The sequence below is a fragment of the Magnolia sinica genome, chromosome 2, assembly GCF_029962835.1.
Source record: "Magnolia sinica isolate HGM2019 chromosome 2, MsV1, whole genome shotgun sequence".
Lineage (NCBI taxonomy): Eukaryota > Viridiplantae > Streptophyta > Magnoliopsida > Magnoliales > Magnoliaceae > Magnolia > Magnolia sinica.
Window position 1 is genome coordinate 80,291,796 of NC_080574.1, and position 72,089 is coordinate 80,363,884.

The 72,089-nt window shown below is 41.9% G+C and overlaps 1 protein-coding gene across 2 annotated transcripts; it reads right to left on the bottom strand.

Annotated features, from left to right (window-relative positions):
- Positions 1–12,421: 12,421 nt before the first annotated feature.
- On the bottom strand, positions 12,422–38,137 carry LOC131237216 (probable prolyl 4-hydroxylase 3). 2 transcript variants are annotated; one of them, XM_058234896.1, is made up of 8 exons: positions 37,728–38,137; positions 37,552–37,636; positions 21,525–21,625; positions 21,338–21,435; positions 19,839–19,968; positions 19,521–19,708; positions 18,449–18,539; positions 12,422–12,848 (listed from the first exon to the last, which is right to left on the bottom strand). In XM_058234896.1, the coding sequence occupies exons 1-7, from the start codon at positions 37,943–37,945 to the stop codon at positions 18,466–18,468; spliced, it is 894 nt and encodes a 297-aa protein (XP_058090879.1). In that variant the 5' UTR covers positions 37,946–38,137; the 3' UTR covers positions 12,422–12,848; positions 18,449–18,465. The 2 variants fall into 2 exon arrangements, with proteins under 2 accessions (XP_058090879.1, XP_058090880.1); XM_058234897.1 differs by having other exon boundaries at positions 21,525–21,622; positions 37,728–38,136.
- Positions 38,138–72,089: the final 33,952 nt, after the last annotated feature.

The window sequence follows — 72,089 nt, forward strand, 5'->3', positions numbered from 1 at the left end:
GATTCAAGAGTGGAGGATGCTCGAGGATATAGCAGAGTACGATTTCAATTTTGATCTGCAGTCTTCTATCGTTCAGCTATCGAGCCTGTCGATTGAACCCTCTTTTGTCGCAAGGGTAACGAGGCTCAGCAGACAGATGAGTCGTTACAGGATTATCGAGCAGAGGCAGCATCTGAGAGTCAAACAGATTGACAGATTGGTGCTGATGGTGGACTTCACTTCAGAGGCCGATTATGTGTCACAGATATTCCTGAGTTGCGCAGAGATCTTATGACCAAGACACATCGATCAGGGTTTTCTATCCACCCTGGCTTGATGAAGATGTACCATGATATGATGCGACAGTATTTTTGGGCAGGGATGAAGCGCCAAATTGTCAGTTTTGTGGCCGAGTGTGACACATGCCAGCGTGTCAAGGCCGATCATCAGAGACCCCCTTGTCTATTGCAGTCGTCGAGCGTCCCGACGTGGAAGTGAGAGCATGTATCTACGAATTTTATTATGGGTTTCCCGAGGACTCAATGCGGTCATGACGCCATCTGGGTCATCGTTGATCGTCTGACGAAGTCGGCACATTTTCTTACGATTTGTGCGACTTGGCCTTTAGACCTGCTTGCGAGATTATTCATCGAGGAGATTGTGAGACTGCATGGCGTTCCAGTCTAGATCGTTTCTGACCGAGATCCGAGGTTCACGTCTCAGTTTTGGAGGAGCTTTCAGAGAGCTATGGGCACTAATTTGTACCTCAGCACTGCTATCATCCGCAGACCGATGGTCAGACCGAGAGGGTCAACCAGATCCTTGAGGATATGCTTTGGGCCTACGTGATTGACTTCGAGGGTAGCTGGGATGAGCATCTGCAATTGGCTAAGTTCGCATACAATAATAGCTATCAGGCGACTATTGACATGGCTCCTTTTGAGGCAATATATGGCAGACCGTGCAGATCTCCGAGTTGTTAGACCAAGGTCGGAGAGCGGCGTCTCCTAGGTCCCGAGCTTGTGCAGGAGACATCAGAGACTATTGTTATCATCAGGCAGAGGATGCGAACAGCTCAGAGCCGGCAGAAGAGTTCTGCTAATCATCGGCGTCGTCCCTTGGAGTTTAATGTAGGGGACCACGTGTATCTCAAGGTCTCGCCCATAAAGGGCGTAGTTCGATTTGGAGTGAAGGGCAAGCTTGCCCCGAGATTCATTGGACCTTTCGAGATCATTGAGTGCATTGGTGTTGTGGCCTATCCACTTGCCTTACCATCTCAGTTATCTGGCGTTCACAATGTTTTCCACGTCTCTATGTTGAGGAAGTGTGGCTTAAACATAGTTCCTGTTATCAATTGGCAACCATTGGAGGTTCGTGAGGACGCTTCTTACATTGAGCAGCCTGTTCGTATCCTTGATCGGAAGGAGCAGGTCCTTCAAACCAAGGTCATCCCTTGTTGAAGGTTCAGTGGGGTCACTATTCTGTTGATGAGGCATCTTGGGAGCCCGAGGCTGAGATTCGAGAGCGTTATCCCCATCTCTTTGATGATTGATTACATGTTGTATCTTGTATGATGTCTCCGATTTTATATGATGATGTTATGTTTCCTCATCCTTATGAGTTATGCTTACTTGCAATGATTATATAAATTTCGAGTATGAAATTTTATTTGGAGGGGAGAGCTATAAGACCCGTGTCCTAGTCCGTACCGTTCCGTTGGCTTACGCGATCCTTCCGGTCAAATTCTGGCAACCTTCGCATTGTATCCGATGATTGCACGTAATCCTAAGCTAAGTCCTGCATACCGAAGACGGCTCGACCCGAAACTTGTATCTTAGCGATCGCACCATCGCCACGGTTCCAACACCGTGACTCGCACACCGAACTGATACCCAGGCCAGAAGATGTAGGCTAGCGTTTGTTTCAAAGAAACGTCGCGCGTTGCGAATATCGAGGGAATCTCTACGATATGTCCCATCAATCAATCAATGTCAAGTACAAGTTAAGTCACTCCATACCCCAAGTACATCAACCCATCCCTTCCCATTCCCAAGGTCAACTCTCCCTCTCTCTCCACCCATCCCTTTCTTACAACCCATCACCCATCACACATCACTCCATCACCTCTTATCCTTCCCATCACCTCTCTCTCTCTCTCTCATTTCTCAAATCTCCCAAGCAACCCAAAGCTTCACACATCCAAGCATTCTCAAGTTTTCCCAAAAAACATCAAGTGTGGCCCACCCTCTCATCTCTCATCCCCACCATCAAAATTCCATCATCCACCGTCAAAGGTTAAGCATAGGAGCTAAGGAGGCTAAGGGACCAAGGAGAAGGCCTAGAGGTGGGTGATCCACCGTTATTTCTTATCTTAGGGCCCACTTGTTGGTGGGACCCATTTTGATGTATGTGATTTAATCAAGAGGGGCCCATAGTGGCGGGGACCCTCTGTCTCATTCTCTCTCTCTCTCTCTCTCTCTCTCTCTCTCTCTCTCTCTCTCTCTCTCTCTATATATATATATATATATATATCTCTTTTGTATGATGTTTTGTGGCCACCACGGTGTAAGAAGATCTTGACCGTCCAATCGTGAGGCCCACCTTGTAACGGATTTATTGGACGGCTAAGATGAAGGAAAAACACAAGTATCAGATTGATCCAAATCAGGTGGGCCACGTTTATGTGGGACCCACCTTGACTAAAATGTGGGCCACGTGCATGTGGGGCCCACCATGATGCTGTGTATATCCATGTCGTCCAGCGTCTCTGGACGCTGGACATGAGGTAGAGGGTTGGCTAACATGGAGTGTATGTACTGACATGGGTGTGTACTAATAAAGCTAACAAAAAAAATTGCTTTTAGGATAGGCTACCCATGTAGGCTCCACCTTGATGTATGGGGCCGATCCACGCCGTTCATTCCATTCTTCAGCTCATTTTAGGCGTTGAGTCGAAAAATGAAGTTAATCCCATTTTCTGGCGAGCCATACCATAGGAAATAGCGGTATTACCATTGAAACCCACCTTGATCCTTCTATTCGCCAAAAACAGGTCGTATATTGGACTCATCTGGTCGGTTTTGGACCATGGAATCCAATGGCTGGAGTGGATCTGCCCGATGCGAGCCCCACCTAGGAAAATCTATAGAAAAATAGATCTTAAAAATAAAAATAAAAAAGGGCAGCCGCCGCTGCTGCTGCTGAGGACGCAGCAGCGTCCTACGCTGGCGGGCGGGCGGACGGACGAACGGGCTGGGCCTCACGGCCCCAACTGTGGGCCCCACCGTGATGCGTTTCGAACATCAACACCATGCATTTGATGGGTCCCCTCAGACCAGGAGGCCACCCCAAAAATCAGCCGTATACGGAACTCAGGTGGGCCACACCATCTAAAATCATGTGTAGACATGCCTAAAACATATAAAATCACTTGGTGGGGCCTACCTGAAATTTGAACACAGCTGAAACCTGGTCTGAACCCTCAGCCAAGTGGGTCGCACATAATGGGTAGGCTAGATTTGTGAACCACATCAGGGTGGACTCCCTGTCCACGTGACCCTATCAACCGGTTCTATGGCAAATAAATAGTACAGTGGGCCCAGGTCCAAGTGACCTTATGAACAGTTTGGATGGCGCATAAACATTCCAGTGGGCCCCATTTTTTTCCCAGGTCCACGTGACCTTATGAATAGATTGGATGATAAATAAATATTACAGTGGGCCCTACCCAGGTCCACGTGACCTTATGAATAGATTGGATGATAAATAAATATTAGGTCCACATGACCTTATGAATAGATTGGATGATAAATAAATATTACAGTGGGCCCTACCCAGGTCCACGTGACCTTATGAATAGATTGGATGATAAATAAATATTACAGTGGGCCCCACCCTGGTCCACGTGACCTTATGAACAGTTGGATTGCAAAATAAACATTATGTTGGGCCCTAGGTTGGTTGGAAAATAAACATTATGTTGGGCCCTAGGTTGGGTGGAAAATAAACATTTCGGTGGGCCCCATGTTAGGTGGGAAATAAACATTATGGTGGGTCCTACTTGGGACTCACTTGTGTATGAATTGTGTCCAGACCGTTCATCAGTGTGGACCTCCACCATGAAGTATGTGATTTATCTATGCCTTCCATCCCTATGGGGCCTACCATGATGCATATGTTTCATCCAAACCGTCCAACCATTTTGGAGGTTATTTTAAGGCCATGCGATAAGGCCCATCTTGGTGTGTTTGTGGGTCGTCCGTTGAGGCCCAGCTTGATTTGTATAAGGCCCACATTATGAGGCCCATTGTGATGTATGCAAGGCTCATGTGATTAGGCCCATCTTGATGTAGTTGTGGCCCATCCGTTGGGGCCCATCTTATGTAATGACCTGGAAAAATTTGTGCCAAGACCCGAGTACTACCTCTATTTTCCTTAGAAGTTAATTGTGGGGTAATTAGCGCTAAACTCGATTGCTTGTGAAATTAGCATCAATCACTTTCAATTTGATCTGCATGACTCAAAACCTGTAGTATCATTAGCGTTATGTTACTCTGAAATCTAGGATTCAACGCTAAATCCAGTTGCTCTTGGGAATTTTTGGAAGTTCTGGATCGGACCTGAACCGCGCGTCGAAAGTCCGGTAGCGATGATCTTAGACAGTTATGGTCATCATGTTGGACTTGGCCATCACCTCAAAAATCAAGTCCAGATGATGTTCTGGGTCGATTTGTTTGAGTCCGGAGTGAAGAGTGTGAGAACGGTGAGAAATTAAATGTGATTTTATGAAATCTGAGTCGTGTCGCTTGCGCGACGATTTTAAGCAATCTGACAGTTGGATTCTGACCCAATTTCACCCTCTGATCAGGGAAGGTGGCCCAGGCAAGTCATAGTGCTTGTGGACCTGATCGAGTTTCGGTGACCGTTGAATTGAGTGTGGTCCGCCACGGCTGATCTGTAAAGCCGATCGGTACGAAAACTCAGCCTGACCTAGATCCATGGTCAGTGAGCTTAAGTCCGACCGCACGTGGAAAAAGGACCACTAGAAGTGTTCCGTTGGATCGAGAGATGCCTGTTTTGGTTATAACCTAAGTATACCTTGGCCCTGGGGTTATTTTCATCAATGTTAGGCCTATATATAGACCTTAAAACCCTCACTCTCTTTTCCATACGAATTTCCTAACCCTAGCTAAGAAAGAGAGAGGAAAAGAGAGAGAAAGTGAGAGAGAAGTTGGTGAATCATCTTCAGATTCATTCCTGTTATTTTACATCCTTAAACCACCACTTTTGAATCGTTATTCCAACGATTCTAAGTTCATCCTTGGGTAAGTTCACCTAGCCCTAATCTGTTTTAGAGCTTAGAATGGTTTATGTGTTGTTGTAGCTCATTTCTATTCTTGCCTTAGGTTATATAGTCGCCGTTGACGAAGACATATCGTCTGAATCAGTTTGGTGCTCTATTTCTGGTTTAAGGTGCGAACTTTAATCATATAGGTTATGGTTTCCAAGGCTTTCAATGCCAGCTAATGGTTTATTCTTGTTATGGATGAGATTTCACATGCCAAATGCTATGTTTATTTTGCGTTCCTGATATGCATGTGTTATATTGAAATTTGTGTATTCTATGTATATGTAGAAAGTACCGTATATGTATAAAATATGAACATATGATTGCCATGATTATTTGTCGTGTACTTGTGCTAATTGTATGTGTGACAACTCCTTGGCAAAAGGAATTGTTCAAATGCGTGTATTTCAACATACGTCATGTATGTTGCACTATGTAGTCTAAGTGTTTATAGAAATGTCTGTATGGTCTAAAGGGTAACATACTATCCTATTTGTGGGCATTGAGAAGCGATTCTCAACTCTCTTCTTGGTGTGTATGATTTCCTACATGCAAGCCACATTCTTTGTTGTTTAACTTCCAGTATTACTTATGTGTAAATCCATGTTAGGTTGATATTCTTCAAATGCTCACATACTACATGGTTTGAATTGTTGTTCCATTACTATTCTAAATTGTTGATATGAATATCTGTTGTAGTGGAATATGTTTGGGACTATGAATAGTCCAGGAAATCGGTAATCGGCCTTGAGATCATGGCTGAGGTTGCTTTCGCCACGTAGGACGTGATTTGACGAACCCGAGTCGTATTAGAGTTGTCGGCAGTGGTTTGGCCACACGGAGTGTTTGCACACTCTATGTCGTTCAACCCAACGTGCGCTCGTGCTAATCGAGTTCGTCAAGTAACCCGATTGTCCGATGTATGTTCACCATGTATGGACGCTATTGCTTGAATCTAAGGTACCAAACTTACCAGTGCAAATCCTGTTAACCATTGTACCTGGATCTGCTAAGACTCATGAGCCGGACATGGTGGTATGGGACATTGTGGTTGAGCTGTCGGCCTACGCTGGGGTGACGAGCCTCCCCGTAGTGACTAGTGAGCAACCAAACTCGTGAGCCGATTATGGTAGTATGGGACACTATATTCGTGTTGTCGGCCTACATTAATTGGTGACGAGCCCTTTGTAGTGACCTCGAGCATACCTGGATACCGCATTGAGGTGACGAGCCTTATTGTAGTAACGAAGGTATGATAGGCGTGCATTGATTGGTGACGAGCCCTTTGCAGCGACCTAAAACCATATGATCGTATGAGATGTCTAGGACTGACGACCCTAGAATGGATCACTGTTTGGAAATTGATACGAGGAAGGTACCTTAGCTTCCCAATCCTGCTGTATAAAAAGGACTAATAATAACTTGGCAATCATGTTCATGCACCGCATTGCATGTGCCTGGAAGAGGTGGAGCACTTGAAGTGATGTCATGCGTAACGTAAGATGAAGACACTGAGGGTGTACCGGCGAGGGCACGCATCATTCTACATATATCCTTGCACTAACAAGAGTACTTAGGACATGTTTGATTGTTCTGCTTTATCATTACTGCTTGATTAAATTGATAACATGTTAACTTTTGCTTTATTGTTCTACTGAGTTGATCACTCACTCTCACGTTCTGGGACGGTGTTTAAACACCCACCAGACTCTGTCTTAGTTGCAAATATTGATGTGACCCCTGAGGCAGAGCAGGAGTTCGAGGATGATGAGGCTGCATTTTCTTTCATGCAGTTTTCAGCGGGTTCTTGTGAGCCATGTCCTGATGCGCGGGAATTCTGGATTTTTTTTTTGGGAATAGATGATGTCATTTAGTACTTGTATTTTTAATAGCAACACTTGTAATATGACCTGGTATGTATGCGTATTTCAGGGACTTGCACATGTACACCTATGTTTATTTAAGTCTTCCACTTGCGTCTTTCACTTATCCCTGAATTATGTGTGCAGTTTAGCTTAATCTATTCCATGGTTTATGTACTCATACAGACAACATACATCCATCATTAAATATGTTGCATAAGTGATGTTTTGAAACTCGACAGCTGAGTTGTGCTCGACCCCCGAATTTCAAGGCGTTACATCTTGATATATACAATACCCTATGTATATGAGGCCCATTATAACATGATTCCACCATGGTTTATGTGTTGACCTTTATAGCGGCAGTACCTTGGGGGCAATGTTGGTTTGATGTCCACATTGTAAGGCGATGTTGGTTAAATGTCCGCATTGTCACCCTCCTTAAGGCCATTGATAGGCCCATACTTGTAGTGTGTAGGCTGTCTAGGCCCATCTTCGCCATGCACAGAGCCCATCATTATATAACAGGCTTAGTATAGATCCATGATCATACACATCATACGTATACTTGATATGAGGAGTGACTGATCATAGCATATGCCCTCGGGCAGATTGTTTATGGGCTCCCTGATAGGCAGATTTGCTCTACATGAGCGCGCAGTACGCGCAGGATTTGATGCATGTCTGGTAGAGTGATTCATGCACTTACATTTGTGTGATTATGATTATTGTATGCCCTAGCGACATCAGGGTCATAGCCTCCATAGATACATCGTGGGTGGCTGGAATGGATACCGAAAATACTGTTTCTAGCATCGGAGCACCATAGATGTCCCTGGGTGAAAATCCTTAAACCCAATGGTACCAGAGGATGACTCCAACGTCGAGACTGAGTGAATATATGAGTGCACGAGGGCCGAATACCAGGAGGTCCCGTGTCCCACTGTGTCATGGTTGGTTGGAAAGGGGTGTGGCCTTACTCGCCAGAGGGTAGGGGGCAATACTAGGCTGAGTTTGACCAGCTCGTGAATGGGTCCGCTATCGACATGCCGGATAAGTATTGGCAGACTATTGGCCAGGCGGATAGTGAGATTTCTTATGCTCACTTGGACTGTGCAGCTAGGAGAGCGGTAGTGCCACTTGGAGTGCAGTAAACCCTGGTGATTATCCAGAATGAAAGTTGTACTGATACATGATGAGGATTGGCATGCTTGAGTTGCATCTTGCATCGCATGGCCCTGTTATGGCCGATAGCATTCATATCTTGCACCGCATAGCCTTGGTACGGCTGATTGCATTCATGTACTCATTACCATGATTCCGCATTACTCTGACCTTGCCTTCTGAGCACGCTTATATTGCGTACACACTTACACCTCCCTCTAAGCTTTCTATAAGCTTATACATGATTGATGCGTTCAGGTGACGCTAGGACGCAGCCGTAGCCTTGTCGCAGCAGGAGCGTGCAGTCGAGCTTTTAGAGTTTCCGTTGTTTTCATTATATTGTATTTCCCTTTCATACGCCTTGTACTGAAAAGTTTTTTATCATAATGGATTTTATGATGGTGTTTTTATGGTTATTGTTCGTGGGTTATGCTTATGGTTATGCTCATTATGAATTAAATTGATATTAGAAATCCTCCTCGTAGGATCCCAGGATCGGAACCTGGTAAATGGGTGCCGGGAGCCGAGAATGGGGTTCTACGGAGGCTGTCGACGCCGGATTCAGCAATCGGGAATTTTCTGAGCCCGATTTCCGAGTTCGGGATGTGACACCATATAAGTTTGTATCTTGAAAGAACCTAAGACTAAGGTCTTTCTAGGGTCTGTTATACCTGAAAAGACTGAACATTGAAGTAGATGAGATGATTGAACTTCATGGAACTTGTTCTTCTACTTGATTCTTTAATAGAACTTGTAGTTGAAGATGGAGCTTGATCTTCTAGTCGAAGTATAGTAGAACTTGAACTTACTCATCTTAAACTTAGTAAAGCTTGAACTTTCCATCTTGATCTACTTCATGACTTGAACTTCAGTAGAGTCTTGACCTTGGTAGATTTTGAACTATCTTGACTTGAAGTGAGGTCTTGAACTTTCCATCTTGATCCACATTAGACGGACCACTCCATAAGTTGTTCTGTCTAAACAAAATTTGACAAACAAAGGCGTGCTTCATACAATATAGCACTTAACATAAACCAAGAAGAGGTCCCAAATTAGCAATTCTTATGTGAGCAAATGGAGGAGATTGGACTAGAGTCTTTCGAAGAACAGGCCCCTTCACCAAAACTTTTTGCCATTTCGATTTAGGAGCAATCTCAACCACTTAAACTGCAGCTGTTGTCGTAGTTTCGGCCAATATATCCCTCGACCCGGTTGTCCTTCAACCAGAAGTTACAACCGATTGGGATGCAGTTTTTTTCTTTCCTCGTAAGTCCATCGAGGAATAAAGGTGACCAGTAATAAGCTTAACAGATGTTGCGACAAATTGTTTATAATGCCACTCCCACCATTCAGAAAAGGTGTCCATCATCTAGGGACAGTTTGAAATTTTGGGAAGCTCAAAAGACATGTTAGCTGACTGAAAGTGAAATGGAGAGAACGGTAGAGTTCAACCTGATCGATGATCAGTTAAGAGAAATGGGGTTGGTTGCAAGTCTTTTGGGTGAAGAGACAGACGATACATTAGATGAGGCCGAATTTTCAAGCAAGTAAATTTGGACAGTATTGCTCAATTCCAGCCTTGGCATTCTTGACAGTTTCTACTATGCCGCCATAAGGGAGATCACTACAAATGAGGTAGCTTTTCCAAGCATGAAGCATCGGTGAGGTCGATTGTTCATCATTTTCTTCAAAATCACCCATGAACAAAGTTGGGCCAAACTTTTTCATGTAAAAAAGGGGTAAATGTGCAATAATGCTTACTTTTTATTTTTTATTTTTTTGTTTGAGAGAAAATTAGGGGGCATTTTGTAGGAGATTTTGATTGCCCATAACCTTGAGTATTATTTAAGATGATTTTAACTGTCCAAGCAATGGTCCAAGATCATTATGGAAAACGTTGGGTTAACTCCTCTCAAGAGTCACTTCAACTGCAAAATCATGACCAACACGCCCAAAATACCTAGAGGAAAAGATTAGAGAACTATTGCGTGACTTGCACAAGTACTCAGTGAGCGTGTTTACTGCTTCGTTGATGGGAACTACTTTACACGCATGATATCAACGCCGTCCATCATGTATAACACCCCTTGTTTGGCCTTGACCCCAAAAACGAGGTTGATTCAAAAGTCAGGTGGGCCACCCCATAGGGAATCATACCTAAAACTTCTAAATTCACATGTCATAGCCCACCTGAGTTTTTGGAATAGCGTAATTTTTGGTGAGTGTTTTCGTCCTGATGAGGAAATTTGGATGAATGCACTGATGAAATGCAGTCACCATGTAGGCCCCACACAAAACTAATGGTGGACATTCCACCCCAACTATATCATCTTATGGTGTGGCCTACCTTAGTTTCGGATCGTCATGATTTCCGGGTACCCGGCTGGTGAACAGGAGGCAGCGTACATGCTAAATGGGTTGGATCACATGAAAGTTCCACCCACGTGGCAGTAGGCAGGGTTCCGAGAAGATGATAGGAAGAGAGACACTCCCAAGACCCCAAGCACAATCGTCTTTCATGACAGTCGTAGGAAACCAGAATATACACATTTTGTTTGAAGTCATAGTTGGTTGATGTGGATTATCATTTGGTGGTGTAATCAAGTAGCGTTCTAAAACCTGGTAGGGACCATAAATGGACGGCAAAACAACCCAGGTCAGTGAAATCCCAAATCAACAAAAACTAAAATCGTTTACCTGATTTCCAAGAAAGCATTACTGCACCAGGCATAATTCAAACCCGACAACCTCCATTCCAAAATGAAACATCCATATCACAATGGCAGTTCTGCTGTTAAGAATTTCATTTCATTTTAGGCTGTTTGATTGCACGAAAAAGCATCATATTTCATGTAGAACATACACGCATACAAGGAAGCTCATGTAGAACATGTACACGAGACCCGATCCATCCAGAGGGACATAACACTACAGGTTCTCTGGACGAAGAAACAGGTCGTTCCACTAATCAGCAGCAGGCCACAATTTCCGGACTAAATGTGTGGTTCAATGTCTCTAAGCCATCCAATTATTTCTAACATCAAGGGCCACGGACCACCCCAATTCTGGGTGAGAATAGACGGTCAGACCCACCTGGTGGTCGGCTTGGATATTTTTTCCTGTTCGCCATGTTAGCACATATGCATGGAGATAGTATCCCCAGTAAACACATGAGCTTCACAAACCCCTCATGGCTCAATTAGGGGTGTACACGAACTGAGTTAGTTCGGTTAGCTCACTCGACTCGATTCAAAAAAGCTCGATTCAACTCGGTTCGAAGCTGAGTTTGAGCCGAGTCGAGCTGATTTATTGAGCTCGAAATATATTTCAAACCGAGTTTGAGCTTGCCCGAGCTCGACACGACTTGGATCGGATCGAACCAGTTCGGTGACTCGGTTAATTTGATACTGATGTTGCTCACCATGTGTTTTATGAAATGACTCAACGAAGTGTCGGCTAGTGGCAAGGATGGTATGTATATGAAACAAATACCATTTTTCTTGATTTTGATGTTGCCTACAGGGTGTTTGGTGAAATACCTGTGAACAGCTGCTGATGTTTTACATACAGTGAGAAATTGAAAGTGCACTTCATGTGTTTGTGAAAATGCCGCAGAGGCTCGAACTCGGCTTGAACTGGCCCGAGCTGCTGACCGAACCAAGCTGAGCTGGCCAGTCAGGCTCGAGGACTGAGCCAAGTTCGAGCTGGGGTCAGCTAGTGGCCAAGCAGAGTCGAGCTGTGCCAAGCTCGACTCAGTTCGACTCGTGTACACCCCTAGGCTCAATCCCCAAACAAGGTGTTGATAGAACCAGCATGTGCATTTCAGTGTAAAAATCAATCGGCACTCTCCACATATTGTAATACAATATTTCCATTGTCAACTGTGTGAACTCTACTCTGCCATCATGCTGCAGAAATCTTCATCCCTCCAACGGACTCGAGGTTTCTAGCATACACTAACCTTATCTACATCTGGCCTAACGTTACAGTCATCTATTTGAGAATTAAGAGTTCTCATCAAGCAGACAATATCGCAGCAGCAAGCAGCATTGTACTCGATCACACAGTCAAGTAATAAAAATCAATATCAGTATGTCAAATCTAGCATATAAAGAGGTAAACAGAAGAAACTCTCAATGGAACTTATGCAATGTTTTCTCACTACCCATCATCTGTGTTTTACACCTACATCTCAGCCGTATTTTTGTGGTGCCGACAATCCATCTTCCAACAAATATTTCCCACATATATATTTACTTGTGGCAACAAAAACCCGTCTTTATTCTTTCAACAGAGTCTCAACAGTGATTCTAGTTAGCGGATATCATTGGTCAAAAATTGTAGGCATATGGAAGCACCTGAGTTGTAAAGAATACATGATGCATTAGGGCTCCCATCTGAGGCGGGGAAGCTCTGGCTGATATTCTATAACACCAATGGTTATACACGCTACCAGATATCGACACAAGCAGATTCTTCCTTGCAATCTGGAAAGCCTGCAGGAAATGTAAATTTGCAATGAATCAAGAAAGTTTAGAAAAAAATAATAATAATAATAATAATAATAATGTTCAAGCTAGATATAAACCTTGAATTTCATAATAAATCTGTTGGGAAGAGAGAATGAAGCCAGGAATTCATTTTTTCCAAATTTCTTCCCTTCCCTCATTTCCAGTGCAGCTTATATCCTGCGAGATCATATTTTCACCTATTTTCACTATATCACATAAAAATTCTTACTGAGCCAAAATCTGAAATTCCGCAAGTTCCTTGACAGTAGGGTTGCAACTTGGGTTTGGGTCAACCCTAGTTCGGGTCCAATTGGTTCCAGTTGCCAAAGTCCTCATGTTAGGTTCGGGTTGGAATACGCCAACCTGATTTTAAATCAGGTTTCGTTTGGGTTGAGCAAATTTGGGTCAGGTTAGGTTGGGTTGGGAATAGTCACGTGTATTTGGGTCAAGTCAAGTCCAGTCAGGTTGGGTGAAGAATAAAGGAATTCAGGTTGGGTTCAGGTTTGGCACCTCAGGTTGAAATTCAGGTCAGTTCAGGTTGCGGGTTAGGTCCTCTTGAGGTCAGGTCAAAACCCATCCGAGTTGCCCCCTACTCAAAGTATGTCCAAAAGATAGACCACCTTCGAAACACCTCATCACTAAAGAGTAAGTGACCTCAGTAGTCATCTTTGAACTACAACAAGAAACACCCGTAAGTTTCGGGTCCAGGCTGGAATATGCCAACCTGATTTTAATCGGGTTTGGTTCGGGTTGAGCAAATTTGGGTCAGGTTAGGTTGGGTTAGGAATGTTCACATGTATTTGGGTCAGGTCAAGTTGGGTGAAGCATAAAGGAATTCAGGTTGGGTTCAGGTTTAACACCTCGGGTTGAAATTCATGTCGGTTCAGGTTGTAGGTTGGGTCTCCTTGAGGTCAGGTCAAAACCAACCTGAGTTGCCCCCTACTCAAGGTATGTCTAAAAGATAGACCACCTTCGAAACACTTCATTGCTAAAGAGTAAGTGACCTCAGTAGTCATCTTTGAACTACGACAAGAAACGCCCATAAGTTTTGAGTTCAGGTTGGAATATGCCAACCTGATTTTAAATCGGATTTGGTATATTCCAACCTGATTTTAAATCGGATTTGGTTCGGGTTGAGCAAATTTGGGTTGGGTTAGGTTGGGTTGGGAATAGTCACATGCATTTGGTTAAAGTCAAGTCCGGTCAGGTTGGGTGAAGCATATAGGAATTCAGGTTGGGTTTGAGTTTGGCACCTTGGGTTGAAATTCAGGTCGGTTCAGGTTGCAGGTTGGGTCCTCTTGATGTCAGGTCAAAACCCACCCAAGTTGCTCCCTACTCAAGGTATGTCCAAAAGATACACCACCTTCGAAACACCTCATCGCTAAAGAGTAAGTGACCTCAGTAGTCATCTTTGAACTATGACAAGAAACACCCATAACCTCTGAAATATTAGACACCTCAGCAACAATCGACTAAAACCCCAAGGACCCAAACACTTTGTCTTGGCACACTTAATCATGTTAAGCGAATTGCCTTGTGCAATATGAGGGCCAAACAAAAGCGGAAGGCCTGGAAAAGAAATCCTGATCCACCATGCCCACTGCATCTCACTTGAACTGCCATTGAACTTGAGCTTCAAAGGAAGGCTTATTCCATCTTAGCAAAAACTTCTCTCCTTCTGAATGCCCCATAAAATAGCAAATGATAGGGGTCCTCTGCAAAATCCAATTTCTTCCACCAAAAGTTTCTGCCACACAATCTCACTCCCACAGCTGCTCTAGACATAGTTCAAGGGGCTATGATCCTTCCCTTCATTACAAAGATATGGGTATAGGTGTCAGGTGCAGGTTCAGATCCAAATCCACTCACTTGACCCTCAAATCTCAAGGTACATGGATACATAAAGAAACATGGTGATCTGGGAATGATATATGTCTATAAACAAGAAAAGATCCTTCAATGGCGACTAGCAAAATATCAATGATGAGAAAACCTACAAAAGATTTTTTTTTTTAAAAAAAAAAAAAAAAAAAAAAAAAAAAAAAACCATGACCTAACTTGAAAGGAAGCAGAAAATGGTGCAAGGATGCCAAGGAGTACCTTGATTTGTACGATATCTTGTGCATTAGGGAGGGAGAACAAAACTGACATTCGATGTGTTAAAGAGTTACTGATGAGTCCGGCGAAAGCCAACGAAATTAGGGCAATATGGAGATCTTAGTTTCGAAGGTTGTTTAAGGATGGAATAAGGAGCTTCGGTCCCAGAGGGATGGGGGACATCCATATTGTTGTATAAATTGGGTAAAGGGGAGCAAAAGTACCCTAACAAAGATGAGAACAAAGAAAAGACAGTTGGGACAAATGATATACAAATAAAGGTGTGAAAGATTATAGGTGAAATTGAATTTGTTTGCTTAACTAATCTTTTGAACAAATTTATAGACAGAAATGCCTGAGGAGAAGAAGACAAGCATCATAATACCTATTTACAAGAACAAGGAAATACACAAAATTGCACAAACTAACATGGTATCAAACTTATGAGTTGCATAATGAAGCTGTAGGAGAGGTTGGTGAGAAATGAGCATATTAGAAAATTAATCTGTCTTCATGCCCAGGGAGATGAATGATCAAAGCTATTTTTCTACTTGGCTGATGAAATGGTATAGATAGAAGTGAAGATGCCCTTTATTGTGTGATCGTTCCATGGCTAGGAAAACTGAAAGGGAAAGTTTTATAACACGACTACTTTTTGGCTATTGCTCTATTGAAGGCAGCAGAGGAAGTGTTATAGAGATGTGAACATTAAGATGGATGTGTGGGAAGGCTAAAAAGGATAGAACAAGAATCTGGTATCATCTAAAACAGCCAGGGATAGTTCCACTAAGAAATCAAATGATGACTAGATTGATATGATTGGGTCATGTGCAACAAAAGCCGAAGGGATGAACCATATTGGAGACATCCAATATTTAACATCCCATGAAGAAGAGATATTAGCAGTCCCTGTTTTATTAATTTTTTGTATGTTTCACTTACAAATTTTTCTTTTTAATATAGAATATTTAGGTGTAGATGAACCATATTGGAGACAAATATCCAGGTGATAGTCACATCCTAACAAGATACCCCAAGGGATTTGAAATCTGAGCATCAAGGATTGTTCCTGGATCTTACTGTGCAATTCTACCACATTGTTGATTGGGAAGTATCTCCTACTAAAACCAATGAAAACATCATGATGAGCATATCAAATGTAAGAAAATAAAAGGATGCTTCATTGTTCCTGCTGAGGAAAATTGTCGCTTTGCTCAACACTTCAGCTAGGTAAAGAAACAGTCCACACTTTCAATTCTATCATATTAACTTGTGGTCAGCCACTGCTGATGCACCATCAATGTTTTCCAGCGACAAGGGGGAAAAAAGGCAATAACCTAGGGAAATTATCTGGTACATATCTGGATCCAAGAAGAGTACATTTAATTTCCCTTAACTTAAAATACCAATCCAGTTGATATGAAAGTGTACACATAAAGATCGAAAAACTTTAAAATAAAAATATTTAGGAAATATGAAATTAACTAAAATCCATCCTAATTAAATATGCTAAAATAACCATTTAAACAAATTAGGCAATAGACACTATATACAACATGGAAGTGCATGACTATTCTATATGTAAAAAACCAGCAAGCATGATAATAACAAAGAATAGTTGGAACCAATTAGTTGGAATTTATGAGTCTAAAACCAATGTTTTCAATCCAGGACCGGAAAACAATCAGACAGGTTGGAACCAGAGACGTCCATAAAAGCCTGGGTTGGTAAAACTGGGATGTCAATGGGTCACGCCAAGGTACTCCCAAGCCTGGCCCAGTTAATAAGCAATGTAGATGATCAAGCCAGAACAAGAGGTGACAGGCCTCAAGGTGGACCATGCCATATATTTTCTTTACAACAAAGAGCTTATGAATGGAGAAGGGAACAGCATTTCCTCCTTTCATTTGGAAAAAAAAAATAAAAAATTCAGCAAGAGAAGGACCAGGATGGGCTCAATTGTAGCACCGAACCCATGGAGTCTCTCCTCATTTCCTCTTTGTCATGTTTCCTACCACAAATCTCATAATGGTATCAGAGGTAGAAAATGATAACTTCCTACATTGGTTTTAATTTTCGATGTGAAGTTCGTCGATTGTCAAAATATTGTAGAACTTTGCTTTCTTCAAGTATTAATAAAAGTACGAAATCATTTGATTTGATTCATTCTCATGTGTGGGGACCTGTTGATGATCCCTCTCATTTTACATGGGCTTATTTGATGAACAATAGTGATGAGACTCCTTTTATGTCAAGAAGTTTTGCAGGATGGTCCTAACTCAGTTTGGTACTAGAATGTAAGTTTTTCAATCAGAAAATACCAAAGAATATTTACATCATGACTCACAGAATTAGTTTTTTTAGCATGGTGTAGAGTTCCAAACATCTCCTCCATACATACCACAATCGTGTTGCTGAACAAAAAAATTGTCACCCGTTAGAGGTCTCACACTCCATCATGATAGGAATGCTGGTCCCTAAAACATATTAGGATGAGGCAGTTCTCACTCTCGTCTATATGATTAATAGGATGCCAACTCCTATTCTCAACCACAGCTATCTTGTAGAGTACTTGAAATCTACTCTTAGTTCCAGTGTAATCAATTCATCTTCCAATGCAACTATCTTTTATTTCCATTGCCACTCTTTCGTTGGAAAACCTCCTGTATAAGTTCTCATGCATTTCACCTTTTAGTGGAGGGGCCATGTGGCAAAAAATCCACAGCTCAGAGATCTTCACTGTCTATACAAAAGTCATCAGAAATAGTCTACCTTTCAACACCTTTTAGCAAACAATGAGGATCATTGATGACTGGAGTGACCCATCCCCAGTGGTGGACCTAGATGAATGGTTGGACAACCAAGAGGGGAGAGGGAATGAGTAACAATGGGAGTGAGAAATGAACTCAACAGTAGCAAAATTCTCACCTTATGAAATGCAATAACTATATGAAGTACGACTAACATTCAAGTATCATGTTCTCACAGTTACATTTCCAATGTCACTCTTTTGTTGGAAAACCTCCTGTATAAGTTCTCATGCATTTCACCTTTCTCAAGCCAACTCCTTTAATGACTTGGATATCTTATGGTCCCTGGGAAATTGGACCTGCATGCAAGTTATGGGCCTAGGCCTGGCTCTTGGAATATGGCCTGGGCATGGCCCCCTTACCATCATTAATCCACCTAATGGATGATTTGGATCACCGGCACTTGCATGTGTGATACAGTTGATTTCCTTGCCTCACTAATTCATTTTAAACATTTTGAGGGAGTTTCTAGACAGAGACTGGATGGGTAGAAATTATTTCCTTTCATTCGAGGACATCATCCAAACAGGCCTTTAAAACTTCAACATAAGAGCTTTCTCAGCAGAACAAGGCCAATTTTATGAGAATGAATTGGGGGCTAAACAACTATGGTAACTACTGATAAAAAATGACTCCTTCAGATTGTCTCTATAATATAACAGTGGGTGGAGAAAATACCTTAAAAGTATATTAGATTAAACCTTGTACTCGCCGACATGCATCCACTTTGTTGATGACCACTTATTCCCACTTATTACGGGGCAACCACCTGGAAGAAGCAAAGCATGAGAACATAATTTCTGAACTAGTTAAGACTAAATGACCAACACAAGCCTACTGTGCTCAAGAAGAATGGTAGCTTTCAGCCAGAAGGGATGAGGTTTGCTAGTATTGCCCATGCTTCTTTTTTTTTCTCTTTTCTTTTCTTTTTTAGGCACATGTCAGGTCAAAGCAGTAGTGCAACACAAGTATGACACGTGAGAGCCTCAAAAGCAAGCATGGCCCACCCTTGTTGCTCTCTCATTGATGTCCGTCTATTGTGTCTCTCCAAATGGTCAGTTTCATCAAGAAGAATGGTAGCTTTCAGCCAGAAGAATGGCCCACACGTGCCTACTGTGTTCAAGAAGAATGGTGGCTTTCAGCCAGAAGGTATGAGGTTTGCTAGCATTGTCCATGCTTTTTTTTCTCTTTTCTTTTCTTTTTTAGGCACGTGTCAGGTCAAAGTAGTAGTGCAACAGAAGTATGACACATGAGAGCCCCAAAAGCAAGCATGGCCCACCCTTGTTGCTCTCTCATTGATGTCTGTCTATTGTATCTCTCCGAATGGTCAGCTTGATCATTCACCCAGTAGGTCCAACTATGGAGGGGCCATGTCACAAAAAAATCCACAGGTCAGAGATCTTCACTGTCCATACAAAAGTCATCACAAATAGTCTACATTTCAACACCTTTTAGTGGACAATAAGGATCACAGATGACTGGAGTGGCCCATCCACAGTGGTGGACCTAGAGGAATGGTCAGACAACCAAGCGGGGAGAGGGAATGAATACTAACAATGTGAGTGAGAAATGAACTCAACACTAGAAAAATTCTCACATTATGAAAGGCAATAACTATATGCAGTACGACCAACATTCAAGTATTTTGTTCTCACGGTTACATCAGATGTGTCTATGAGTAACAAATGAAGTTTGTGGGCTACATAAAAAGAACCGGATCTACAAGAGAAACGGAAAACAAACAACTGACCATGCAAACTTGTTGGATCTAGAGAGGCATCGGGCCTCATACTCCAGAAAAGCAATGCATCCCCCATCCTTGGTTTAACAGAGAGGCCCTTCTTTCCGCATTCAGATAATTCATTCCACCAACGAACAGAGCTGAAATTTGCTTTGGCTGAGGGAAACACAGTCTCACCGCCGTCTTCAACATCTGAACTGTATCATTCACAAACCAAAGAAAGAAAGCAAGAATCAAAGAGGAAAGAGTCAGAAAGCCATCTTATGTAAATCTGAATCACAATAGAAAGTGCATCTAGAAAATGTGTGGAGTAAGTATGGTTCTCACAGATACATAAGAACGGTAGCTATGCGCTGACCCCCATTCTTAGTGTTAAATTCATCGAGGAAGTAGTCATAGTGAGGTTCATATTTCTGTCCAACTTCATAGTGGAGAATTTGAAGCCCCTCCCCATGCTCTATATATATTGAGACATAGATAAAAGCAAATTACGTAACATGGACAAGAATAATGAAGTTAATGAAGCTATTAGGCAACAAACAAGTACATGTCAAGAACTTTGAAGAAGCCAAAAGGGCTAAGTGAAAACAAAATCCAAAATATTGCCAATCAATATAGCATCTGGATGAACCAACATCAGTCGCAAAACAAATAGTGTTTCCTTTTCCAGAAGACATCAGAATCAGTTATAATATGGAAACTATCAAATAATTACTTCCATGCTGTTTTAATCATTCAGGGAAATAAAATAAAAAATAATCTGTCAAAAAGGGAAAAAAAAAAAGGATAATAATTAAGTTTTCTATCAGACACCTGTTAAAACCTTGGGAAAAGCCATACACCTAAAACAAGAAGCTTTACCTAGATTAGAAAATACTTCCTACGTAATATCTTGAAAGCAAATGTAATTATTATCATTAAGTTGAGTAAAACATAGGCAAAAGATCTACCCTAATCGTAGGAGGTAGCAGAGGTCATGATAAGGAACATAACCATCAAAGAAATCTACTTCATGAAAGCTTAAGGCAACCATATATTACCCAGACTAAGTGGCATAAGAGATTTTTGTATATCATATTTACTGAGAGACACCTACTGTGTAATACAACTGGGAAGATTTTTGTATATCATATTTACTGAGAGACACCTACTGTGTAATACAACTGGGAAACTCCTTTCTAAGTTTGAAGGACGAATAAGATGGAGGAACAAGTTCAGAGACAGGATTCGAAGAGCACTTATGCAACTCATTCTCATCTAGGCTCTGTTTGGGCTTCAATACCAATTCTCTAAGCTAAAATATGTTTAGGACTTCCATGGTTATTCCCTCTCAATGGAAAGATAAAGGTTAATCCAATGGAAAGTGGGACAAAATGTAGCCATAGAGAATTCTAAGAACAATACAAAGACAATCACTCTGATATTACCACATGAGATTGCCATTCAAAATAATAAGTGCATGACTTCAATGCGCCCCTGGAGCATGAAGAGTCGGTGCACACAATACCTCTCACCATTTAAAAATGAAGAGAATCTATATGCATTTCAAAATTTGAATTTCCAAAGGTCCGTTATGAAATGCCCAAGGTGCTCGGCGCGCATGGAGATTAGCATGCACCTCGCCCACCATCCGACAATCATGGGTGGAAATCATACCGTGCATTTCAAAATTTGAATTTCCAAAAGTCCATTTTGAAATGCATGGTATGATTTCCACCCATGATTGTCGGATGGTGGGCGAAGTGCATGCTAATCTCCACGCGCAACGAGCACACTAGGCACCAACAAGATGAAGGCAAAGAATGTGTACTCTCCCAATCGCATACCTACAGGTATGAAAGTGAAATCTGCTATCCTTTTCTCAATAGTCCTGATGATTTTATCTTGTCCTCTCCTTAGAAACATGCCTGAGCTTGTGCGCACCCTGAAGCATGGAAGTTGACGTCAACATACCTTCAATGAGATGCAATTTGTTACTTGAACTGCAAAATTGGATAAGCAAAGAAGACAAACCTGCTGTCTTTACTCCGACCAGTTGTGCTATCAACAACTGTTGACTTCGCCATGTGAGGCTTGGCAAGTTCGATTAGATACTCACATTCCTCTTTGGACTGCTAAAAAACTAGATTAGTATTTGTTCTTTAAACCAACGCTACTCAATTTCATCCAATCCCATCACACATATAAACAACCAACACCTCAATAAACGTATATGAAACAATTTTAGATGAAGATGACACACGTATAAACAGTCTACACATTAAGAAGCTTGAACACACCAATTACACTCAAAAGCAAAATCATGTAAATACGGCTATCCATCACATTTTACTTATGAATATTCGGGCCTTGAGCTAATGATTGAAGATAAATTCAAACTGTATATACACTGTTTTGCCATGCATTTTCATCCATATGGCTCCCAAACTAGTTTGCGTGAGACCCTAAATGCTAATGCAAGCCTTTCTAATAGTTAATTGAAAGAAAAATTATCTGACAAAAATAATTCAACTAAAAAAACTTTGGTTTTTGAATAATCCTTGCAGGAAGAAGGCTTTATTTTCTCACAACATGTAAAAAATAAAATAAAATAAAAAGGCTTTACAACAGCCTATTTGCCTTCAAATTAGAATAGAAGTAATTAAGAGAACAAGTGCCAATTTTATTTTGTTTCAGCTGATTTTTTTTTAATGGTGACAGAACTTAATTATTAGAAAGAGAAAGCAAAATTTTATACAAGGGAATCAAGTTCCCAATACAAAGAGTTTGCCCCCTTGCTCCCTCCTTAGCCAAACCAGAAATTGGCCTCTAAAAGAGTGCATAAACAAAATGTTTAGCCTCGAGGGACCAAATTTCCTTGAAACAAAAGATAACTCCCATGGCATGGCACCTTCCTTTCCCACCACCCATTTAATGATATCAACATAAGCCCCCTCAACTTCTCATGAGAACTTGTTGCAAAAGATACAGCAGGCTTCTCTCAAATAGAAGGATGAAGTCTTCAATGCATCATTTGGGGTGGCAGGGTCTGGGAAAACATGTGAATGCCACCATTGTCATTCCTAAATCCTAAGGAAACCTCCAATTCCCGAGGAATTAGGATTTCCACCTGCAACTCCATAAAATTGTACTTCCAAACACCTGCCTGGGGGGAGGGGACCAATAGACCATGCCACCGGACTTCAGAGATTCATTCTTTGCACTCCAAATGTTTCTTAGCTTCAATTCTGAAGCCTCTACGAGTGAGATAAGTGACACAGAGAAATGATGCTGATATGGATAAAAGATCGCATGGTGTGTGAAATGGGATAGAAGTCTGCTACGAGTTGTCTTTGGCTATGAGTTGTCTTTTGTTGTTTTACTTAGACACTTAACCTTTAATTAAGGGTGGAACATCAATAGAATTTGGAGTGTTTCCTCAATAACAAGATCTTGAATTGTCTGCTATGTAATAACTGTATGCTTTGATTGAGAGAAAACGATACTACATTTCTTGTGTTATCCGTTCCATGAGACCCATTCCCCTCAAAGTGGAATATCCTTTTATCTTGCCTCTTTTTTTTTTTGGAAGGATATTCCTTATGTTACTTTTACATTTTTCTTCTTGTAAGATCTGCAACCTATCATCTAGTATCAAAGCTAACACCACGTCTTCTATTCAAGTCACATGGAGGGCAACCTGGACCAGAGTGAGAACCGCCAAAAGTTTAAAGGGCTACCTGGAAGGCAAGACTGAAGAGCTGCTACAAGGTGGAAAGGGCTACCTACACATAGGCCATACGGTGTGCCACCACAGATGTTGGCTGTGTAGTTTGGTGGTGTGTTACAATCCCTAGTTTTAAGGGCCAAGTTTAATGCATTCCATCGGTCTAGGGCTTTCGGTGTATTGGTTATCTGAAGGAACTGGATGCATCACCCATGGCAGGATATTTTCATTATCTGGAGACTAATAAGCAGGTTTCACGTGTTTTTTACTAGAGGAGAATGCAGAAGGATATTAAACGGTTTATTAATGATTGTGATGAATGCCAAAAAAAAAAACTTATAATGAAACGGCGGCTTGCCTCAGATCTCTCCAACCATTGCCCCATCCCTAAGCAAATATGTTCGGATATAGCAGTGAACTTCATAGATGGATTCCCTAATTGCTTTAGAAAGAGCACCATCCTTGTGGTGGTGGACAGACTATCAGAATAGACCCATTTCCAGCCACAGACTATCAAAATACGCCCATTTCCTGCCACTATCCCATCCATTCACAGCCAAATCGACAACCAAAACTTTAATGGATCAAATCTTCAAGTTGTAGGGACATGACCCATCGGTCCATTTATTTAAGCCAAAGAATTAAGAAAAAAAAAATGTCAAAAAAGGGACACAATGAGATATTCAAGAATCTCCCTTTTTTCTTTGATAAGAACGATGTTTTTCGAACTTCACTCGTTTGAAGTCAACCACATGGGCCCTAATGGAACATAAATCAACATGATTTGGTAATTAGGGTCCATTACATTGAAATACAACGAAAAGAGGAAGGAAAAAAAAAAAATTTTGATGGTTTACCCTTTTTTATGATGTTTGCCATGATGGTCCATTCCGGTTTGATTCGTTGACCTGCAGTCAAATGTTTTGTTTGATCTCCAAAAGAGGCTAGATCTAGTCTAAAATGATTTTCTAAGCTTCCTCTATGGTTTAAATATAAATAATTAAAAAAACACAGAAAATTGGGGAAATTTTTTTAATGTGGACCTTCGGCCGATACAGCCCCTCTTTTAATTGGGGTCGAGAAAGCCCGTATCGCGTATCATATCGAGCCAATAATGGATATGATATGCCCATATCGGCCGATATGATACGGAGATTTCAATCCATGTTCCCCAAATTCCAACCTTGATGACAAGGTTAATTTTCTTAGGAGGAATGGATGATATGTCAACAAGATTGCATGGTGTGTAATGTGGGATAGAAAAAGTTGTCTTTGGCTATGAGTTTCTTCGGTTAATGTTTTACTTAGTCACTTTCCTTCAATTAAGGGTAGAATATTAGTAGGATTAGGAGCTTTCCTTAAATAACGGATCATGGTTTGCTACTCGATTCGTTAGGATCGGGAATTGTTTGCAATGCAGTAGTCGTATGCTTTGATCAAGAGAAAACAATATTATGTTTTCTTAGTCAAATGCTCTAGGAGGCCCGTCCCCTCGAAGTGGTCTATCCTTTCACTTTTCTCTTATTTTTACCTTTTTCTTCTTCTAAGAGCTGTGACCTATCGGATGCTTCATCAATGATCCTTCTTAGTCGTAACTCTACCATCACCACATTGTTGAAGACTCAATTTTTTCTTTCCTTCCAAACTTCCCAATTTAAGATAAACTGGACCATCTTCAAGGATGGTTGTTTAATGGCAAAGGAAACCCCCAAAGGGTGAGCAGGGATGCAACTTGGGTTAGGCTCAACCTTGAACTAATCAGGACAAGTTGGCTAGGGCTAGAAATACTCCACCCGACCATAGGGTGGATTGGGCTTGGATTGAGGCCTCAGGAAACACCCAACCCTACATCTTTCCTTGTATAACATGAGTAGCCAAGGGCAAAATTTTCCACCCAATTAAGTTTCAGAGAGGTTGAAAGCCAAAACTTTGCCTTAGTAAATATTTTTTAGGCAAAGATTAAGGGCAGCTTTGCCCCAACCTGAGTTGTGTTAGATTGATTACTCAATACCTCAGGTTGGTAGCTCGCATTAGGTCTCAGGTTTGTCGAACCTTAGGTAGACCCCTCTCGAGGTCAAGTTGGGCTTAGGTTGATCCTCAAACTGACCCGACCTGCATGAGTTGCATCCCTAGTGAGAAGGAAACCCCCTCCTCACCATGCATCACACGCCTAGTTGGGAATTAAAGCCCCCTCAACTTCAGCTTATCAAGGGCAAGAAATTTCTCTTGTTGCCACGCACCTAAAAGTGGCAATTCAGGGAGTGCACGAGTGGCTACTGTTGTGTAACACGCCAACAACGCAGTGAACCGAGATCCAATCTCCGGTCTCACCCACAAACGATAAACAGAAAGAAATATAATCTAGAAGTAGAATCAAAGTATACCAACAAACCACAAGACAGGATATACGTGGAAAAACCCCAACAAGGGTAAAAAACCACGGGTGCAAACTTCCACTATGAAGAAAAACGAAGATTACAAGCAATATACTAACCTCTTGATGCTCCCATGCAAGGAGATAACCCTTAGCCTAGTTTAGAAAACCCTTTCTCATACCCTAGAATAGCCCTAGGAAACCCTATTTATAGTTTAGGCAACTCTCTTCCGCACCTTGCGAAAATCATCTCAAATTTACACAGTCTGCATCAAATCCGCAAACGAATCTGCGTAACCTCAACTGGTCGAGTAGACCCTCGACCAGTCGAGCAAGGGCCTCGACTGGTCACGCACCTCGGACACTAAAAATTGCAGCTCGCTGGACTTTGAGTCGAGTGAACCCTCGACTGGTCGAGTGGCCCTGTCTAGATGTGGCTCCACATCTCAACAATCTCCCACTTGGAGACACATCGCCATAATCCTTCGTCTTCTACATCCGGAGTGCACCACCTCCCCGTCTTCAAGCCTGAAGACCAATCAAAGTTGAACAGAGCTTCAACTTCTCCCGTGTGACCGCCTTGGTCGGCATATCCGCAGGATTCTCACTTGTATGGATCTTCTCCAGAGCAATCGATCCATCTTCCAGTAACGAACGTATGAAGTGATATCTGATGTCAATATGCTTGGTCCTTGAATGAAAGGCTGAATTCTTAGCCAAGTGTATTGCACTCTAACTGTCACTGTACAGCTTGCAAGCTGCTTGCTTCTTTCCCAATTCTTCCATGAAACCTTGCATCCACACCATCTCCTTGTACGCTTCTTAGCTGCAACATATTCTGCTTCCGTTGTACTGATAGATACTATCTTCTGTAACTGAGAGACCCAACTGACTGCAGCACTACCCAGAGTAAAGACATAACCTGTAGTGTTTCTTTTGCTGTCGATATCTCATGCCAAATCTAAATCTACGTAGCCTTGTAGCTTGATTTCCGATCCTCCATAACACAACCTTACATCCGCAGTACTTACCAGGTATCTACGGATCCACTTCACAGCTTCCCAATGTTCCTTCCCGGGGTTGTTCATGAACCTGCTAACAACTCCCACTGCTTAAGTAATATCTGGTCTCGTACTCACCATAGCATACATAAGACTCCCAATAGCTGATGCGTATGAGACTTTAGTCATGTAGTCTCGTTCCTCCTACGTCTTTGCTCCTTGCTCCTTAAAAAGCTTGAAGTAGTTGGCTAATGGAGTGCTAATCGGCTTAGCACCTCCCATACTGAATCGATCAAGTACCTTGGCTATGTACTATGCCTGTGACAAAACTAGTTTCTTGTTTTACCTGTCACACTTTATTCTCATGCTTAGGATTTGTTTTGCAGCTCCTAAATCTTTCATAGCAAATTCTCTAGACAGTTGTTTTTTGAGATCTAAGATGTCCTTCATTCTTGATCTGGCAACAAGCATATCATTAAGGTACAGAAGAAGGATGATGTACAATGATCAAACTTCCTCAAATAGCAACAGTGGTCTGCATGACATCTCCTAAAACCGTTTCCCGACATGAAACTGTCAAACTTCTTCTACCACTGCCTCGGGGCCTACTTCAAACTATATAGACTCTTCTTCATTCTACACACCTCATTCTCATTTCCTGGTGCCACGTATCCTGTCGGCTGATGCATATATATCTCTTCTTCAAGGCCCCCATGAAGAAAGGTTGTCTTAACATGTAACTGCTCTACATGTAAGTCCTCTGTAACCACTATACTCAAGACTATACGAATCGTAGACATTTTCACCACTGGTGAAAATATTTCAGTCAAGTCGATACCTGCCTTTTGTTGGAATCCTTTCACAACCAATCTGTCCTTGTACCATTTCGAACCATCGTGCTCCTCCTTCAGTCTGTAAACTCACTTGTTATGAAGAGCTTTCTTACCCTTAGGTAGAATGACTAGCTCCCACGTACGATTAGACTCAAGAGAGTCCATCTCATCATCCATGGCCTGGTCCCACTTAACCCGTGTATCTGACCGTAATGCCTCTTCAAAACACTCTGGTTCACCATTATCTGTCAGCAGTAGATAATGTAAAGATGGTGAGTATCGGACCGTGAGTCTCCTCTCCCGAGTAGACCTCCTCACAACCGGTGTTTGCGTCTCTGCCTCATTATGCTCCTGTGCATGATCATCCTGTGGCAATGTAACACCCATGTCCGATAACTCTTCCAACTTTACAAATTCTTTCTCATCGGCCTTATTTTGCTGCACATTGTCTTTGCGCATCACATTTTCATTGAGACTACGTTTTTGCTTCTGATGATTTTCCTGTTTTCTGTATCCCAAAAACTGTAGCCAAAATCATGCTGCCCGTAGCCTATAAACGTGCACCTCTTGGACTTTGCGTCCAACTTATTTCTGTGCTCTGCATCAATGTGAACATATGAAATGCAACCGAACAATTTGAGATATGAAATGTTCACTTCTTTCCCAGTCCACGTTTCTTCTGGTAGCCCACCATCCAATAGTGCTGAGGGACTTCTATTGATGAGATATGCGGCAGTATTCACAGTATCTACTCAAAACATCTTAGGTAACCCTGCATGTAACCTCATGCTCCTGGCGCGCTCAAGGATAGTCCTGTTAATGAGCTCAGCCACACCATTCTGTTGTAGTATTCCTGGAATCGTTTTCTGATGTTTGATTCCATTTGTTGCACAATACTCCTCGAACCTCTTATCACAGTATTCTCCCCCACTATCTGATCTGAGACATTTTACTATTTTACCTATCTCGTTTTCTACCATTACTTTCCACTTCTTAAATACATCAAATACATCAGATTTATGCTTTAAGAAATAAACCCACAGTTTTCTACTAGTATCATCAATAAAAGAAACAAAATAACGTGAGCCACCAAGAGATGATACCTGTGCCGGTCTCCACACATCAGTGTACAAGCTCCAACAGATGTGTCTTTTAAGCGCGTCCTGTTTTCTTGAAACTTACCCTCTTCTGCTTGTCATACATGCAGTCCTCACAGAATTCCAAGTCAATAGACTTCAGCCCTGGTAGCTTCCCTTATGACAATAGCACTTTCATCCATTTCTCACTCATAGGTCCTAACTTCTGATGCCATAACTGCCCATTCACTCCAGTTGATGCAACTGTGAGTGAACTATACGATCCTGAAGTTACGTACAAAGTACCTTCCTTCTTGCCTCGAGATATCACCAAGGTACCTTTTGTGATCTTCCAGGAATCACTAGTGAAGGTCGTCGTCACATATCCAGTATCGGTTAACTGCCCCACCGAGATCAAGTTCCGTTTCAAACTCGGTACATATCTGACATCCTTCAATTTCAAAGTCGTTCCGTCTTTCTGATTTATATGAATGTCTCCATTTCTAATAATATTGCACGGCTCATCATCACCCAGGTAGACTCCCGAAGTCACCTGGCACATAATCACGCAGAATTTCCTTACACGAAGTGACATGAAACGAAGCACCCGAGTATATGACCCAAGACTCATTCTTCGCATCAAGAGACAAGATCAACGCCTCTGTGTCACTCTCCTCAAATAGATTCACTGAATCCTTTCCGCCTTAAAAGCTTCCTTCTTGTTTCTTAAGCGCCATGCAATCACGTTTCATGTGCCCCTTCTTCCTGCAATGACAACACCCGTCTGTCTTTCAATCCCTTGGACTTCTTCCTCAACTTAGAACGTCCGTGTTTATTGCCTCCTTTGTTCAGCGATCTTCCTCTTTCTTCAACGTTTAGAGCATTCCTTGAATCCCCTGAAACTCCCGATGTCTTTCTTCTAGATTCTTCACTGAAAATTAGACCGGCCACATCATCGAATTTCAGTTTTGTCGACCCTGAAAAATTGCTCACGGCAATCACCAAACCATCCCAACTGTCTGGTAAACTGGACAAGATCAATAACGCCATGACCTCGTCTTCAAAAACAATGCCAACGGATTCCAACTAGCTCATGACTGTATTGAACTCGTTTAGATGTTCAACCATGCTCCCATCATCTGACATCTTCATGTTGAATAACTGCTTCATGAGATGAACCTTATTGGACGCTGAAGGTTTCTCATACATCGTAGCTAGGGCATGCATTAATTCTTTTGTAGTTTTCACCTTGGATATATTGAAGGCGACGCTCTTAGACAAAGAGAGTCGAATCGTTCCTAAAGCCTTCCGATCCAATAAAAACCATTCATTATCTGTCATCTTCTCTGATTTCTTCTCTTTTCCTTATAGAGGAATATAGAGGTCCTTCTAATACAGATAATCCTCCATCTGCATCTTCCAGAAGGCAAAGTTTGAACCATCAAACTTCTCAATTCTAGTCTTCCCTTCTTCCGTCATCGCTCCCACTTGAACTAAACCAATAGCTCTGATACCAGTTGTTGCGCAGCACGCCAACAACGCAGTGAACCGAGATCCAATCTCCGGTTTCACCCACAAACGATAAACAGAAAAAAAATATATATATATATAATCTAGAAGTAGAATCAAAGCATACCAACAAACTACAAGACAAAATATACGTGGAAAAACCCCAACAAGGGTAAAAAACCGCGGGTGCGAACTTCCACTATGAAGAAAAACGAAGATTACAAGCAATATACAACCTCTTGATGCTCCCATGCATAGAGATATCCCTTAGCCTAGTTTAGAAAACCTTTTCTCATGCCCTAGAATAGCCCTAGGAACCTCTATTTATAGTTTAGGCAACTCCCTTCCGCACCTTGCGAAAACCGCCTCAAATTTACACAATCCGCATCAAATCCGCAAACGAATCTGCGTAACCTCGACTAGTCGAGCAGGCTCCTCGATTGGTCGAGCAAGGGCCTCGACTGGTCGAGCACCTCGAACACCAAAAATTGCAGCTCACTGGACCTTGAGTCGAGCAAACCCGCGAATGGTCCACTCGACCAGTCGAGCGGCCCTGTCCAAATGTGGCTCCACATCTCAACAGCTACTCATTCCCAAACTGAAACAAGAGATTGGGGCCCATCATTAGAAGTGATTGCTTGGAAGACTTAGCTAAAAAGTTACCCAAGGCGCTTCATTTACACTGGTATCTTACGAATGCCCAAGGAAAAAAACACAGGTACCTCATAAAGCAGCTGATGATATGCTTCAACTTCATCTTTCAAATTCCTCCTGAAACTGAATTGCCAAAATATTTGACCCCCACAAATTTCAATATAATCTTTGACTATCGCATCCTTACTTGGAACCACTTTGAATAGGCTACAGTACTTTGGCTCCAACATATTCTCTTCAAGCCACTCATCCTCTGAAACCTTAGTCTCCTTTTCCCATCATGAAACTCATCCCTTCTTTCAAATTCTCCCCTAAATCTTTTGCTCATCTCCCATAGGCTAGGGCATGTCTTGTTCCAGATACCAAAACAAAAGTGAACACCCTATGTGTTGTTTGCCCATAAATTTTGCCTGTTTCAATCCATTTTTTGGCCAAAACATCACACAACTTTATTATTTTTCAAATTTTGACCATTTTATTAGTGAAAAAATACCCAATCCAATGGGAGGTTAAAATATGTGATAGTCTTCCTGCTCTCCCCGTTTCAAGGGGGGATTTTTAACTGCAGATTTCCTAAAGTGAAACACCAAAACAGCCAGAACAATGAAGCATACCATTCTAGCAGGGAAAAATAAATAAAACACTCATTGAAACAGATTTAACAGTTACAATTAAAAATCAATCACTGACTACTAAGTTATACAAAATCACATTTCCACGGAAAATTTGTGGAGACGCATGACTGAAGTGAGATGTCGTACTATAGTCTCAGAATTTCTGGAGCTGTGAATTAGAAACAATAGTCCTATAATTTAATTGGTTAATTTTGAGTTAATATATGCTTCATGTACAATTTTTTAGGGCCTTTTACATGGGGCCTACCGCAATGTATGTGTTGAATATCCATGTCGTCCATCCGTTTTGCCAACTCATTTTAGGGCATGGTCCAAAAAAGCGGCAGATCCAAATCTCAGGTGAATCGCTAGTAGGTGAGGCTCTAAAAGTGGGCCCCACCATGATGTATGTGTTGTATATCCATGCTGTCAATTTGTAATGTCATGGGCCCAAAAAATTTAGCGCATGGCCCAAATGCTATTGGACGGTGCTCTGTGGACCCCACCATGATGTATATGTTTTATGCACGTCGTCCATCCATTTTGCCAGTTCATTTTATGGCATGAGCCCAAAAATGAGGCAGATTCAAATCTCAGGTGGACCACAAGATAAGGAAAATAGTAGTGATTGAATGTCCACCATTAAAAACTTCCTAAGGGTCCATTGTAATGTTTACTTGCCATCCAACCTGTTGATTACACACAAACCTGGATGAAGGGGGAACACAAATATCAGCTTGATCCAAAACTTTTGTGGCTCCAAAGAAGTTTTTAATGGTGGGCGTTCAATCACCATTGTTTCCTGTGGTGTGGTCCACTTGAGTTTGGATCTACCTCATTTTTCAGCTCATGCCATAAAATGATCTAGTAAAATGGATGGACACCAAGGATGAAACGCATACATCATGGTGGGGCCCACAGAGCATCATCCAATAGTAGTTAGCTACTAGTAGTGTCAATAGGCAATCTGCGTCTGTGGGCGAGGCCCTGACCATGGAGCCTACCTCAATGTATGTGTTGTATATCCATGCCGTCCATCTATTTTGCCAACTCATTGTATGGCACGATCCGAAAAATGAAGAAGAATCACAGGAAAAGGTGGTCATTGAACGCCCAACATTAAAAGTTCCTAGGGTCAAACGTAATGTTTATTTGCCATCCAACCTATTGATAAGGTCACACAGACCTGGAAGAAAGGGAAAACACAAATAGCAGCTTGATCCAAAATTTTGTGGCCCCCAAGAAGTTTTTAACGGTGAAAATTCAATCCCTACTATGTGATCCACTTGAAATTTGGATATGCTTCATTTTAGGGACCATGCCCTAAAATGAGTTCGAAAATTTGATGGACGACGTGGACATACAACACATACATCAAGATGAGCCCCATGGGTGCGAGTGCACATAGCGTCATATGCCATTGGACTATTAAATAATCGAAACGTGGTTGTGAAACAGCCATGTCGTTTATCATTTAAAGAGGGAGAGAGAGAGAGAGAGAGAGAGAGAGAGAGAGAGAGAGACCAAGAGGGGGGATCAAGAACTCACTGATGAAGAAGAAGAAAAGTATTTTTTCTTCTTTTTGTAAGCACATATATTTTTACTTTTTTTTCTGCTTGTTTCATCGTCACGGGGCCATAACGGTCGTTATAGCTGGCAACAGCCAATAAGCAGGCCATAACGGCCTTTACAGTCCCTATTTTTCTCCCCCACCCCGCTTCAAACACGTAAGGGCCTTGGTGGTTACCGGTATGAATCAGCCATTTTGGCCAAAACGTTTTGGTACACCTTGCCAGAAAGTGCACGGAGATAGTTGGAATAGAGATTTTTGGAATAAGATGTCTTTTAACTTCCATATCTCCTAAATTACTTTGAACTTTGATTCCTAACCAAAATCAGTGTTAACTTTCCAACAAAGCACCCAGGGAAAAAATGCCCGAGTGCTGAGATATGTGATCAAAATACCAAGAGCACAATCTGGAAATCAGACAATTTCATGCAAGAAAGAAATTGGAAAATGAATGTCTTGTCGAAAAATGTAAAACTTAAAACCCATTTATTTGACAACTTTGACCAAAATAGACCCAAAACAATGCAATTAGACCCCAATCTTCCTTTTTACATAACTACCCAAATTTGTCCCTTGGTTTGCAAATTTTAACAATTTTGAAAGATTTTACCCGTCCAAGGAAAAACCTTTGTAAAAACTTCCAAGAAACCCTCAATTCACCTTAATTGACCCTCTTAACACCATAATTTACCCTCTTACCTTAAAATCAACCATACATATTAGGCCACTTGCCATATGCCTAGAATCTATCCTACTAAATGTTATCAAAAAAATCGTAAATTTTACAATTCAAATTGTATCGTATACACATATATTGTGTTGCATGCCCTAAATCCATAAAATTCATACATAGATCGAACAATCATATCAAACTGCACGATTTGTGTGGGCGAACCCCAAAAACATTAAGAAAATGGAATTTATTCCGTTTTTTGTTTGCTTCGGTTTTTACCTTTTGCTTTTAAAACATATAAAAAGCCCTCATTGGAATAAACCCTTTTTTCTTGTCTTTTTTTTCAGGAGTTTTTTGAGGAGTGCGTGAGTCAGTGGAGATTTGGAGATTTTTTATATTCAAAAACTTACAAAGAAATCAAGATAAGTTTTTCATCAGTTAATGGAAAAGACAACTGCTTTTTCCAACATGATTCTACAATTAAGGAAGGTATGAAAGAACATAAAATTATTAGACTTCTCTTTCTCGGAGATTCTAGCCCTTGTACTAAAAATTTTACAAAAAATTAGAAATATATATGTGTATATATATATATATATAGCAAAAATGATTGCTCAAGTTCTAGAGGAAACTGACCTATCTTAAGAGATCAGAGAGTATAAACTCATCCTCCATGTTGTGAGCACCGTCTTCTAAACCCCTTTGGATGAAGGAATTTTTTTAGCGCATATCTGAGTGATGGATGGAAATGAGTTTGTTCCATTTTTACCCCCAATCGTGCCACTATCTCATGTTAGCTTGCATTTTATTATAAATGTTTTTTTGTTTAAATGAAGAAGAGTGCAATTCTTGTGCGAAAGAATAACTCTCTCTCTCTCTCTCTCTCTCTCTCTCTCTCTCTCTCTATATATATATATATATCATTGTCATCATCCTATATTTCTACATGATGATGATGGTAATGGTTGTGATGATGATAATAAATGTGGTGATAGTGATATTATGATGGTGAGGAGGCCTGAACAAGGTACAGTACCATTCAGTTTTTCAGTTTATACAAGTGGGTCCTTTTTTAGTGTTTCAAAGTGTTGATTTTTGTCCTCTATTGTTGAGTGGATTGCACCATTCATTATCACCTTCATCATCATATTGGATGCAATATGATAAAAGGCCCACCAATTTTTTAACATCCTCATCATCCTCTGCTGCATTACTTTCATAAAATGATTTTTTCCAGAGTAAAATCCAAAAATGTGGTGCAATCCACAAATTACCTTCCAAAAAAATCCAAACATTATTTTAGGTTTAACACTTGCATTATTTTCACAAAATGATTTTTCCATACATTAACATCCAAACATGTAAGGGTGGTCCGCAAATTACCTTTGAAAAAAACATCCAAAGTTTAACACCTCTGCTTCTCTAACCACATCACAAAGTAATTGTGTCATCTGCAAATTGACGGTGCATAATTTAGAGATCCATCCTTCTCACCATGAATCCCTAAATCAGCTCTTGCATTTAGCTTTTTATGCCATTCTACTAACAGCCTCAAAGAAGGAACAGAGAGGGTCTCCTTGCCAAAGACCAAGGAGGCTTGGAGAAACTTTTGGAGAGCCTTTCAAAAGCACGGAAATCCAGCTAATGGACATGAACATCCAACCGTGTTAGCTCACTCTAAATCCACGCTGCTCAACAGGTCATCAACATCTACTAAGCCTTATCCCAATTAATTCGAGATGCCTATCATTATCGCCATCATCCTATTGGATGCAATATGATAGAAGGCCCACCAATTGTTTAACATCCTCATCATCCTCTACTACATTACTTTAATAAAATGATTTTTTCCAAAGTAACATCCAAAAATGTGGCACAATCCACAAATTACCTTCCAAAAAAATCCAAACATCATTTTAGGTTTAACACCTGCATTATTTTCACAAGATGATTTTTCCCAACAATAACACCCAAAAATGTGGTGTGGTCCGCAAATTACCTTTGAAAAAAAATATCCAAACATCATTTTAGGTTTAACACCTGCTTCTCTAACCACTTGACAAAGCAATTGTGTCGTTGCAAATTGACGATGAATAATTTAGAGATCCATCCTTCTCACCATGAATCCCTAAATCAGCTCTTGCATTTAGTTTTCTCTAACATTCTGCCAAGCGCCTCAAAGAAAGTATAGAGAGGGTCTCCTTGCCAAAGACCAAGCTATCTTGGAGGCTTGGAGAAACCTTTGGAAAGCCTTTCAAAAGCACTGAAATCCAACTAAAGGACATGAACATCCAACTGCTTCAGCTCAGTAAAAAAACACACTCCCCAACAGGTCATCATCATCATCAACATCTACTAAACCTTATCCCAACCAATTGGGGTTGCCTATGTTGGAAGTTATGGCATTAGTTTGATACTGGTTGCCAACCTGATGCGACCCTCCTTATCCAGGCTGTAGACCAGCAATGAGAGCACAACACTCCCACAAGAGCAATGTAATAGACTACTACATAGGTTTATTATAATCAAGCACTATCTAATATAGTCTATTACACAGGTTGATTACAACCAATGAGTTGCGCTCCTCAACAAGTAACCAAGGAAATCCAATCAACATTCTAGTGCGCCTTTTCAAGAACACTGCAAACCACACCTGGTTGAATCACCCTATAACGAGAATCAATCCTGTAATAGGCTAAGAGAGAGCTATACAAAATTTGACAGCCAGCAGTGAAAGATCCCTACAACTATCCAAGTTAGGAGGCTTCTTGGCCAACTCAGCTCCCAACTCCCAGTAACTTCCCTGCCGGTACCAACTTTTACCGAATTTTTTTCGCCAGGTTCCGCCAACTTGCAGTCAAATTTTCAGCTTTTCCGGGAACATTTCCAAGCACTTCCAGTCCAGCTTTTAGTGACTTCTAAGGTTTTCTAGCGGAAACTTGTAGACAATTCCTAGCAACAAACTTCTGGAAACTTCCCAACCAACTTCCAGTGACTTCTTGAAAACTCCCTTAAAAGTTTCACAGTTTTCTCACCTGTTTCTGAAACTTCCCAATGCCTTCACTAGCAACTTCCCAACAAGACTACAGCCACTCGAATTTTTTTGGGCATAGATACTGAATTTTTAAACAATCTTACAATTTGTTTCTATTAATAAATGTGACTGAAGAAACATCTCAAAATTCCACTGCCAGGAGAAGTTCAGATTCTGAACAAACTCCAACAAATTTGATAACCTAAGCTTGGAAGTCACTACCGTTAGATCTATGGATTTCCATGCAAGCATTCTTCAGTAAGCACTTGACGATTCTCATAGTTTTACATGCATTCTGTAGAGAACTCACAATTATCACAAATGACTGCATATCCCTGCCATCTACTTCCATTGATCACAATAGGCCAGACTGGTAACATCAGATTCCCTAATCAGGCATCAAATTCAGACCCATTCTGCACCACTGCTCCTAAAGCCATGAGACTCTTTGATCAAATTTCTTGATCAACCCAACCTGAAAACTGGCTCGGCCAAGGCCCCAGTAAAAAAACGTAGTCAGAACTCTCACCCAGACCAGCCGATTATTAGTCAGCCTGAAAGTCAGGCAGGGCCCAAGTTACAGAACTAAAGACCCAAACAAAACCCATCGTATTGCCACTCCTACTTTCAATCTTCTTCTGCATCGTATTGCATTTCTTATGATCTCCTCCACATGATATCCAAACCATCCTGACAACCCAGAAACAGAAACCAGTTTCTTCTTCTCCATTCTGGTTTTTTAAAGAATCGACATGAACGCAACAGAAGTCAAGATCTCAGATCTTTCTAGAATTCAGAATTCCACATTCGATCAGTGCCAGAGGAATTAATTCAAATGATAGAATTCCTAAAACTATAGTACTCGATCTAATGAATTAGAAGCTCAAAAACACAAGATCTACAAAGAATAAAATACATTTCACAAAATAAAATAAAATTAAAAAAACAAAAAACAAAAAATCCGAAACGGAAAGTGAGGAATGCGGGAGCACGCACGAGGAAATTATGATAGACGAATGCCCTCGGTTCCCACGAAAGAACTTCCGTCCATTGCTCGCCTCTTTCTCCCAATCCGTTTGCTCTGAAGAAGAAAGAAAAAAGATATATTTCCTCAAAAAAGGGGGAGATCCCCAAACAGGCGAAATTCAACGCGAAACCAGATCAACGGATACCTTTCGGTGGGGGTGGTCGTGGTGGTACTGATCTGCATGACAGCATTGAGATCGACGGCATCAGGAGAATTGCTACGGGTGTGAACGGGGAGAGAGAGGATCCCAAGGGTGAGGAGCATGAGGAGAACGAGGGAGAGCATCAGGAGCATGAGGAGAACGAGGGTTGAAGTCGAAGATCGCCTGCCTGGCAGGAGTCGAGAATGCCTTCCTTTCGCCATGGAAGAAGCAGCAGAAGCTCTACAGAAATGGAAGAAAATCCTAGCGATAGATCGATCGGAGAAGACGAATGAGATCGGTTTTTAGAGATAGAGAGAGAGGTTTGGGTTTTAAAAGGCAAGGAAACGCACGTTTTCTCAACGACGGACCTGAGGAGCTGCCGCTGCTTTTCTTGTTTTGTGACTGGAAACAAGAAAGGAATTGTGTGAGAGAACTGCTCCAGTGCTCCGGAAGCAGGGTTAGTTATAGTGCTACTAGTTTCATCAGTTAACTTGGACAATTCAATCGACCGATCTGTACCGTCCATTAAGTGTAGAAAACATTTTTATTACAAGATGCAAAAACTCACACTGGTTGGATGATCTAATCTATCCATCATTTAACCTAATTTTCTATAGCCATCCTTTTCAAGTGATGGATGGGACGGTTCGAATTGTCTCACAAAATTGCTTCTTTGGAATCGTAATTAATCCATGATTGGTAATAAGAAATAGATGGTTAAATTATCGATTTGATATAGTTTTGGGCAACCGATCTTGACTGTCCAAAAAATCATTAAACGAATGGTTAATATTTGTCAGATAGTGTGAGGCTTGCATCCCAGCGTACAATGGAGCTAATTAATAGTGGATTGGGCTGCCTAAGGGGTCGTTTGGTTGTAATCTAATTACATGTAATATGATTACGTATGTAAAGATATAAAGTTTTGTTGAGCTTTAAGCTTTAATCTGATAATACGGAACAGATTGAAATATGTTCAGGGCCTGAATTTAGGCATTCGCTCACAACAGATCTTAGAGTGATAAATATTTAAAAATAATTAAATTATTTAAAAGGTTTTTATGTATGATAGATCACTGGGATAGTCCTAACTCTATAAAATTTGTGGTTGAATTTTATGGTAAACAAATCAATTGATGGCTCACATAAGTGGGCCCGCCATTTTAAACACAGCATTAAGGTTTGACAACATCCCAACCTATAAGAAGTTTCAACCCTAGCAACAGTAATAAAGAGATATGGAGAGGTTTATCTTCTTTTTCTTCTTCATCATCTTTTTCTTTCGTTGTGGGTCCTTATAACTATTGGAAGATGATCCGCAATTTTTCATGTTGTTGAATTTTTTTCAAAAATAACAGTTGTTGCCTGAAATCCCTTTACCTATAATTTGCCACATGACTTTTCTCGTGTTTCATCTTACAACTTCAGATTGCAGCCTACAATTCAATAATAGGTAGATATACCCATCCAAACAGCCCTTATAATTTGATTACCTATAAGTAGATTCCCACTTACGGACTTTACAAGAAAGTACATGATGGATAGACTAGATGTACCATACACATTAGTGTGGGCCCCACATATCATGAGTGTATATTAACCATTGTATTATAACATGTATAATGTCATTTTAGTTGTAAAGACTTTACCTTTAATATGAAACAAAACTTATTGCAATTAATCTATTTATATCATGTAAAGTCTTTACACACAAATACATGCATCCAAACAACTCCTATAATCTGAATACCTATAAACGAATTCATACTTAAGGACTTTATAGGCATCTAAACAACCCGTAAAGTCCTTAAGTTGTAAAGGGATTACAATTAATCTAATTACAGAGGTTATTTGGATGCATGTATTTGTGTGAAAAGACTTTACAGGCTGTAAATAGATTAGCTATAATAAGTTGTTTCATATTAGAGGTAAAAGTATTGATAGCTAAAATGGCATTATACATATTAGAATACAATGGTTAATATACACTCATGATACGCGGGCCCACCATAACGTGTATGGTACATCTATTCTATCCATCATGTACTTCCCTTAAAGCTCTCATGTTGCCCTAAAAAACAACTCATCCATTATCAAATGAACCACACGAGGGAAGGATGGGACGTCCATTATTAAAAACTTCTAGATTACATTTGGAGCACACTCTGATGGGTGGAAGACATCCAATCCATTTAGCATGTGCATGCTTGAATGCTCTCTTAAAGCCCTAGAAAAAAAAAATCACGTCATTCTTATGTGATTTGTGGGATTTTGGAAGGTTCACTGCCCAATCTTTATGGTATGAATACCTAATGTATTCATTGTAAACACTTAACAAGCTAGCCAAACACAGTTTATATACCTCTAAACAGATTACACCTTAAACTCTTTTCAGGTGTAATGTGTTTACAACTAAAAAAATTGGGGGCATCCAAATGATCCCTAAGTGTCCTAATTCAAGGAAGACTTTTAACTTATAGTGCTTCGAGTACTTGAGCACTTCTTATTGTATGATATAGGTCGTAGGGCTCATTTGTAACGCAGGATTAGGTGGGATTAGATGTAACGTCTCAAAAAAATCCGTACAAAGACCCGAGTACCACCTCAGGCAGAACCTGTTAAGGATCAAATTATGAAGGAATTAAACGAAAATTAATTAAGTACTAAACTGAATTACTCAGCGAATTAGCTCGAATAACTTTCTATACGAACTGCAAGACCCAAAACCAGTAGAATCGTTAACTCTACATTTCTTAAAAACCTAGGATCAATCTCAAAACCCAGTTGCTCTCGGGAGCATCTTGAAACTCCGTATCGGAACTGGACCACGCGTCGAAAGCCTGATTAACTCAAAACTATACGGTTATAACCGCCTTACTGGACTTGACAACGATCTCAAAAATCAAGCCCAAATAGTATAAAAAACGCACAACTTGAGCCCGGAGTGAAGTGTGTGAGAAACGCGAATATCTTCAGGAAATAGACTCAAACTTAAGTGAATTGGGTCGTTCGCTTGCAGGCCAAATTTAAGGTTTCAGATCATCAGATTCTAATCCAACTACACCCTTGGATTAGGAAAATTTCCCAACACACGTCAGTGTACTTGTGGCCCCGATCGAGTGACAATAGCCGTTGAACTGAAACTGGTCCTCCACGGTCGATCCACAAATCCGATCGGACCGAAATCTTAACTTAGCGTAGATCCATTGACAGGAAACTTTTTTCAGACCGTATGCAGGAAATGAACCTCCAGATGAGCTTTGTTGGCCTGAAACAGACGACTTTTGGCTATAACTTAAGTATACCATGGCCCTTGGGCTATTGACATCAGTTTTGGGCCTATATAAGGGCCTTAACCCACGCCTCTCTCATTCCAGACGAATTTTCTAACCCTAGGAGAGAGAGGAGAGAAAAGAGAAGGAAAGAGTGAGGAGAAGAGAGAGAGAGAGAGAGAGAGAGAGTGAGTGAGAGAGATAGTTGCTAGGATTCATTCCCACCGCTCACGTGCTGAATCACCTCTTCTGTGTCACTATACCGGTGATTTCAAATTCACTTTTGGGTAAGAAGTCTTAACCCTAATCTGTTTTAGGTATCCAAATAAGTAGATCGGTGAAATAACTAACCTATTTTATGATATAGGTACCCATTATTCCGTATTCGGGAACATAAGATTCAAACTGAGTTCGATACGAGTATACCGATGAAAGGTGCGGACTATAAACGTTTAGGTTATGGTTTTTAAGGCTTTCAATGTCAGTTAATGATTGACTAACTTGATTGCTATCACATATGCTTAGATATGATGTTTTCCACATATTACATATATATATATATATGAACTATGCTGAAATTAATGTATTCCATGTGTTTGTTGAAATGTTTGTATGAATATGAAATTATGATTTGTGCTTGTCATGTTTATTTATTGGGAATACATGATTGTTGTACGTGTGGCAACTCCCTTGTGATAAGATTTGCTATAATATACGTTATAACTAATTTATTACATGTATGTTGATATGTGTAATCTAAGTGTTTGATAAAATGTATGAATGGAAAAATGCTTGTTGAAATGTATTTAATGAGGGTGTTGAGATAGGATTCTCAATTACCTTATTTATAGTTATAGTTTCCTTTATGTAACCTCTCTTACTATCATGTGATTTATGGATGAAATGCCTATGTATAATAACATGTGCACTATGTGTTTGTTGAAAGGCTCAAATGAGATTTATATTTAAATTGGTTGTCACATGTTACTTAGACTATCACATATGAATGCCTATTATGTTTGAGTACGATTAGGACTAATACGTAGTTCAAGCAATCGGTAATGGTTTACAATCAGTGGCCGAACTAATTTCGCCACGACAAATATGTTCGATGAATCTGAGTCGTACAGTAATTACCGATAGTAGTTAGGCCATAAGGAGTGCATGTGCACTCCATGTCGATTAATTCAATGTACGCTCATACCAGTCAAGCTTGTCAAGTAACCCGATTAGCCTAATGTATGTTCACCATGTATGGACGCTACTGTTTGAGTCTAAGGTATCATTTACCATTGAAAAACTCATTTAACCTTGGTACCACGATCCGCTAAGACTCATGAGCTGGGCATAGTAGTATGGGGCACAGTAGTCGAGTTGTCGGCCTACGCTGGGGTGACGAGCCTCCTCGTAATGTCTAGTGAGCAAACTAAACTCGTGAGCCGAATAGGACACTGTATGACGGCCTACGCTAAGATGACGAGCCTTTCCCATAGTGACCTCGAGTATAAAATAGGCATACGATCGGGTGACGAGCCCCTCGTAGTGACCTCGAGTGTGAATTAAGCCTATACTGAGGTGACAAGCCTCCTGTAGCAACCTATAGTGTAAACTCGCGAACTTGTCTATCGTATATGATTAACTAGGATTGACGACCCTAGATGGATCATTGTTTGGGTAAATGATATAAAGGGAGGTACCTTAGCTTCCTAAATCTATTGTATGAATGGGTCTAATTAATAACTTGGCTAACACAACTATGCATCGCATTGCATGTGCCTTTGGTGTGGGTGTTGAGCACAGTGGGAGTTTAACATGCGCGACTATGAGATGATGTCACAGAGGGAGTGCAGGCGAGGGCATGCATCATTAATACATATCATCCTTGCATTAACTAGAGTACTTAGGAATGCTTGTTGTATTGCTTCATCATTACTACTTGACTGAATTGATAACATGTTAACATTTGCCTTATAGCTCCATTGAGTTGATCACTCACTCCCACTCTGGAACGATGTTTTAAAACACCAATCAGACTCTGTTGTAGTTTCAGAGATGGCAAGGCTTACGAGTTAGAGCCGGCCTTCTGCGATGACGAGGAGTTCTCCTACCTGCAACTCTCTAGCGGGTCTATGTAGACCTGGAGTTGCATCACCGGGGCTACAGGGATATGGATTAGATGACATTACACTTTATCATTTTGTATATTTTAGAACTATACATGTAATTATTCAGCCTGGTGACATGATCATACTCTGAGGTTTATATCCACTTACACACTTTATATATCTATCATAGTTTGCCGCTTGCTTAATTTAATCACCTCTGGAGTCTAATATATTGATTTGGTATAATCTCACTCATGTTTAATGCATAAATATGGACAACATTTAATCATCATTATCTATATTGCATAAGTGATGCGTTGGAACTCAGGAGTTGAGCATCTGCTCAACCCTCGATTTTCAGGGCGTTACATTAGATGGTATAGAATTGTATTTGGTTCCATAGAAATTCATCTGGCATTTGAAATATCTGGAATGACTGAATTAATTAAGGTATCATATCATCTAGTTCCAACAATAGGTACAAAGGATTTATGGTGGATTTTGAAATTCACTAAATCTACAGACCCCACACTAATGCTTATGTTTTATTCATGTTGTTCAACCGTATGTGTCCTTTTACACGTAACATTCCGAGATTGCATATGTATATAAGTAATTGACATCACTGTGAAACCTAGTCAGTTGATTATAGTTCCATGGTCCACCAAATGCAGGTTTCACTTAATACATTATTTTTTTAAAAAAAGAAGAATTTGACCCCAACATGGGATTGGATGGTTAAAATACTATGGTATTTCCAAACATGCAATCATTCTATAATAACGGTGTTAATTCCATCTAATGCAATTACATAGATGATTAAAACACCATGGTATTTCCATACACGCAATCATTGTGTAATAATAATGTTAATTCTATCTAAAAGCAATTCCATGCCATTTAATCTCGCATCCAAAATAGCCCTTATAGTGTTATGTTTGGTCATTAAACAAAACTAACCGATTCAAATTTCAAGTGGGCCCGATCATGGAGGACAGGAGAGATGTCTATTAGGATATGTTGTGATATTTATATGCCATCCAAGAAGCAGCAGAAAACCATGTATGCTTGATCCAAAACTTCATGCGTCCCAAGAAGGTTCCAATGATGGGCATCTCATCCCAACTTTTTCATGTGGGCCACTTGAAGTTTGGATAGGCTTGGATTTTCGTGTAACATTCTAACAATAGCCGACGCAAATGACAGACAACTTGGGTCTGAAACACATAACTGTGAGCCCTACAGGACATCTTCTTGTAGTTACATGGACTCCCAACTGTTGTAGGAAATATGTGTGGCGCAACTAATGGATTTCAATACCATGCATGGGTTTTTGGTTTTTGACAAGTGGGTCCCCGGCTCGGTAATATGGACCATTGATCTGTTGACTCTAACTGAGGATGGACTAGTCCTCAACAATATTATCAACACGACAATCTTGAATTTCTGACGTGTGGAATAAAAATGGATGGTAAAACGCAAATACAGTAATGGTCCCCATTCAACTGAAGCAGTGTGCATTTTTGTGGTGTGTCCATCTCTATTGTCTCCAATTCCTGCCAAAGCCAATCAGAGTAGGTTGCGTGTAATATGGATGGATTTACAATTCTTCGAGGATATACAAAGAAGATTTTACAGTAATACAACTGGAGTGCATTGAGCAATGCCATGTCATCCACTAAGTGTTCACGTGAAAAGTGATTGTGTAGAAGCCTTACAGGATAGAAGACGGGTTTATAAGCAAAGAGGGTTAGGGTTAAATCATGCTAAACAGTTATAACAACCGTTAGTGTTGAGATGTGGAGCCACATCTGGACGGCCGCTCGACCGGTCAAGTGGCCTGCTTGACCAGACGTGGACTGGCTCGATTCGTTTTCCAGCGAGTTAGAATTTTGGATTTTCAAGGTGCTCGACCAGTTATGGGATGTGCTCGACCGGTCGAAGACTCCTCACGACTAGTTGAGCTTATGTAGATTTGAGTCTAGATTTAATACGGACTACAGAAATTTGAGACAGTTTTCGCAGAGGTGCGAAAAGGGAGTTGCCTAAACTATAAATAGGTGTCCCTAGGGCCTTTCTAGTGTAATGGGAAAGCTTTTCTAGTGTATGGAAAATAATTTTAAGGTGTGGGCAAAGGGTTTTCTTTGTACTTCCAAAGGAGAGGTTAGTATATTGCCTTGTAATCTTCATTTTTCTTCATAGTGGAAGTTTGCATCTGTGGTTTTTGGGGTTTTTCCACATATATCTTATCTTCTAGTTTGTTTAGAATGCTTTGATTGTGTTTATACTCTATATTTCTTCTTATGTATCATTTGTGGGTGAGACCGGAGATTGGATCTCGGTTCATTGCGTTGTCGGCGTGCTACATTGATGGTTCAAACTTTACCTTCTGGAAGATATAAATAGAGGATTATTTGTATCAGAAGGACCTCTATATTCCTCTAGGATGAAAAGAGAAGAAACCAGAAAAGATGACAGATGATGAATGGTTTTTATTGGATCGGAAGGCTTTAGGAACAATTCGACTCTCTTTGTCTAAGAGCGTCGCCTTCAATATCTCCAAGATGAAAACTACAAAAGAATTAATGGAAGCCCTAGTCACCATATATGAAAAACCCTCAACGTCCAACAAGGTTCATCTTATGAAACAGATATTTAACATGAAGATGTCAGATGGTGAGAGAGTGACTGAACATCTAAACGAGTTCAATACAGTCAAGAGCCAATTGAAATCCGTTGGCATTGTTTTTGAGGATGAGGTCAAACCGTTATTGATCTTATCCAGTCTACCAGACAGTTGGGATGGTTTGGTGATTACTGTGAGCAATTATTCAGGGTCGACAAAGTTGAAATTTGATGATGTGGCTGGTCTAATTCTCAGCGAAGAATCTAGAAGAAAGGCATCAGGAGTTTCAGGGGATTCAGGGAATGCTCTAAACGTTAAAGGAAGAGGAAGATCACTAAACAAAGGAGACAATACACACGGATGTTCTAAGTCAAGGAAGAAGTCTAAGGGACCGAAAGATAAAGATGGGTGTTGGCATTGAAGGAAGAAGGGGCATATAAAACGTGATTGCAGGGTGCTCAAGAAACAAGAAGGAAGCTCTTAAGGCGGGAAGGATTCAGTGAATCTATCTGAGGAGAGTGACACCGAGGTGTTGATCTTGTCTCTTAATGCGAGGAATGAGTCTTGGGTTATAGACTCGGGTACTTCATTTCATGCCACTTCATGTAAGGAAGTTCTGCATAATTATGTATAAGGTGACTTCGGGAGAGTCTGCCTGGGTGATGATGAGTCATGCAGTATTGTTGGAAAGGGAGACGTTAATATAAATCAGAAAGACGGAACGACTTTGAAATTGAAGGATATCAAACATGTACCGAGTTTGAAATGGAACTTGATCTCAATGGGGCAGTTGGCCGATACCGGTTATGTGACGACATTCACTAGTGATTCCTGGAAGATCACAAAAGGTGCCTTGGTGATATCTCGAGATAAGAAGGAAGGTATTTTGTACGTGACTTCAGGATCGTATATTTCACTTGCAGTCGCATCAACTGGAGTGAATGGGCAGTTATGGCATCAGAGGTTGGGACATATGAGTGAGAAATGGATGAAAGTGCTATTGTCAAAAGGGAAGCTACCAGGGTTGAAGTCTATTGACTTGGAATTTTACGAGGACTGTGTGTATGGCAAGCAGAAGATGGTAAGTTTCAAGAAGATAAGACGCGCTCCAAAGATGCATCTGTTGGAGCTTGTACACAGTGATGTGTGGGGATCGGCACAGGTATTATCTCTTGATAGCTCACGTTACTTTGTTTCTTTTATTGATGATGCTGGTAGAAAATTGTGAGTCTATTTCTTAAAGCATAAATCTGATATATTTAAGAAGTGAAAAGTTATGGTAGAAAATGAGACAGGTAAAACAGTAAAATGTCTCAGATTTGATAATGAGGGAGAGTACTGTGATAAGAGATTTGAGGAGTGTTGTGCAACAAATGGAATCAAACATCAGAAAATGATTCTAGGGACATCGCAGCAGAATGGTGTGGCTGAGCGCATTAATAGGACTATCCTTGAGCGTGTCAGGAGCATGAGGTTACATGCAGGGTTGCCCTAGACCTTTTAGGCAGATGCTGTGAATACTGCCACATATTTCATCAATAGAAGTCCCTCAGCACCATTGGATAGTTGGATACCAGAAGAAACGTGGACTGGGAAAGAAGTGAACCTTGCACATCTTAGAGTGTTCGGTCGCACTTCATATGTTCACATTGATGCAGAGCACAGAAACAAGCTGAATGCGAAGTCCAAGAGGTGCACGTTTATATGCTACGGGCAGCATGATTTTGGCTACAAGTTTTGGGATGCACAAAACAGGAAAATCATCAGAAGTAAGGACGTAGTGTTTAATGAAAAAAGTGATACATAAGGACATTGTGCAGGAAAATAAGGCCGAGAAGAAAGAATTCGTAGAGTTGGTAGAGTTACCAAACATGGGTGTTATAGCGCCACAGGATGAACATGTATAGGAACATTATGAGGTAGAGCCACAGACACCAGTTGTGAGGAGGTTTACTCGAGAGAGAATACCCACGGTCCAATACTCACCCTCTTTACATTATCTACTGCTGACAGATAATGATGAACCAGAGTGTTTTGAAGAGGTTATAATCAGAAATACGGGTTAAGTGGGAGCAGGCCATGGATGATGAGATGGACTCTCTTGAGTCTAATCGTACATGGGAGCTAGTCAATCTACCCAAGGGTAAGAAAGCTCTTCATAACAAGTGGGTTTACAGACTGAAGGATAAGTACGATGGTTCGAAACGGTATAAGGCTAGACTGGTTGTGAAAGGGTTTCAACAAAAGACAGGTATCGATTTCACTGAAATATTTTCACCGGTAGTGAAAATGTCTACGATTCGTATAGTCTTGAGTATAGTAGCTACAGAGGAATTACATTTAGAGCAGCTAGATGTTAAGACAACCTTTCTTCATGGGGACCTTAAAGAAGAGATATATATATCAGCCGATAGGATATGTGACACCAAGAAAGGAGAACAAAGTGTGTAAGACCCGTGTCCTTATCCGTACCGTTCCATTAGCTTCCGCGGTCTTTCCAGTCAAATTTTGACAACCTTCGCACAGTATCCGATGTTTATGCGCAATCCTAAACCGGGTCCCGCATACCTAAATTGGTTCGAACCGAAACCTGTATCTTAGCGACCGCGTCGTCGCCGCGGTTCTAACGCCGCGACTCGCGCACCGAACCGATGCCCAAGCCAGGAGATGTGGGCCTGCGTTTATTCTGAAGAAACGTCGCATGTTACGAATATCGAGGGAATCTTTACGATATGTCCTATCAATTAATGTCAAGTACAGGCCTTACCCAAAGTACAACAATCCATCCCTACCTTTTCAAAAGTCCACTCTCTCTCTCCCCTCACCTTTCCTCTTTTTCCCATTTTCAACTACAACCATACCACTTTTACAAATTTTCAACCCAACCCATACCCTGTTTTCAAGCGGTAGTGCGGACGACCCAGATTTATGAGACTGAGTGGGCCAGCTTACAGAGCGACCGGGATTAGAGGAGGGGTCAAAATCGGAAGAGGTAGTGCGGACGACCTAGATTTATGAGACTGAGTGGGCCAGCTTGCAGAGCAACTGAGATTAGAGGAGGGGTCAAAATCGGAAGAGGCAGGCCCCCTTCAGTAACTCCCAGCAGCACTGACGATTACAGAGGTACAGGAGCCACCCACCTGCTAGAGCACTAGTAGCCTCAGCAGCACCTCCAGCGCCACCCCAGCAGCCATTTACAGGGGCTTATTTTGGATGTGGTGGGACAGGGCACCGCCTATCTGAGTGCCCTCGCTCTCATCCCCAGCCGCCGAGAGCACCACAACAGCCTTCACAGCAGCATCCGAGAGTACCGCAGTAGCCTCCAGCATAGCGGCGATCTCATCAACAGCGTCCACAGCCACCTCAGCCGCTGAGACCCCAGCAGCAGCAGAGACAGTAGTACAGGCCGCCGCATAGGTAGTAGCAGCATCAGGGACCTCAGAGGGGACAGGCACCTCCCCAGCCAGCTCAGGCTAGATTTTATGCGGCTTAGTAGGACCTGTAGACCTCCGGAGGAGTCATTGAGGGTATACTTCCAGTCTCTTCATGTATTGCCCGAGTATTGTTTGATTCCGGTGCTTTGCACTCATTCATGTCTGAGGATTTTTGCCGATCGACTGGATTACCGACCAAGTCTTCTAGCGAGGGATTGACCGTATCGACGCCCTTGGGGAAGACTACAGTGTTGGGTCATTTCTGTTCGTCTTGCCCCGTGTTAGTGGGAGAGATTTTCTTGCCCGCTGACTTATTTGTGCTGCCGATGTCTGATTTCGACGTTATCTTGGGCATAAATTGGCTTTCCGAGTACCACGTCATCTTGGACTGTTCCGCAAGGACAGTCACGTTCTGCATACTAGGCTTGCCACAGTTTCAGTTTGTTGCAGGGCCTAGAGGAGAGCCGTTGTCTTGTTTGATGAAGAGCCTGTTGCCGCTTGTATTGATCAGTTGCTAGTGGTCTGCAATTTTCCAGACGTGTTCCAGGAGATTTCAGGATTGCCGTCGCGCCATCATATTGAGTTCCAGATAGATCTTGTGCCTAGTATTGTGCCTATCTCGAAGGCCCTGTATCGTATGGCACCGATGGAGTTGCATGAGCTACAGCGACAGTTGGATGAGTTACGTGAGTTGGGATTTATTCGTCTGAGCAGTTCTCCGTGGGGAGTGCCGGTACTCTTCGTCAGGAAGAAGGATAGTTCGTTGAGGTTCTGCGTGGATTATCGCGAGCTTAACCAGGTCACAATCAAGAACAAGTATCTGCACCTGAGGATAAATGATTTATTTGATCAGCTGCAGGGTGCATATTTTTTTTCAAAGATTGAACTACGTTCCGGTTATCATCAGATTCGAGCCCGAGAGGAGGACATCCTGAAGACAGCTTTCAGGACGCGTTACGATCATTTTGAGTTTCAGGTCATGTCTTTTGGATTGACCAATGCACCCGCGGTCTTCATGCAGTTGATGAATGAGGTCTTCCGTCCGTATTTCGATCAGTTTGTTGTGGTATTTATCGACGATATTCTGATATATTCAAGGACCTGTGAGGACCATATGCAGCATCTGGAGATCGCTTTGCAGACCCTCCGTGCCCACCAGCTATATGCGAAGCTAGAGAAGTGCGAGTTCTAGCAGGAGGAGGTGAGATTCCTCGATCACGTGGTGACGAGGGAGGATGTCGTAGTGGATCCCTCGAAGGTTGAGGCAGTGCGTCAGTGGGGTCAGCCCACAACTACGTCCGAGATCTGTAGTTTCCTTAGTTTAGCGGGATACTATTGACGTTTCATTGAGGGCTTCTCCCGTATCGCATCCCTTTTGACCAGGTTGACTCGGAAGGGCGCAGAGTTTATTTGGAGTGACGCCTGTGAGCGAGCATTTGTAGAGCTGAAGGACCATCTGACGTCCGCTCCTGTCCTCACTCTTCCTTTTGGGAGTGATGGATTTGTTGTATTTACTGATGCTTCGCGTATTGGATTGGGTGCTGTCCTGATGCAGCACGGCAGGCCTGTAGCCTTCGCGTCTCGTCAACTCAAGATCCATGAGCTGAACTACCCCACGCATGATTTAGAGCTGGCAGCAGTCGTCTTCGCACTGAAGGTGTGGAGACACTATCTCTATGGGGTTAGGTTCGAGCTCTTCTCCGACCACAAGAGCTTGAAGTATCTATTCTCTCAGTCCGAGCTGAATATGAGGCAGAGACGCTGGATGGAGCTCCTGAAGGATTATGATTTGGACCTCCAGTATTACCCAGGCAAGGCAAACGTGGTGGTGGATGCCCTCAGCCGTCAGCCACGAGGCCTGGTGGCACATATGATGATTCAGGAGTGGAGGATGCTCGAAGATATAGCAGAGTATGACTTTGATTTTGGTCTGCAGTCTTCTATCGTTCAGCTATCGAGCCTGTCGATTCAACCCTCTCTTATCGTAAGGGTAATCGAGGCTCAATAGACAGATGAGTCGTTACAGGATTATCGAGCAGAGGTAGTATCTAATAGTCAGACAGATTGGCAGATTGGTGCTGATGGTGGACTTCGCTTCAGAGGCCGATTGTGTGTCCTGGATATTCATGAGTTACATAGAGATCTTATGACCGAGGCACATCGATCGCGATTTTCTATCTACCCTGGATTGACGAAGATGTACCATGATATGAGGCGACAGTATTTTTAGGCGGGGATAAAGTGCCAGATCACCAGTTTTGTGGCTGAGTGTGACATGTGCCAGCGTGTCGAGGCTGATCACCAGAGACCCCTGGTCTATTGCAGCCATTGAGTGTCCCGACGTGAAAGTGGGAGCACGTATCTACCGATTTTATCATAGATTTGTCGATGATTCAGCATTGTCATGACACCATCTGGGTTGTTGTGGACCGTCTGATGAAGTCAGCACATTTCCTTGCGATTCGTGTGACTTGGCCTTTGGATCAGCTTGCGAGGTTATTCATCAAGGAGATTGTGAGACTGCATGGCGTTCCGGTCTCGATCGTTTCTGACCGAGATCCGAGGTTCACGTCTCAATTTTGGAGGAGCTTTCAGAGAGCTATGGGCACTGATTTGCAACTAAGTACCGCGTATCATCCGCAGACTGATGGCCAGATCGAGAGGGTTAACCAGATCCTTGAGGATATGCTTCGGGCCTGCGTGATTGACTTCGGGGGTAGCTAGGATGAGCATCTGCGATTGGCTAAATTTGCATATAACAATAGCTATCAGGCGACCATTGGCATGGCTCCTTTTGAGACATTATATGGCAGACTGTGCAGATCTCCGAGTTGTTGGACTGAGGTTGGATAGTGGGATCTCCTAGGTCCCAAGCTTGTGCAGGAGACATCAGAGGTTATCGATATCATCAGGCAGAGGATACACACAGCTCAGAGCCGGCAGAAGAGTTTTGTTGATCGTCGGCGTCATCCCTTGGAGTTTGATGTCGGGGACCACATGTATCTCAAGGTCTCGCCCATGAAGGGCGTAGTTCGATTTGGAGTGAAGGGCAAGCTTGCCCTGAGATTCATTGGACCTTTCGAGATCACTAAGCGCATTGACGCCGTGGCTTATTGGCTTGCCTTACCATCTCAGTTGTCTGGCGTCCACAATATTTTTCACGTCTCTATGTTAAGGAAGTGTGGGTCAGACATAGTTCCTGTTATCGATTGGTAACAGTAGGAGGTTCGTGAGGACGCTTCTTACATTGAGCAGCCAGTTCGTATCCTTGATCAGAAGGAGAAGGTCCTTCGAACCAAGGTCATCCCCTTGGTGAAGGTTCAGTGGGGTCACCATTCTGTTGATGAGTCATCTTTGGAGCACGAGGCCGAGATTCGATAGCGCTATCCCCATCTCTTTGATGATTGATTGTATGTTATATCATGTATGCTGTCTCCGATTTTATTGATGATGCCCTGTTTCCTCTTCTATCATGAGTTAAGTCTGGTTGCAATGATTGTGTAAATTTCGAGGATGAAATTTTTATTTGGAGGGGAGAGCTGTAAGACCCGTGTCCTAGTCCGTACCGTTCTATTAGCTTCCACGGTCCTTCCGGTCGAATTCCGGCAACCTTCGCATCGTATCCGACGTTTGCACGCGATCTTAAACTGGGTCTCGCATACCTAAGTCGGTTTGAACCGAAACTTGTATCTAAGTGACCGCGTTGTCGCCGCGACTCGTGCACCGAACCGATGCCTAGGCCAGGAGATGTGGGCCTGCGTTTATTCTGAAGAAACGCTACGCGTTGCGAATATCGAGAGAATCTCTACGATATGTTCCATCAATCAATGTCAAGTACAGGCCTTACCCAAAGTACAACAACCCATCCCTACCTTTTCAAAAGTCCACTTTCTCTCTCCCCTCACCATTCCTCTTCTTCCCATTTTCAACTACAACCATACCACTGTTACAAATTTTCAACCCAACCCATACCCTTCCTTACATCACCCCATCCATATCATTCCCATCACTTCACTCTCTCTCTCATTTCTCAAATCTCCCAAGCAACCCAAAATTCCATACGTCCAAGCTTCTCCCTCCCAAATGCCAAGTGTGGCCCACTTTCCCCACTCTCTCATCTCCCATCTCAACCGTTAATCCATCATCTACCACCATCAAAGTTGAAGGTAAAGAGCTTAGGAGCCTAAGAGAGCAAGGAGGAGGCCTAGAGGTGGGTGATCTTTGAGTTTCTACCGTTGATTTCATGATTTGAGGGCCCACTTGTTGGTGGGACCCATTTCAATGTATGTGATGTATCAATGGAGGGCCCATAGTGGTGGGGTCCCTCCTCTCTATCACCGTCTCTCTCTCTCTCTTTGAATGGTGATGATGATATGATGAAGGGGTGAGTGTGGCCCACCATGAATCATATTTTCATGTGGGACCCATCAGTGAATGTGTTGGATCTACCCTATTCAGCCCATTAACGGGCCCGGCTGGAAGGAAAACATAAATATTAGATTGATCTAGGTCAAGTGGGCCACGTTTATGTGGGACCCACCTTGACTAGAATGATGGGCCACGTCCATGTGGAACCCCCCACTATGCATGTGCTTATCCATGTCGTCCAGCGTCCCTAGACACTGGACGGGTGTGGCTAACGTGGAGTATGTGCACTAACATGGGTGTGTACTTGTAAGCTAAAAAAAAGAGAGAAGGAAATAGTGGGCTATTCATGTAGGCCCCACCTTGATGTATGTGCTCAATCCAAGCCGTCCATCCTTCTCCCCTGCTCATTTTAGGCATTGAGCCAAAATTTGAGGGCAATCCGATTCTCGGGCGGGCCATACCTTAGGAAACAGTATTATTACCGTCCAAAACCCGCATTGTCATTTTACTCACCCAATCCTAATGGATATTGGACTCTGTTTAACTATATCGAGCCGGGGAATACAATGGGCGGGGCAGATTTCCTCGATGTGGGCCCCACCTGTGAAAAACCACAGGAAAACTGTTTTTTTTTAAAATAGCAGCAGCAGCGCTGCTGCTGTCAGGACGCAGCAGGCGCTACCTGCGGCTGGTGGACGGTTAGCGGGCTGGGCCTCACGGGTCCAGCTGTGGGCCCCACCATGATGCGTTTCGAACATCAACACCATGCATTTGATGGGTCCCCTCGGACCAGGAGACCGTCCCAAAAGTCAGCTATATACGGAACTCAGGTGGGCCACACCATTTAAAATCATGTGAAGACATGCCTAAACATATAAAAACACTTGGTGGGGCCTACCTGAAATTTGGATGCGGCTGAAACTTGGTCTGAACCCTCAGCCAAGTGGGACGCACCTAATGAGTGGGCTGGATTTGTGAACCACATCACGGTGGGCTCCCTGTCCACATGATAAAAAAATAATAATAATAAAATAAAAATATCACGGTGGGCTCCCTGACCGTTTGGGTGGCAAATAAACGTTCCAGTGGGCCCCCCTGGTCCACGTGACCCTTATGAACAGATTGGATGTAAATAAACGTTATGGTGGGCCCTGGTCCACGTGACCTTATGAACAGGTTAGATGTAAATAAACATTATGGTGGGCCCTGGTCCACATGACCTTATGCACCGGTTGGATGTAAATAAACATTATGGTGGGCCCTGGTCCACGTGACCTTATGCACAGGTTGGATGTAAATAAACATTATGGTGGGCCCTGGTCCACGTGACCTTATGCACAGATTGGATGTAAATAAACATTACAGTGGGCCCAGTTTGGGTGGAAAATAAACATTACTATGGGCCCCAGGTCTGAGTGACCTTATCAATGGGTTGGATGGAAAATAAACATTATGGTAGGCCCCACATGGGACCCACTTGTGTATGTATTGTAATCCACACCCTCCATTAGTGTGGGCTCCATCATGATGTATGTGTTTCATCCAAACCGTCCAACCATTTTGGAGGATATTTTAAGGCCATGTGATAAGGCCCATCTTGGTGTGTTTGTGGGCCGTCCTTCGAGGCCCACCTTGATATATACAAGGCCCACTTTGATTTGTATAAGGCCCATATTATGAGGCCCATTGTGATGTATGCAAGGCCCATGTGACTAGGCCCATCTTGATGCATTTGTGACCCGTCGCTGAGGCCCACCTTGATATGTATATACAAGACCCATGTATGAGGCCCATTTGATGTACTGGAGGCCCATGGGTCAAGGCCCTATAGGACGTACATAAGGCCCATTGTAGTATGATTCCATCATGGTATATGTGTTGATTTTATAGCGGGCTACACCTTGGGAGCAATGATGGTTTGATGTCCACATTATAAGGATGATGTTGGTTAAATGTCCGCATTGTCACTCTCTCCCTAGGGCCCATTAATAGGCCCATACCTGTAATGTGTAGGCCGTCTAGGCCCATCTTCGTTTTGATCAGAACCCATCACCACATAACATGCTTAGTATAGATTCATGATCACATGCATCATATGTATGCCTGATATGAGGATTGACTGATCATTGCACATGCCTTCGGGTAGATGATTTATGGACTCCCTGATAGGCGGAGTTACCCTACATGAGAGTGCGGTACGCGCAAGATTGTTGCATGTCTGATGGTATGATTCATGCACTTGCATTCATGTGATTGTGCTCATTGTATGCCCTAATGACATCAGGGCCATGACCTCTACAAACACATCGTGGGTGGCTGGATTGGATACCGAAAATGTTTGGTTCTAGCATATAGGCACCATAGATGTCCCTGGGTGAAAATCCCTAAACCCGATGGTACCAGAGGATGACTCCAACGTCGAGACCGAGTGGATATATGAGCGCATGAGGGCCGAATACCAGGAGGCCGCGTCTCCCACTGTGTCGTGGTCGGTTGGAAAGGGGTGTGGCCTTACTCGCCTGAGGGTAGGGGGCAATACTAGGCTGAGTTTGACCAGCTCGTGAATGGGTCCGCTATCGACGTGGCGGATAGGTATTGACAGACTCTTGGCCAGGCGGATAGTGATGTTTCTTACGCTCACTTGGACTATGCGGCTAAGAGAGCGACAATGCTATTTGGAGTGTACTAAACCCCGGTGATTATCCAGAATGAGAACTATACTAATATATGATGAGGATTGGCTTGCTTGAGTTGCATCTCGCATCACATGGCCGTGTTATGGCCGATAGCATTCTTATCTTGCATCGCATAGCCTAGTACGGCTGATTGCATTCATGTACTCATCAGCATGATTCCGCATTACTTTGACCTTGCATTCTAAGCATGCTTATATTGCGCACACACTTACACCACCCTCTAAGCTTTCTATAAGCTTATGCACGATTGATGCGTGCAGGTGACGCCAGGACACAGTTCTAGCCATAGTCTCGCCGTAGTTGGAGCGTGCAGGCGAGCTTCTAGAGTTTTGTTACTTTCGTTACATTATATTTTCCTTTCATACGCACTGTATTCAAAAGTTTTTGATCATAGTGAATTTTGTGATGGTGTTCTTGTGGTTATTGTTCGTGGGTTATGCTTTTGGTTATGCTCATTATGAATCAGACTGATGATTATAAATCCTCCTTGTAGTATCCCAGGATCGGAACCTGGTAAATGGGTGCCCGGAGCCGAGAATGGGGTTCTACGGAGGCTGTCAGCGTCGGATTCGGCGATCGAAAATTTTGTGAGCCCGGTTTACGAGTTCGGGGCGTGACAAAGTGTGTAGACTGAAGAAGATTTTATATGGCCTGAAGCAGGCCTCGAGGGAGTGGTACTAGAAATTCGACAGTTTCATGTCGGGAAATGGTTTTAAGAAATATCATGCAGAACACTGTTGTTATTTAAAGAAGTTTGATACATCGTACATCATCTTTCTTCTGTACGTTGATGATATGCTTGTGGTCGGTTTAAGTATGAAGGACATCTCAGATCTCAAAACACAATTGTCTAGAGAATTTGCCATGAAGAATTTAGGAGCTGCAAAATAAATCCTAGGTATGAGGATAAAGAGTGACAGGGAAAACAAGAAACTAGTTTTGTCACAGGCAAAGTACATAGCCAAGGTACTTGATCGATTCAATATGAGAGGTGCTAAGCCGGTTAACACACCATTAGCCAACCACTTCAAGCTATCTAAGGAGCAAGGTGCAAAGACGCAGGAGGAACGATACTACATGGTTAAAGTCCCATATGCGTCAGTTATTGGGAGTCTCATGTATGCTACGGTGAGCACGAGGTCAGACATTGCTCAAACAGTGAGAATTATTAGAAGGTTCATAAACAACCCCAAGAAGGAACATTGGGAAGCTGTGAAGTGGATCCTCAAATACCTGGTAGGTACTGTGGATATAGGGTTGTGCTATGGTGGATCGAAAATCAAGCTACAAGGCTACGTAGATTCAGATTTGGCAGGAGATATCGACAGCAGAATAAGTACTATAGGTTATGTCTTTACTTTGGGTAGTGTTATAGTCAGTTGGGTCTTTCAGTTACAAAAGATAGTATCTATCAGTATGACAGAAGCAAAATATGTTACAACTACAGAAGCATGCAAGGAGAGGGTGTGGATGCAAGGTTTCATGGAAGAGTTGGGTAAGAAGCAAGCAGATTGTAAGTTGTACAGTGACAGTCAGAGTGTAATACACTTGGCTAAGAATTCAGTCTTTCATTCAAAGACCAAGCATATTGACATCAGATATCACTTCATATATTTGTTATTGGAAGATGGATCGATTGCTCTGGAGAAGATTCATATAAGTGAGAATCTTGTGAATATGCTGACCAAGGCGGTCACACGGGAGAAGCTGAAGCTCTATTCAGCTTTGATTGGTCTTTAAGCTTGAAGACATGGAGATGGTGCACTCCGGATGAAGAAGATAAAGGTTTATGTCGATGTGTCTCCAAGTGAGAGATTGTTGAGATGTGGAGCCACATCTGGACGGCCGCTCGACCATTCGTGGACTGGCTCGACTCATTTTCAGCGAGTTGGAATTTTGAATTTATGAGGTACTCGACTAGTCGTGGGATGTGCTCGACCGGTCGAAGGTGCTGCTCGACCGGTCGAAGATTCCTCACAACCAGTCGAGCTTACGTAGATTTGAGTTTGGATTTGATACGGACTACAGAAATTTGAGTCGGTTTTCGCAGAGGTGCGAAAAGGAAGTTTCCTAAACTATAAATAGGGTGTCCCTAGGGCCTTTCTAGTGCAATGAGAAAGCTTTTCTAGTGTATGTGAAATAATTCTATGGAGTGGGCAAAGGGTTTTCTCTGTACTTCCAAAGGAGAGGTTAGTATATTGCCTTGTAATCTTTATTTTTCTTCATGGTGGAAGTTTGCATTCATAATTTTTTACCCTTGTTGGGGTTTTTCCACGTATATTTTGTCTTGTGGTTTGTTTAGAATGTTTTGATTCTGTTTCTAGTCTATATTTCTTCTTGTTTATCGTTTGTGGGTGAGACCGGAGATTGGTTCTCGGTTCACTATGTTGTTGGCGTGCTGCGCAACAGTTAGAACGTGGAAAGCATCTAGATCATCGGATTAAAGCTATAAATAGTAAAGGATTTCAACAAAGTAAATTGTCTCATACCAACTCAATCAAACCAAATCTATATTTCAATTATCCATTATTTACATTCCTTAGTGTAATCCCTTTATTTTTTTATAAGTCAATTACATTTTGTAGTGTAATCCTATACTTTTGCCAGATGTTTACATTCCTTAGTATAATCTGTAGCGTTAATAAAATAGCTTTGAACTTTAATTATAATTCATATTTACGCTCATAAGCTAGATTTAGACCAAGCATTAATTAAAGTTCTCCATTCAGGAAGGTGTTTTGTAACTGTTCTTCGTAACCAATTGTAAGAATTCATTTCTTGTTCTTTTAGATATATTGAAAAGTCCTTTCATACCGAAGGCAAAGGTGTAACCCATTATCAAAGGATGAACCCTAGCCTCTAACTATTGTCTGATCCTTTTAATATACTATGTGAGTGGTTGAATAGGCATCGATCTTATTCTATCTTGGTTACATATTATGTATCTGCCTATCATGGCGCTTGGGGTCATAATTGTTTAATTTGAATTAAGCCACACATTCAATTCCAGCACACCCGCATTTGTCACATGACATATATTGTAAATCAAACCACAATAATGTGGTCCATCAACCGTTAAATAAAAAGTGCATTGACAGTAGGCTTCACTTTGTGAGATATGGATTTTGGATACCCATATATTGTAAAGTCGTGGGTCACTTATCATTAGGGTTGTTAATGAGCGAGCTTAGATAGGTCTCGGCTCAGATTTTGAACTGTTTCAAGTAGGGCCATTGGCCCAACCCTATTCAAAATTTTAATTTTTTAGGCTCGAGCTCAGCCCATTAAAACCCCTACTTGTCATGTATTTCGAGAAAGGAAAGCTTTGATACTCTACCATAATGTGATGAATGACAAGCATGCACTAAGAAAAATTGGAAATTGCATACATTGCATACAACTAATTTAAGTTCTAATTTAGATACATCATGGGCCAAAAAAAAAAAAAAAACCCTCAGTGGACATTTAGGGCCTGTTTGGATACCACCAAATAAGTTACCTTTTCTACTTATAGCATTAAACAAGTAACTTATTTGAGATCGAGTCCTTACTCTTATCCCAGTGGTAGACTCACAAGAGTTTCAACACCAGGTCAAGGGTTCGAGTACCCATAGGTGGTGAAATCCCATTATGGCATGAGTGTGTGGGTGTGTGTGCATGTGAAAAAAAATTAAAAGGAGGAAAAAGTAACTTATTTGAGATAAGTTTGGTTTATGATCAATTATAAGTAACTTTTTTTTAAACTTAAAATTACTATATCATTGTAACTTAATAAGTAAAAAATCAAGATAAGTTACTTGAGGCATAAGTAGCTTATCTTAAGTAACTTATGATCCAAACGCCCCCTTATTGTGTGGTTGAAAGTGATAATCATCCAATGGTTCTGCTTCAACAAACAAGTGTCAACAAATCGATGATGGGTGTTTACACCCATTCAAGCACATCCATGCTAATGAATAAAAAAAACTACCACATGGCGACATTATATATTAACTATGGATGAAATCTTATGCATGCCTTGATGATAGTTTTTGCCCCCATATCCTTTAGTGGCACGTCACCTACCAGAAACAGAATGGCACGAAACTGTATACACATTTATAGATAAGACACTGTGATGAGGGATGTAGCCCTAACATGAGTGGCATGTGTGTGCAGACACCGCCACCCACGGCTAACAAGTTGATCAGAGTGCAGTAGTAACCCCCCATAAAACCCTAAAATCCAACTCAAAAATCCAAACCCAGCCAAAGTTCAAGCCTGGTCCAAGCCTAGTTTAAGCCTAAGCCCAATTCCATTAGCACTGACGACCACAATAAGGCATATCTGAGTGGACCAGAGGGGAAGCACTATCCCGGGGGCTTCGTAAAAGATGGGGCCTAACCATGTGGTGGGCAGTGCATTATGTGCCACCCGCCATGTGGATATCCACTATTTTTCAAATAAGGTTAGGTGGGTGATGATGTTAGTGTGAATGCATTAAAAATGTACTGGAGATAGAATTATCCCTTTACCCTCTCCTTTACCCAAAATTATGCCTTTTGCCCTTAATACAACCACCCAAATTGCGCCACATGGTGATCTTATTCCAATAACTAATCCTAGCCTTTAAATCCTCTTTTACCTTTAGAGTTCCTGAGAATTACCAAAAAAAATCACTCCACAAGCCTATAAATACCCCATTCCTCTCCCTTTCCAAATCATCTTTTATCACTCAACATTCATTAAGAGAGCTTAAGGAAGAGAAGAGTGAGAGAAGGAGAGTGGGATCTAGCCCATCCATCTACAAAGGAGAGGGATAGTGCAAGAGAGGAAGCCCCTTCTAACCCAAAAGCAAATCATATCGCAGCCATTCAAGCAACCAAGAGGCCAATCCAATGCACTCAAGCCAACTCTTACGACAAACCTGTCCACTCACTCATCTAGCTCTGATCAACCTCATTCATACTTGCATATTATCATACATCATCCTCTCCACTCTAACCCACCTATTAGTCTAGTCGGTCTAAGTGTATGTTATGTGGCTCACTGGTATACCAAATATTGCCCATTAAAAACTTAGATTGATTAGGCTTTGACTACTTCTTCAAGTGGGTGAGTCCATATAGACTTGTCTAACCTGGGTCATACTTGTAGTATGCATCGCATCGCTAAATTGCATCTCACGCACTTTTGCATCATTTGTATACAAGAATCAACTCAATCACTAGTATTTTGTTTTGTCTTATGAAGTAGAGACCATACATTTATACGAGTAAAGAGAGTGCCTAACACCTTTCCTCTTGTAACTGCAGTCCCTTACCTAGAATTTTCTGTCACATATCATGAGTCATTTTAAGTCTGGAATCTCCTTCAATTCCTTCTCTTAAGGTTTCTACAGGGTTGTAACACCTCGTACTTTTCGGTACTCAGGTGTTAGCGTGTAACATAACTTAGTATAAATATAAACCCAATTTAGAATTTTAACTACCCTATTAGGCGATTGAACTTCACAAGGTCTACAATGGGCGTGGTCCACTATTTGTCCAACTTATATCATGGTCATTAACAATCTATTCAAATTCGTACAAATCCCACCATACAATTATAAGACCAATCACTAGTTTAGATTAGGAACTTGTTTAATCACAAGTTTGACTATCAAATCATTCATCTTATAGTTAGGAGACTGAACAAAGAGATCCACAACGTTCCGTCGACCACCCCAACACTCGATTTCCCTAGTTCAACCACCAGGTTATTAAAAAAAAATTAACTTTTAGGACGCAACTAGATAGCCTTAGAAACCATTGAAATTGATGAATGTGGACTGTGGAAGGCCATGACCTTAAATCACCTTAAAATTTGGATCTAATCTTGCCAGATCCACACCGTTAACAGGCCTACAACACTCAAGCTCATAGCCCACTAATTGATTGTCCTTATCCCAACTCCTAGTAATAGAATGTATCGTTGAAACGCACTTAAATAGGCCCTAGGACCCTTCTAACCATTGACATTCAAGAATAGAGTGATCTGACTATTAGATCGACGAAATTTCACAATTAAAGACCAAAAACGCAAAAGGATGGCCCACCTAAACTTGGGTCCACCTTGTCTCTAGCCAGACATCCTATTACGACCCGTGGAATTGGATGAACAGAGTAGATTTACCGGAGAAACACCACTGTGTATGCCACACTAGTCGTATGTGCGTAGGATGCACATGCACTCGCTGTGCACCAGACCAGCGGGAGCAGTCAAACTGCTTCGACCCGATAAACGAGCTTCCTGCCCACGACCATTTAAAATGCAAGAACACTGTGATGAGAGATGGCCCACCAGAGACAATTAGAGGGATGATCTGAACCATCCATTTGGTTTGGATGGAGATTTCGACCACACCTTACCCGGTTTTGTTGGCTCCCACACATGTGCATGCACACGAATTCCAGCATGATAGAAGCGTGCGTGCAGCCTTCTACGGAGATGAAAATTTGCTGCACTGCTAGCTTGGCAATTCAAGGCAAAGACTTTCCATCGATCTCGGCCGTTCACAAAGGGCACATCTCAGCGTTCCCTTCAGTGCCAAAAAAGGGTAAACACCCGACTGGAAAATGAGAAAAGGCGTGGGAGACATTTCCACTTCGGGTAGGACCGCGCTGGCATGATCCGAACCTCTCCCTGAGCTCCGTAGACTGATCTTAGCTGTTCCCTGTAGGGCAGCAACGACTTCCTCAAAGAAGCCTCCCACCTCGCGAGAAGACATCAGAGACGAAATATCTCGTGAGTTATTACACTCGGACGAGATGGGGTAGGAAAAGTGGGCCCCACGATGATCAATGGCCCCATCCAGCCTTCCAAATGGACCAAATTACCTTGATGGGCCATAGGTGAAGATCGGCCATTAACGGCCATGTCATCTTCTCTAATAAGTCGGGTAACCCACCATCATGACATGGGCCCCATTTTAAGATCTGTGTTGCTTTTTTGGTGGGCCACGGTGATGGAAATCCATCCCTTGCAACAGATCGCTCCCATGTAAGCAAAGAAATGAAGAAGAGAGCGCAAGAAGGCCCTCATCTTGGCCATTCACTGTAACGGCTAGGGCAGTCATTGGCAGCCCTACGCCTATAAAAAGATCCCTATTCTCTCGGGATTCCCACCAGCATTCCAAGAGTGGAAATAGAAAAAAAAAGATAGGAAGGAGGGAGGGAAAATTGGAGATGGTTTCGATGCCGCACTGCACTGAGTTATTCGTTTCTGCTCGACTTAGGCCGAGCCAGAGAGAGTGAGGAAGAATAGAGAAGGGAAACAAGCTAGAGAGAAACGAGGAGAGAAAGAAGGAGAAGCAATAGGAGAAAACAAAGGAAGATTGGAGGAGGAATCGTGATGACTACCCCAGTGCCATACCAACGACTTGCACTGATTCCAAACTGCGATCGGTCTGGGATAGGTGAGTGCTGACTCGCTCCTGGCCGATTCCAACTTCATCTAGACGCGGGAAGGAATGGAGGGATGGATGGCTAAGCTCTAAGGGTCCATCGTCCTCCATTGTGGGCCAAACTCGAGTCTGTTAGGTCCCAAACCGACCAGACTCTCAAACCAGCGACTCATTGCTGGTCCCTTGCTCATCCAGAAAGAGCTACGGAAGGGTGAAAGGAAGAGGAAGGAAAAAAAGGAAGAAGAAGAAAAGGAGAGAGAGCATTTGAGGGAGGAACGAGCACCACGCTGCTTGTGGTGGGTGCCGCACTACACTGACCCGACCGAGTTCGGTCTGAGTTAGGACCGAGTCTAGGCCTTGTCTAGCTATGAGACAAGGCTCAGGGAGAGAGGAAGGAAGAAGGAAGAGGGTGAGATAGTGGGTGCGTTGCTGCACTAGCTCGAACCGAGCTGAGTTGCTGGGTCAGGTTGTGTGAGTCGGGGCTGCTGTCCGTCTGATTTAGGCACGGGTTTGGTCCAGTCCAAACTTTTGGGAAGTCTAGGGAGAGAAGAGAAGGAGGAAGAAGAAGAAGAAAAGAAGGTGGAGGGAGAGCCACTGAGTCGACTCAGTTTGGGACAGAGTTAAACTGTCGACTCACTGCTGACTCATTGTGCTTGAATCGAGGCAAGTTGTTGGGTGATTTTTGGTCTAACAACCTTGTTGGACATGCCGGCGAGAGAGAGAGAGAGAGAGAGAGAGAGAGAGAGAGAGAGAGAGAGAGAGAGAGAGAGAGAGAGAGAGAGAATGAGTATGGGTTAGGTGCCGCTCTAAACCACCTAGTCGTTGACTCGCTGAATTGAGTCAGGCTAAGTTGGGTGGCACAACAAGGCAAGTCCCAGCCATGCTAGACTTCTAGGAAAGAGGGGAAGGGAGAAGAAAGATAATAGAGAAGGATGGGAGAATCGGGTCAAGTAGACTCGACACGTCGAGTTGAGTCGGCAGCTTAACTTGCTATCGAGTCAGTTGGGCCTTGACTCGTTGACTCTTTGATTCGGTTGGGTCTAGCTAGTTACTGGCCATGGTTGTGTTCAGGGAAGTAATGAGAAAGAGAGTGGGAGAGAATAGGGTTGGCAGTTGTTCTAGGATAAGTTAACTCGGGAGTTGAGGTTGAGTCAATACAAGTTAAATCAACTAGTCCCACTTTGTTCGGGTCAAGTACGAGTCAGGTCAGGTTTACCTTGGGAAGGTTCCAAGGGTGTGCACACCTCCTAACAACACTAGAAGACGAGTCGACAACACAAGGTGATGATTTCTTCCCCTTAAGCTTTCCATTACCAAGTTAGCCTAAGGAATAGTTTTCATTAGAAATACAAATGTTATCTTATAACTTATGATTGCTTACATCTGTTATCAATTCCTAAGAAATTGTTTACATTTGAAATTATAATTGATAGCTTGTACATCATACTCACATGTAATAGTCACTTATGCATTGGCTTCCATCCAAATTCCAATTGATAACTTAAATGTTTTGTTTATGATCTATTCATGAACTAAATGTGGACATATAACTTACATGTTGTATCTATACACCTTCACATGTCAACGTATTATTTGCAAGTCGCTTATAGAATCCAATTCACTACATCATCTAGTGAAAAAACTCCATTTATGTATGTGAGCTCACACTTAGGGTGTAACCAGGTGGAATGTGTTAGAAATGGACCCTTGACTTGGAGGTTATCTTTGTTGGTGAAATGTTAATGTGGGTTTACCATCCATGGGTTGTTTCACCTACGTGGCCTTAGGGATGAGTTCTTTACCGCCCTAATTTAATGTTGCCCTACCATTTCGAATTAGTATTTACTTCATACGACCTTTTATTGCTCCGACTTGTTTCTGTCCCAAGATTTGATATTTGCCCTACGTGGCTTCGATGGTTCATTCCCATATAACCATGCGATGGTAATTCCCACATATTTGAATTTGATTGGCCAATAGTCGATGGGCATCCATTAAACATCCTAAGGTGGGAAATCTCATGAGCCGGAGAGGGTGGGAATGGGACACTATGTCGGAGCTGTCGGCCTACATTGGGTGACGAGCCCCCCATAGTAAGCCTTGAGTTACTTAAATTGGCTGGTTGTAATTGGAATAATAATGGTTTGACTAATCATGCATTCATAGCATACTGCGATGATGAGTGTCTAATTCTGAATGTTGTAGCATGTACCCTTAGGCTCAGTGGGGTATCGTTTCGCTAGCTCCCAGACCATTGACTATCGACCTACGTATGTGATGTACGATGGCTTGGTCATTATGTTGTACATAATATATGCATGTGATGTGCTACGTTGGTGACCAGTCATATGCATGAGTGACGAGCCCAAGTCTGACTGGATGAGCATCACCAGGTCGATGTGCATTCACGCATCCATGCATTTAAACAAGATTGCATCATGTATTATTTTGAATACCTTGTTGTTTTTAACTATACTTAGCTAAGACGGCGGTGTGTAATCTTGAGGGGAATTCACACTAAGTTGGTCACTCATTCATCGAATATATAACCGTACAGGTAATACAGGTGGCTTAAAAGATATTCATGCCCGGATTGATAAATAGCAGGGTATGATTATCAAGGATGCATGACTGTATCTGCCAAGAAAAGTTGCATGTTCTTGCGGCTCAAGTTTATATGCATTCTATTATTTCTCATGTGTAAATTGTGTAATTCTTATATTTGTTAATATAGAGACATTGGTTTGTATAAGTCATTATGGGTAGCCACTCGTATATTCTGAATGTAAGTGCAAATTTTCCTTTGTGTTTGATTTATCCATTTTCCACTAAACTGCTAACTTTGAAAGAAAAAGTAAAAAAAAAAATATAAATTTGACTATCTTAAATGAGTCATATACTCGGGTTCCGAAAACTCGGGGTGTTACAACGGTTTAACTGATTGTGAAAATCTAAGTAATTGGCTAGCGGCAACTCTAAGTCAACTATATCATACCCTAAGACATAAATATACACGAAAGCCCTAAAAAGGCACTTGTGAACACGATTCGCCCACAATCCAACATCCATAATGTGGTTGAAGTAGCGTGCTCAACAAGTTTATAAAGACCCACCAAGATAGGGTTCCTATCATGATTCAGATATCTTGGCAAGGACGTCTCACACAATCCTACAAAGTGGGAAGACTTCCTAGAGATGACCAATGCTTTCATGTCGATTATGAAGGTTCAAGAAGTAGATTCCTCTCAAAATGGAAAGAAATCGAAAGACACTGTGAGGAATCTAAGTCTAATAAGATTGATTGTATATAGAGCTAGGCACGAACTGACTCGACTTGACTAACTCAAATCGTTCGACTCGTTCGGACCCGACTCGACCCGAATGAATGGGTGAGTTCGTCCAAACTAAGTAAGCTCCACCCAATTCGAACTCGAATCGAGTCGAGTTCGAGTTACCTAGTAACTTGATCCGACTCGACCTGAAACTTGATTTGTTAGACTTAACCCCATCCGAAACTCGACTCGACTCGGGTTGTTGGGTATGGTGTGTGTGTGTGTGTGTGTGTGCGCGCGCGCGCCCCCGTGTGTGTGTGTATAACTTAATTTCTAATCCACTCTACCCTACCTTGCTGCACCTCCCAATCTGAAAAACAAAACCCATTCCCATCCAACACCCATCGGTGCAACCCTCCGACCTTTCTCCTCCTCCTCCTCCTCCTCCTCCTCTCTCTCTCTCTCTCTCTCTCTCTCTCCTCTTCTCTCCTCTCCTATCCGACAGGTGGCAACCAACGACCCATCAAGTGCGTCTCTTCTTCTTCTTCTTCTTCTTTTTTGTAAGATTTTTTTTTTTAAATGTTAAGAGGATGGACCACATAGGAAATGGTGGAGATGGAAGGAAGCAGGTTGTGGACTGAGTAAACTCTATGAGGTCCACCATGATTTATGTATTTTATCCCCTCCGTCCAGCCTGATGACCCAATCCAAATCGGTGCCAACTCGATTCGACTTGGTATTTTTGATCGGGTTGGACTCGGTTCGAATGAGCCCAGCCCAGACCTGGACTCGGATTGAGTTAGACATGCTGGACTCGATACCGAGTCGAATTGAGTTCAGGTCAAGCATTTTTCAAAACCAGATCGAGTCGGGTTGGACCTAACTTGGTCCGACTCGACTCGATGCCCACCTCTAATTGTATATAACATCTAACGATCTCTTCATCCATGCTGGCAAGGATATTTGAAAATGGTTTCATCCTGTAATCGTCAAGGATGCTGGACCAGCAAACAAACTCGAAAGGTTTTGCCACCTCCCAAGCTATATATGGAGCACGTGATGAAGAGTTTGGGACCCACACCAAACATAATCTCTCTACACAGTGTAATGTTGTTTATCTTAGTCTAGCTTTAGAATCCTCCACTTTTGTCCAGCCACGTTGTAGAATGTCTAGAGTTTAAGATAATTTTATATTGTTGTTGTATGACCCCATCGTTGTAGTACACATAAAAGTAATATAAATATCCACGAATTACAATCATTGGATCTCCCAATAAATCGAGTCCTTACTTGAAAGATCGCACTCCGATCACATCTTGCTGACTATCTGCCTTGATTGTTTGTTCATACAGGTGATCACATATATTTATCTTTTATTTATTTCTCTACTTATTTTCTTTATCTGTTGATGTACTGAACTTTTATCATATATTAATAAAATTAACATTGTTGGTCTTTAGTTGTTATTCTTTTCATTAATTACTGTATTATTGAGAAATACAAGGCTTGCAATCAGTTGAAAAAAAATTATTAGCGTAAGACAAAAAGTTCACATTAAGAATGATTAACCTTTTCCTTTTGAAATCACCTAATCGTTACAATAATCAGTGGTTGAGTGGGTAGCCAATCTTAACAGATCCAATTTTAATTGGTCTATCTTGGTGTTTGGTGTCACAAGCTATCAATTGAACTCGAGTTGAGCACGACTCTAACATGCTCTAATATCTTAATTGCACATGTTTTACTAAATGCAGGCCTTATTTAACACCCATGGCCAGGTCTTTGATTGAATAGCAAACAATTAACTAATCTGATTTGGGGACAAAGACTATGTGGGCAATTTAACTTGTTTTATTTGAGTTAGTTAATCGCAAATTTCTGAGTGCCAGAGTACCAGGCATTGTACTCTTTTAAGTATAGATAACGCCCTTTTTTTGAGAAGCAGTCTGGACTACGAAGCTTCCTCGTATTTCGAGGGAACTCTATCATCGTTGACCTGGCGATATGCATATCATCCTCGGTCTTCCTTTTTATAAGCTGGGCCCATGGTTCGGTTATCCAAACCACTGGTACGATGGTCCCCACATCTAACGGACCATGTTCGAAAAGTTTTATTAAGTGATGATTCCTGCCTTCCAGTTTGCAGATCCAAGATTAGTTGCTACATTTACACTTTTGGGTTTTGGTCCATGAGACCAATGGTACGTACCACTCATGACAAAATGTTTGGTACTCTGGCTAAGTGTGATGGTTGATACGCCAGCACTAAGAAATTGCGAGCAGCTCAAGTCAAACCGCACAAATAACCCCACTTTAGAAACTAAAAGTTACCATAACCGGGTTACTGAACCAGTAGATTAGTGGACATTATTGGACGGTTGAGATTAATATTAGCCGCCAGACCAGACTCAACAAACAAGTGTCCTCGAATAGGAGATTGAGATCGTTCGACCGATCAGATTTTGGGGCGATGACCTATCTACAGTGGCCCCCACAGCTTGGCCACGTTAATTTGAGTTTACGTATGCCACTGCTGCGTATCAACAACAACGCTTGGCCGGAGTACGGTGTTAAATAATTCCTCAGTATTCCAAATGGCGCCCACGGTCTGGTGATCCAGACCGCTGATCTGGTAAGACAAATAAGGTGAACGTGAAAAGTCATTCATTTGTTTTTACAAAATCCATTTCTTTTTCTACAGGTGTGGCCCACTAAGTGAGCTGGCCGGTCTGATTTTTCCAAAGAAGAGCATTGACTTATATATTAAATGCATCTTTCGCAAGCGTAAGATCCGTAACAGAGTGCGGTGGATCTGTTGAATTATTTGGTTGAAATAATTGGGGCGTTGTACCGAAACTACGGTGCAGCTGAGGCGGACGCAAATTGCCCGTGCCCCCAGCCACGTGACGTTTGTGCGGTCGGAAGCAATGTGGGGACCACAAGGTGCCCGTGAGTGGAGGCGCATTGGCTAGTGTACCTCACACCAGTTATATAGCTGCTGTATTGACGGAAGCAAGTTCCGTGGGTCTTATCATGAGGTATGTGTTATATCCAACCCGTCCATCAGCTCATCTTAAGGCTTGAGACGAAAAATAAGACAGATCTAACTATCAAGTGGACCACAATGCAAAAACCAGTGGGAGATTGATCCTCTACCATTGAAACCCTTTTCGGGGTCACAAAAGTTTTGGATCAATATGAAATCTTTTTTCCCTCTTCATTCAGGTATTTTTGACCTTATGAACAAATTGGATGGAAAATAAACATTATGGTGGGCCCTAAAAATTGTTTAATGGTGAAAATCATTATCTCCGCTGCTATTTATGGTGTGGTCCAAATGATCTTTCGACATGATTCATTTTCTGGATAATAATCTAAAATGATCTCTAAATATAGATAAACAGTATAGATATAATAAATACATCACTGTGGAGCCCATGTAACTTTGATCTCCTTTGAACCGTTAGTACAACTCGAAGCTCGAGGAGCGTCAGTGCTCATCTTTGCATGACACATGCCTACAACAGCTATATAGCTGGTGTGATGTACACCAGCCAATCCGCTTCCCCTGTGAGAAATTCGGAAACGGATTGGCTACTCCCCTCGACACCATGCAATGGTTGATGGTTGGTGATATGTGGGCCCCACCATGTTGTATTTGTTTTATCCATGCCGTTCATATATTTTTATAGATAATTTTGTGGTCTGAGAAAAAAAATGAGTTATATTCAAATCTCACGTGTACCACATTATAGGAAACAGTGTTGACTGAGCGTCGAACATTAAAATTTTTTTGGGGCCTATAAAAGTTTTGGATCAAGTTGATCTCTGTTTTTTCCCTTCATCTGGACTGTATGACATAATCAATAGATTGAATGTCAAATAAATAGTACAATAGGCCTTAGGAGGATTTTAATGGTAGATATCCAATCACTATTGTTTTCCTGTGATGTGGTCCACCTGAGATTTATATTCCTCTCATTTTTGGGATCAAGCCCTAAAATGATCTGTAAAAATGGATGAACGGAATGGATGAAACACATGCATCATGGTGGGGCCACAGAGTACCGACCACTAGCCACGGGGTGAGGGGCAGGGGGAGTAGCCAATCCGTCTCAGAAATTCAGAAGCGGATTGGCTGGTGTACTACATGCTAGCTATATAGCTGGTGTATCAACGTTAGCAAGTTCTGTAGGTACTATCAGGTATGTTTTATATCCAAACCGTCCATCCATTTGGTGAGCTTGTCTTAACGCTTGAGCTGAAAAATAAGACACATTTAAAGATCAATTGGACCACACTGCAAAAAGAAGTGAGGCATTGAACGTCTACCATTAAAACCCTTTTCGGGGTCACAGAGGTTTTAGATCAATATGAAATTTGTTTTTCCTCTTCATCCATGTATTTGTGACCTTATTAACAGATTGGATGGAAAATAAACATTATGATAGGCCTTATAAATTTTTTAACGGAGAAAATCATTATCCTCGTTGCTATTTTTAGTGTGGTCCATTTGAGCTTCGGATATGATTTATTTTTGTCTAATGCCCTAAAATGATCTCTAAAAATGGATGAACGGTGTGGATATAAAAAATAAATCATTGTAGGGCCATGTAAGTTTGATCTCCTTTGAACCGTTCGTATAACCCGTAGCTCGAGGAGCATTGACACTTGTCTTCGCACGACATGTATCTACACCAGCTATATAGCTGGTGTGTGTGATACACTAGCCAATCCGTTGCGGAGAAATTCACCCTACTCACTAGCTTATTAGCCTTGAGAACAGTACAGGAACAAAAAATTAGGCAGTTCAAAACTCATGTGGCCCACACGACGGGAAACACTGGGAATGGAAACGTCACCCTTAAAAAAAATACCAGAGCCCACCATGATGCTTATATACCATCCAAACCGTTCATGATATTATTAATACGAATAAACTATAGGCACAAATATCATCTAGAATCAATACTTCTTTTCCCCTGGAAAGTTTCTGTTGGTATTCTGTTTGTTTTCTGTCACATTTAGTACATCTGTCGTTGCTTGCTAAAATTAATACAGTGGTTTGATTCAAACTAATCAACTTTGACCCTAAGCACTCAAATTAGTAGATTCATGGACTTATATGATTAAAATCATCTTAGAACGGCCGCTTACTTTCACTTGCAG

Excerpts from the sequence above, each read along its gene's own strand:
- LOC131237216 (XM_058234896.1), bottom strand. The coding sequence starts at position 37,945 with ATGGCGAAAGGAAGGCATTCTCGACTCCTGCCAGGCAGGCGATCTTCG. Across the intron at positions 37,637-37,727 it reads ACGACCACCCCCACCGAAAG|AGCAAACGGATTGGGAGAAA; the intron begins GTATCCGTTGAT and ends TTTCTTCTTCAG. Across the intron at positions 19,969-21,337 it reads TTTCACTTTCATACCTGTAG|AGCATGGGGAGGGGCTTCAA; the intron begins GTATGCGATTGG and ends CAATATATATAG.